General features: G+C 50.9%; 1 protein-coding gene across 1 annotated transcript; it reads right to left on the reverse strand.

Moving 5' to 3' along the window:
• Window positions 1–13,659: 13,659 nt before the first annotated feature.
• Window positions 13,660–42,359, reverse strand: LOC132405727 (uncharacterized; the record flags this gene model as incomplete). Its single annotated transcript, XM_059990763.1, has 4 exons — window positions 13,660–13,707; window positions 14,002–14,052; window positions 41,095–41,268; window positions 42,306–42,359. Coding segments are annotated over 4 exons (327 nt in total), but the record flags the coding sequence as incomplete, so codon positions are not given.
• Between the last annotated feature and the right edge of the window lie 29,730 nt (window positions 42,360–72,089).

Here is a 72,089-nt window from a genome sequence, read left to right on the forward strand (position 1 = left end):
CACCACCATCCATAGACATCCAGGTGGGTTGTGTAGTGACATTGGTGGTGCAGGGCACGGAATATCGGGACTTTGCACTACTGGTCATGCCTCAACTGTGCGCGCCTGTGCTATTGGGGCTGGACTTCCAGAGCCACCTAAAAAGTGTGACTATGGCATATGAGGGGCCCCTCCCACCATTCACTGTCAGGAATCCTCAGTTTTGTGGGACTTCATCATATACCCCGCTGCTGACCACACATACACACTGACCCACACATCCCACCCAGCACCATGCCGACAGCTGCGCTACTGACACCACTTGCAGCCTCTCCACCCTCAAGATCCCTCCCCCACCGCTGTTCACCAACCTGACCCCCGACTGTAAACCTGTGGCAACTAAAAGCAGGAGGTACAGCGCGGGGGACAGGGCCTTCATTCAGTCGGAGGTGCAGCGGCTGCTCAGGAAGGGGATCATTGAGCCAAGCACAAGTCCTTGGAGGGGCCAGGTGGTCGTTGTTCGGACTGGGCAGAAAAATAGGATGGTCGTGGACTATAGCCAGACCATCAATAGGTTCACGCAGCTTGACGCGTACCCCCTACCCCGCATCGCGGATATGGTCAACCAGATAGCTCAGTACAGGGTGTACTCGACCATAGATCTGAAATCTGCTTATCACCTGCTCCCCATCTGCCCAGAGGACCGCCCCTACACCGCCTTTGAGGCGGGCGGCAGGCTCTATCACTTCCTGCGCGTCCCCTTCGGTGTCACAAATGGTGTCTCTGTCTTCCAGAGGGAAATGGACCGGATGGTGGACCAGTGCCAACTGAAGGCCACATTTCCCTATCTGGATAACATCACCATCTGCGGTCACGACTGGTCGGATTACGACGCCAACCTCCAATGATTTCTCCAAGTGGCCAAAGCTCTTAACCTTACTTATAACAGGGACAAGTGTGTGTTCGGAACCACCCGACTCGCTATCCTTGGGTATGTCGTGGAGAACGGGGTCATTGGCCCTGATCCTGACCATATGTGCCCCCTGTTAGAGCTCCCTCTTCCCACCACTCTCAGAGCCCTCAGATGGTGCCTGGGTTTTTTTTTCCTATTACGCCCAATGGGTCCCCCATTATGCAGACAAGGCCCACCCCCTGGTCAAGTCTACCACTTTTCCCCTCTCTGCTGAGGCCTGCGCGGCCTTCAGCTGCATTAAAGGGGGCATTGCCAAAGCAACGATGCATGCGGTGGACGAGACCATTCCCTTCCTAGTAGAGAGTGACGCCACCGACTTTGCGCCGGCTGTTACCCTCAATCAGGCAGGCAGGCCAGTAGCATTCATTTCTCGTACCCTTCAAGGCCCTGAAATTCGGCACTCCACGGTGGAGAAAGAAGCCCAGGCCATAGTGGAAGCTATTAGGCACTGGAGGCACTATTTCACCGGCAAAAGGTTCACCTTGCTGACCGACCAGTGCTCAGTTGTGTTCATGTTCAGCAACCAACAGCGGGGCAAAATCAAAAATGATAAAATTTTGTGGTGGAGAATAGAACTCTCTACCTACAACTATGATATCCTGTACCGGCCTAGAAGGCTCAATGAGCCCCCTGATGCCCTATCCCGGGGAGCGTGTGCCAGCACGCAGCTCGACCAGCTCGACCATGCAGATCTTTGCCAACCGGGGGTCACCCGATTTTACCATTTTGTGAAAGCCTGGAACCTGTCGTACTCCCTTGAGGACATCAGGACGATGACCAGGGACTGCCAAGTCTGCGCTGAGTGCAAACCACACTTCTACCATCCTGAAAAGGTTCAACTTATCAAGGCCACCCTCTCCTTTGAGCAACTGAGAGTTGACTTTAAGGGCCCCCTTCCCTCCACCAACTGCAATGCCTACTTTCTCAACATTATCGACGAGTACTCACGGTTCCCCTTTGCCATCCCCTGCCCCGACACCACTGCCACGTCCGTCATAAAAGCCCTGCGCCAGCTCTTCACTCTGTTTGGATATCCCTGCTATATCCACAGTGATAGAGGGTCCTCCTTTATGAGTGAAGAGCTGCGCCAGTACCTGCTGGCTAGGGGCATTGCTACTAGTAGGACCACGAGCTATAATCCCCGGGGAAATGGACAGGTAGAGAGGGAGAATGCCTCACTTTTAGCCCTTAAGTTGGAGGGGTTGCCGGTCTCTCACTGGCAGGAGATCCTCCCCGAGGCACTCCACTCCATCCGCTCTCTGTTATGTACGTCCACCAATGCCATCCCTCACAAACGCCTATTCTCTTTTCCCAGGAAGTCTGTCACAGGCAATCCCATACCAGATGAGGGATCACTGACGACTAGTGGGCTGGCACCTCCAGTCACAACCACCGTCTCGGGTGCTATCACCACCGGCACCTGAGCAATCACAGCCAGTGCTACGTAGATCGCAGCGACAGATTCGACCACCTGATAGACTTAACCTGTAAATATATTTGTAAGAAACTCTCTCTTTTAAAACGGGGGGGGGAGGTAAATGTGGTGAACTACATATGCCTGTCTGGACATGCCCCCCCCCCCCGCTGACCGCTCCTGTGGCTCCTTCCACAGACCCCGGTATAAAGGCGATTGGAGGCACTGCTCCTTTCTCAGTCTCCAGGATGTTGTGTGGTGGGCTCTTGCTACTTGTGCTTTCTTCCAGCCAATAAAAACCTACCTTAACTCACGTCTCTGAGAGTTATTGATGATGCATCAGTACATATATATCATATAATCATATATATCACAAATCTCCACAAAATATTTATCTGAGGTATACACTTATAGAAAAGAGTGGAAAGAAAAAACAAGCAAAAGGAAAGAACTATTTCATTTTTTTGATTTTTCGAACTATTTCGATTTTTTTTTACAACAGATTCATTGATTTGTGAGAATAAAATCAGGCCTCTGAGAAATTATGTAGTTAAACTATTTTTCCCAGTATGAATCAAATTGTTCCAGCTAATGATTAACAGATGCTGTTATCTTCTCCATTTTGTAAATGTCCATTGTAATTTCCATCCATGTATTTAAAATTGGGCTCTCCTGTGATAACCATTTCCTAGTAAGAGTCTTTTTACAGCCACCAATAGTATATTCATTAAATATTTATCTATTTTCAACCATTCTTGAGGTATATATCCAAAATATATGGTCTTACTCTCTAAGGTATTTCATAATTAAAGATGTCTGCTAGGGCATTGTGTATCCCCCCCCCCCCCAATAGTATTTGATAACAGGGCAGTCCCAAAAGATATGATAATGATTTGCATTTTGATTTCCACAATTTCTCCAGCAAACAGGAAGGTTACGATCATAATGGGATTTCTGAGAGGGTGTAACAAAATATGTATGAAGTCGAATGTGTTTTAAGATTTGACAACCCCTTATACATGCTTGAAATGATTCTACTACCATTATCTGAATTATATGCTTTTCTAAAGAGCTCTATCAAACATGTATTTGCCTTGGTTACATTTTTAAGCATCTTATTAACATATTGTCGCATCTGTAAATACTGATAAAAATCTTGTTTTTCTAGTAGGTGTTTCTCTTTAAGCATTTCAAAACTAAACAGTGTTCCTTCTTTCATTATTTTGCAAAGAACTGTTATTCCTTTAGCTGTCCAGTCCTTAAATCTAGCAACCAATTTATTTGGTGTAAAATCTGAGTCATGTGCACACCATTTAAGAATTGCAATATCTCCCTCTAGATTATATTCTTTTATAGTAGTTTTCCATACATTAAGAGTCAATTTCACTCATGGGTTATCAATAGTATTTATGTACCTTTGCAGGTTGTTATCAGCCAAAATTGCTTGTATGGGGATGGGAAGTACCCGCTCCTCAATGTTTTTCCATTGAGCATCATATGATGGGTTGCACCAACATATCACAGCTCTCAACTGTGCTGCAAAATAATAATCTCTAAGAGAAGGTAGGCCCCATCCCCCTTTTCCTTTGCTAATTGCAAAGTTTTGAGATGAACTCTAGGCCTTTTACCCTGCCAAATATACCTTGATAGCATCTTGTTCCATTCATTGAATTGATTTTGATTAATCTCTATTGGTAGGGTCTGAAAGAGATATAACAGTCTGGGCAGTATATTCATTTTAATAGACTCAATCCTTGAACTGAGACTGAAAAAAGGAATAAGGTTCCATCTTGCCACATCTTCCTTAATTTTTTTTATATAAAGGCTGATAATTACACTCTGATAATTTTGCCAAATCTTTTTGCATAATGATGCCCAAATATTTGAAAGACTCTGTGTGCCATGCCCAGGAGTATCAACTTTCAATCTCTCTTGGTGGGCTATAGTAATATGAAAGTAATTGGGTTTTATCTATGTTGATCTTGTATCCTGATAATTGACCATATTGTTCAAAGGATTACATCAATTTAGGTAAAGAGTATGTTGGTTGCCCTAGATAGATCAAAATGTCATCCGCATAACAAGCCAATTTATGCTCTGTCCCTTTAATAGTAATTCCCTTGATATCTTCATTTTGTCTGATGTATTGAGCTAATGGTTCCAGATATAACGTGAAGAGTAGCAGTGACCATGCACAACCCTGTCTTGTGCCCCTTTCTGAGATAAGACTATTTGATAAATATCATTGATTTTAATCCTAGCAGTAGGATTGTCATATAGTGTCTGTATAGTTTTAATAATTGTCTTGGAAACTAAATCTATGTAAAACTCTGTAAAGAAAATTCCAATTAACCAAATCAAATGCTTTTTCAGCATCCACACTTATCACTATTGCTTCGATTTTATTTTTTTGTATATGATCCATAATGTGAAGTGTCCTTCATATATTGTCTTGTGTCTGGCATTGTCATATAAAACCTGTCTGATCATTATGTATCAGTATGGGTAGAAACTCCTCTAATCGTTTGACCATGATGGAGGTAAATAACTGATAATCTACATTAAGAACGGATATTGGTCTAAATGACCCGCATTCCATTTTATCCTTGCCTTCTTTCGGTATAGCTGAGATTATCGCTTCCTTCCAACTGGGTGGCATTTGTGTCTTTTTTAGAGCCCAGTTCAGTGTGGGGAGTAGGCCAGGAATTAACTCATTTTTAAATTCTTTGTACCACTCTGCTGTATACCCATCTGATCCTGATGACTTGCTTAATTGCCTACTAATTACAACTTTTAATTCAACTTCAGTTATGTCAGCAGTCATCATTCTATTTTGTTCTTCGCTTAAAGTGGGTAATTCTAGAGAATTCAAGGTGTCAATTTGGGTTATGCATCCCCCTGGAACTTTGGAATATAGAGTTTTGTAAAACACTTCAAAAGCTTCTTGAATTTCACTTAGCTTATTTTTTATCATTTTCGTTCTTGGGTCCCTAATTCTATGAATTGTATTTTCTGCTATCTTTTTTTTTCAGTTTCCACACCAGTATTTTCATAAATTTCGATCCACTTTCACAATGTCTCTGATTCAGAAACATTAAGTTTTTCCTGATTTCTTGAATAGCCAAATTATTTATTTCATTCCTAATTCTTTTAATTTCCCCTAATGTATCCTGTGCAAAATTCAATTTGTGTTTTTTCTCTAGTTCCTTCAGCCTATTTTATAATTCCTCTAATGTTTTATTCCTTGTATGAAGATATCACTATAATTTTTTTAAGACCGCCTTCAGAGTATCCCATAAAATGGGAGGTGAAACCTCTCCATTATCATTAAATTCTAAGTAGAGACCAACTTCTTTTTTAATTTGTTCCTTAAAGTATGGATCATTGAGTAGACTTGAATTTAGTTTCCAAATAGTATTCTTTGGTTGTAGGTCAAAATCAACAGATAAATATATAGGTGCATGGTCACTTACATCTATTGTCCCAATTCCACAGGTGTTTATTTTGTCTTTGTCTTTTCCAAATGTTCTGAAATCGTCTGTTCTTGTATATACAGAATGTGGAGCAGAATAATGAGTGTAATCCCTTCTGTCAGGGAAAAGGTCCCTCCATATATCAATTAAACCAACATTCTCAAAAAGTGTATTAACTTTCTTACGTAAAGATTTTGTTTCATAGGTTTTCTATTGGAAGAGTCTAAGTTTGGTTGTAATTGTAAATTTAAGTCTCCCCCACATATCAGGAGACCCTGTTTCCGCTATCATAATATCAGTAATTTTCTGAAAGAAACCAATATCACTTCCCGGGGGTGCATATATATTCAATAGAGTAACTGAATTGCCGTCTATATTCCCCCTTACAAGAATATATCTGCCCTCTTTATCTCCCATTTCAAATACTTTTTCAAAATTTAGCTTACTTGAGATAAGAATAGCAACTCCTCTCCTATGTCCTGATTTATATGAGGAGAAAAACAGATTAGCGAAGCCCATTCTCTTTAGTTTTCTATGCTCATTATCACTTAAATGAGTTTCCTGTAAATATACTACATGGGATTGTTCTTTTTTCATTTTGGATAAAATTCTGTTATGTTTGATTGGATTTAATAGCCCATTGACATTATCTGTCAATGTATCATTGAAATTAGAATAAAACTTAACCAATCTACTCCCTGAACAAATAAGAACCAAGAAACACAAATAATAACAAAAATGGCAATCAACGTGTGATTCCAAGGCTGAGGTCTCTGCGTTGAGCTGGAGGAAATGTCTAGCAATGGGGAATAACCCTTCCTACTTGTGAGTTGAGGGCCCCCATTGCAGTATTCATAAAAGTCAGTGAACAAATCCATTACACAGAAAAGATTTATCTGTGTACTCCTCCTCCATATACACACAACATATACTCCTACATATATATACACAAACATACGTGCGCACACACACACACACACATATATGCACACACATATATATTCTCATTTTGGTGGGGAGAAAGGAGTAAGTGAGCGAATAAAGAATAACAACTAAGTAATATAAAATCCACATTATAATAAGTATTTCTTGAGATAGGTATATCACCATGTACTATTGCTTTCATTTAGCTTCTCAACATTTTTAAAGTTAGCCAAACCTTATGGCTCTTCTGAAGGGAGTGAGGACTGTCTTTGGGAAACTCCCGGTCTCTTCCTGATATATTTCTCTCGGCTTCCTCCCGTCTCCTGCCTTCTCGATTCTCACACTATTTCCCAAGCGGAGCGGGATAATTCCTCAGTCAGGCTTTCCCTCGTTTTGTTCATGCTGACGGGCAACTCTCTGGCCTTCATGTCTGTAGTCGCCTCTTCCACTGTCTGGTACAACCACGTCCTGTTGTCATAAAACATTTGAAGTTTAGCAGGGTATGGAATTTGAAATCTAATCTTATTTTGCTTTAGTACTCGCTTTACTTCAGAGTATTCTTTGCATTTCTGGAGGACCGCGGGTGGGTAATCTTGCTCAAAATATATTACTTTATCATCTAAAAACTCTCTCTTCTTATCCCAGGCCCTTCATAGAAACTTCGCCTTGGTGCTGTACCGAAGGAATTTAACTATTATTGAGCGTGGCTTTCTATCCTGGGTAGGTTTTGGGACTAATGCGCGGTGGGCTCTTTCGACTTCCAGCTCCATAACCGGGGGAAGATCCAATGCGTCCCGCAGTAACTTTCTGACAAACTCCATCATAGACGAGCCCTCCGCTCCTTCGGGAACATTGTAGATTCTGATATTTTTCCGCCGTGATCTTCCCTCCAGGTCAAGCAGTTTACCTTCTTGGTGATTTAATATTTTTATTGTCTTACTCAGTATCCGTTCCACGTTTTGAACACGATCTTCCATCTTCTCAATTTGAGTCTCTGCCACCGCTATTTTTTGATTGATGCTGGCGAGCTCTGAATTAATATCCCTGAGCTGCTGCTTTATATCTTTCTGGACTTCCATTATTTATTTCAGGATTTCGAAGATATTCGCCGCTTTGCCTGAACGAGGCCCAGCAGCCGCCTCGCTAGCACGCGGTCGGGTAGGAGAGCCGCTCGCTGCACTCCTCTCGGCCGCAGGCTCCGCAGTGTCACTTTTTTTATTTCCATTCCTTTTCCCCATTCTTGCCTCTCCTTTCAGTTCAAATATTTTTCAAAAAGTATTATATTTGATGGGATAACAGGGCTTAATACACGTTTTTCCGGAGGAGCTAATGACTTAAGCTGCCATTCTCGACGATGACATCACCAAATCCCGACTTATACATATTCTGATAATAAATTTACTTTGAACTTTGAACGTTTCTCATTTGCCAGCATTGGGCCTGTATCCCTCCACACCTCTCATATCTAAGCGTCTGTCCAAATACTTTTTAACTGGTGTAATCACAAGTACCTTCACCGTTTCCTCTTGCAGCTTGTTCTAGATAACTAACATAGTTTGTGAGAAAAATTTGCCCTCAGATCTCCTTTAAATGCTTCCCTTTCACCTTAAACCCTCTAAGTCCTCTAGTTTTAGTCTGCCCTACCCCGAAAAGAGACTGTGACTATAGACCCTATCTATGCCCCACATAATTTTATCAACCTCTTCAGCCTCCTGTGCTCCAGTGGGAATAATTCCAGCCTGTTCAATCTCTCCTTGTAACTAAAATCTTCCAATCCAGACAGCATCTTTTGAACCTCTTCTGTACTGTTTCCAGTGCTATCACATCCTTTCTATAATTAGGTGACCAAAACTGCAGACAGTTCTCCAGGTATGGCTTCACCAACATCTTCATGTTGTAGCATGATGTTCCAACTCTGACACTTAAAAATACTGCCAATGAAAGTAAGCAAGCTGACCATCTTCTTCACTACGCTATTTACCCATGTCACAATTTTCAGGGAGCTCTGAATATACTAAATCTTACATCAATGCTTCTAAGCTCTGAGAGTATTAAATAACCTGAATGCTTTACTTCACTTCTCTCCTCACCTTGAGGATGGTTACACAGAGCACTGCCCCGAGAAGGCAGCATCTATTATCAAGGACTCCCAACATCCAGTTCATGCTCTCTTCTCGCTGTTACTATTAGGAGGGAGGAACAGAAGCCTTAGGTCCCACGCCACAAAATTCAGAAACAGCATGGGTAGCTTCACTCGCCACTGCTCTGAATTGATTTTACAACCAACAGACTCACTTTCAAGGAATCCACAACTCATGTGCTCAGTTATTTTTTTATTTGCAATATTTCTCTTCTTTTGTACCTTGGTTGTTTATCAGTCTTTGTCTATGTAGTTTTTTGAAAATTCTATTTGTATTTATTTTTCTGTAAATGCTTACAAGAAAATGAATCTCAAGATGGTATATGTTTACATATACATACTTCGATAATGAATTTCATTTTGAACTTTAAACTTTGTTCTGAAATAAATTCCATCTGCAAACACACCACCCAGCTTCTCAATTTATCTATGCTGACCTTTATCCTTGGGCAACCACTTCCACAGTGGTTTAATTCCATAAATATATTATTCCATAAATGACCATGGCCTCAGCAGACTTACTTACCAACCAGAGTCAAAGTCATTACATAACATACACGACTAACAACAAAGTTCCATGACTGATTCCTCCCCACTGAGGCACCAAAATTTCCTATAATACCTACAAACTGTAAAATGCAAAGATGAAATGTAACCCTATCTAAACATTCTGATGATCTGGCAAAATCATCCATTACAGACTTCCAGTAAGAGGTGGCACTTGCTGATTTCAAGAACAAAGATGATTTGCCTACTAACTTTGCAGAAGCAACAGTTAAGAAGTTGATTTATTTCCTGCAATAGCAAGCTTATCAGTCCTGTTGTCTTCTCACAGTCCAACAATGTTTTTGTCCCTCAAGTTTCTATCCAGTTAACTTTTGAGAGCACAATTGAACTGTTGTCACCATCTTTCAGGCAGTGTATTCAAAATCACACTCTTGCTGCATGAATGAGTGTTTTAGGGCTATGGAGCTTTGATCTATTATTTTTGTTATGAATTAACTCAAAAGTGCAGGTAGCCTGCTCATTTTGGTGTTTACTATATAGTCCTGTACTGGTTTACTTGTTCTTCATTCTTAAGTATTCCCAGTACTGATCCTTAATGCACCTCCACACTACTCATTGCACGGGGGTTGGTTTCATCTGAAGTAGAGAGGGCTGGTTGTTTGGCAGCTCAATCTTTTGCATGATGATAGAAGCCACAAGCATCCATGTCACTGCAAAATTACATTTTGTATTAATATACAGACCACCAAGATTTGTACTCCACCACTCTGGTGATTGAAGTCGTCTGTATAAGAGTACTGATAAAAGGTAATTATTAAAACCACTTCATGAAATAGTGACAGTGCTTTGTCTAGGGTTTATTAGTTATACCATACATAGTTGTTCTTGTTATATTCCTGACAACAGCACCTAGGGGCATTCACTGATTGAGAAGATCAAAACAACTAAATGAACTGTTCTGGCCTGTAAAATGATACATGAAAAGGCAACGGATAAAAAGTGGCCCATCTTGATTGCCAAATGTCTGATAACTGCGATATTAGCTTAAAAATAACATCCTTTCATGATTCTAGAGCTGACTATTAAATCCTAAGGTATTCCTAAGCAGCCAAGTAGGAAGTCGATTGACATGCCCTTTGCCTGTATTGACACAGCTGCCATTGAAATAAATATTCTGAAATCATCTGCGGGCGTAAATGAACAGTGGCACAGAAAAACTTAAGCTAGCTAATTGTCTCACCACATTAAAGGAGAACATTTTCACCACAGCTGATCACGGAAATACCTGTCAGTCATCTAGGATGTTTCAGTGACTTTTACTTTATGTACTGGAGAAAAGCATAGAGCAGAGAATAGGGGTAGGATGTGGGTCCCTGATATTATAACAACAGCTGCCTCTTGAGAGAACTTTATTTATTATTTAAGGTGCATTGCAATGAGGCTTCTCACTGAGGGCCCAAGTGTTGCCTCAGAGTTGTAAAATGCGAACACTACATACAATTAAGTCTACTGAGTGTATGGAATGGGCTGCCGGTGACTGTGGTGGAGGCAGATACGATGGGGTCTTTTAAGAGACTCTTGGATAGGTACATGGAGCTTAGAAAAATAGAGGGCTATGAGTAACCATAGGTAATTTCTAAAGTAAGTACATGTTTAGCACAGCATTGTGGGCTGAAGGGCCTGTAATTGCTGTAGGGTTTCTATGTTTCTAAACCATTCCGATAATTTGACAAAAGTATCAGTGGAGGAAACTAAATAACTTAAGTAAATGAAATGTCCCATAGTCAGAGCTTTAAAATTACAGGCTTCTGATGAAACATTGGTGACAGTCATTGGGCTGCTGATATGCAATCTTTGTTTGTGTTCCTCTCTGTGCATCGGGCATCAGCTGTACCATTTTTTTTAGCATTTGTTTGTTTTTCTGAGTCCCTAGTTCAATGCTCAACCCAGCATAGACGAAAGTGTGCAAAGAGGTGGTTAGATTCAAACTCAAGACCACTCACCTCAAAGTCCAGTGCAGGCGCCACTACACTACCAGTTAGCTAATAGATGTTTAGCATGATAGTAATAGTCTGCCCTACCTTACCATACCAGATTAAAAAGCTGAAAACAGCTGTCAGGAACTGGATACTGAAGTGTAATCGTTAATCCAGTGGTTTCTGCAGACTGCATTTCATGAACTTCTTGCGATTTAGGTACAACAAGAAGACGGTGATTACATTTGGGATGTTCTTAATCCTTCATAGCTCAGATTAAATTTATTATCAAAGTACACATTTGTCACCATATGCAACCCTGAGATTCATTTTCTTACAGGCAATCACAGTAAGTCCAAGAACCATAATAGAAACAATGAAAGACCGCACTCAATAGAACAAACAACCAATGTGCAAGACAGCAACCTATGCAAATACAAAAGAGAGAAAAAAAATAAACATAAATAAATATTGAATAGATATTGAGAAGATAAAATGAAGAGCCCTCGAAAGTGAGTCCATAGGTTGTGGAAACATATCAATGATGGGGCAAGTGAAACCTTTGTTTCAAGAGCCTGATGGTTGAGGGGTAATAACAGTGTCTGAACATGGTATTGTGAGTCTTGAGGATCCTATCCCTTCTTCCTGATGGCAGCAGCAAGAATAGAGGGCATCCTGAGTGGTTGGGGTCCTTGATGATAAATGCTGCTTTCCTGCGACAACACTCCATGTAGGTTTTGCCCCTGATGGCCTGGGACATATTCACTACTTTCGTAGGATTTTCCATACAAAGACATTGATGCTTCAATGCTAGACTGTGATACAACCAGTCAATATACTACCACATATATATTGAACTGAATTGACTTTATTTCTTAAATCCTTCATATACATGAGTAAAAATCTTTATGTTATGTCTCCATCTGAATGAGCAATGTGCAATCATAGTAAATTATAATAATTTATAATAAATAGAACTGTCAATGTAATATAAAGTACACTCAAATCAGCATGAGTTCATCAGGCCCGGAGCCCGTTGGTCCTGGCTTTTATGCTGCGGCACCACTTCCCAGATGGTAGCAGCTGGAATAGATTGTGGTTGGGGTGACTCAGGTACCCAATGATCCTATGGACTCTTTTTATACACTTGTCCTTGTACATCTCCTAAATCATGGGAAGTGCACATCTACGGATGCGCTGGGGTGTCCACACCACTCTCTGAAGAGTCCTGCGATTGAGGGAGGTGCAGTTCCCATACCAGGCAGTGATGCAGCCAGTCAGGATTGTGCCTCTGTAGAAAACGGGGGCCCATACCAAACATCCTCAACTGTCTGAGATGAAAGAGGCGCTGTTGTGCCTTTTTCACCACACAGCTGGTGTGTGCAGACTGTGTGAGGTCCTCAGTGATGTAGATGCCAAGGAACTTGAAGCTGTTTACCTTCTCGACTCCAGATCCATTGATGTCAATAGGGGTTAGCCTGTCTCCATTGCTCCTATAATCCACAACCAACTCCTTTGGTTTTGCTACACTGAGAGAGATGTATTGTTGTTTTCTCGACACCACTGTGGCAGGGTAATGACTTCTTCTCTTTAGGCTGCCTCGTTATTAATGAAATTAAGCCAATCGATGTACAAACTGTAGTATCATCAGCAAATTTAATTAGCAGATTGGAGCTGTGGGCGGTGACTCAGTCATGGGTATACAGGGAGTAAAGGAGGAGACTCAGTACACAGCACTGAGGGGCTCCTGTGTTGAGAGACAGAGGGGTGAAGGAGAGGGAGCAACTCTTACCACCTGCTGGCAATCAATCTGACAGGAAGTCCAGGACCCAGCTGCACAAGGCAGGGTCAAAACCAAGCTCTCTGAGCTTCTTGTTGAGCTTGGATGGAATTATGGTGTTGAATGCTGAACTGTAGTCCAAGAACAGCATTCTCACATCAGCATCCTTCTTCTCCAGATGTGTAAAGCACGGTATGTAGAGCAGTGGCTATTGTGTCACCTGTCGATAGGTTGCGTCAGTAGACAAATTATAGGGGGTCCAGTTTGGGTGGCAGCAAGCTGCAGATGAAATCTTTGACCAGCCCCTCAAAGCATTTCCTTATTATTGAGGTGAGTGCGACAGGATGCCATTTCCACTCTGACTCTCTCCACTCTGACTCTCTCCACTCTGACTCTCACCACTCTGATTCTCACCACTCTGTCCACACTGACTCTGTCCACTCTGACTCTCTCCACTCTGTCCACACTGACTCTGTCCACTCTGACTCAGTCCAATCTGATTCTCTCCACTCTGACTCTGTCCAATCTGACTCTGTCCACTCTGACTCTCTGCAGTCTGATTCTCTCCACTCTGACTCTGTCCAATCTGACTCTGTCCACTCTGACTCTCTCCAATCTGATGCTGTCAACTCTGACTCTCTCCACTCTGACTCGATCCACTCTGACTCTCTCCACTCTGAAACTGCCCTCTCTGACTCTGTCCACTCTGACTCGGTCCACTCAGTCTCTCTCAACTCCGACTCTGTCCACTCTGACACTCTCCACTCTGAATCTCTCCACTCTGACTCTATCAACTCTGACTCTCTCCACTCTGACTCGATCCACTCTGACACACTCCACTCCGAAACTGCCCTCTCTGACTCTGTCCACTCTGACTCTGTCCACTCTGACTCGGTCCACTCTGACTCTGTCCACTCAGACTCTGTCCCCTCAGACTCTCTTCAATCTGAATCTATCCACTCTGACTCCCTCCACTCTGATTTTCTCCACTCCGACTCTCTCCACACTGACTCTCTCCACTCTAACTCTGTCCACGCTGACTCTGTCCAGGCTGAGTCAGTCCACTCTGACTCAGTCCACTCCGACTCTGTCCACTCAGAGTCTCTCCACTCTGACTCTGTCCAGTCTGAGTCTGTCCACTCTCACTCTCTCCACTCCAACTCTCTCCACTCTGAATCTCTCCACTCTGACATTGTCCACTCTGACTCTGTCCACTCAGACTCTATCCAATCTGACGCTGTCAACTCTGACTCTCTCCACTCTGACTCTCTGCACTCTGAATCTCTCCACTCTGACTCTGTCCACTGTGGCTCTATCCACTCTGACTCTCTGCACTCTGACTCTCTCCACTCAGACTCTGAATACTCTGACTCTCTCCACTCTGACTCTGTCCACGCTGACTCTCTCCACTCTGACTCTGTCCACGCTGACTCTGTCCACTCCAACTCTGTCCACTCTGACTCTGTCCACTCAGACTCTGTCCCCTCAGACTCTCTCCAATCTGAATCTGTCCACTATGACTCCCTCCACTCTGATTTTCTCCACTCTGACTCTGTCCACTCTGTCTCTCCCAACTCTGAGTCAGTCCACTCTGACTCAGTCCACTCTGACTCTGTCCACTCAGACGCTCTCCACTCTGACACAGTCCACTCAGACTCTCTCCAATCTGACTCACTCCACTCTGACTCTGTCCACTCTGAAACTCTGCAGTCTGACTCTGTCCACTCTGACTGTCTCCACTCCGAATCTCTCCACTCAGACTCTCTGCACTCTGACACTCTCCACTCTGACTCTGTCCACTCAGACTCTCTCAACTCCGACTCTGTCCACTCTGAATCTCTCCACTCTGCATCTCTCCACTCTGACTCTGTCCACTCTGACTCTCTCCTGTCTGACTCTATCAACTCTGACTCTCTCCACTCTGACTCGATCCACTCTGACACACTCCACTCCGAAACTGCCCTCTCTGACTCTGTCCACTCTGACTCGGTCCACTCTGACTCTGTCCACTCAGACTCTGTCCACTCTGACTCTCTCCAATCTGATGCTGTCAACTCTGACTCTCTCCACTCTGACTCGATCCACTCTGACTCTCTCCACTCTGAAACTGCCCTCTCTGACTCTGTCCACTCTGGCCCTCTCCTCTCAGACTCTCTGCACTCTGACTCGCTCCACTCTTACTCTGTCCACTCCGACTCTGTCCACTCTGACTCTCTCCACTCTGACTCTGTCTACTTTGACTCTGCCCACTCTGACTCTGTACGATCTGACTGTCTCCACTCTGACTCTCTGCACTCTGACACTGTCCCCTCTGACTCTCTCCACTCCGACTCTCTCCACTCTGACTCTCTCCACTCTGACTCTGTCCACTCCGATTCGGTCCACTCTGACTCTCTCCACTCTGACTCTCTCCACTCTGAATCTCTCCACTCTGACTCTCTCCACTCTGACTCTGTCCACTCTGACTCTCTCCACTCCGACTCTGTCCACTCTGACTCTCTCCACTCTGACTCTGTCCACTCTGACTCTCTCCACTCTGACTCTCTCCACTCTGACACTCTCCACTCCGACTCTCTCCACTCTGACTCTCTCCACTCTGACTCTCTCCACTCTGACTCTGTCCACTCCGATTCGGTCCACTCCGACTCTCTCCACTCCGACTCTCTCCACCCAGACCCTGTCCACTCTGACTCTCTCCACTCTGACTCTCTCCACTCTGACTCTCTCCACTCTGACTCTCTCCACTCCGACTCTGTCCACTCTGAATCCTTCCACTCCGACTCTCTCCAGTCTCACTCTGTCCACTCCGACTCTTTACACTCCGACTCTCTGCACTCCGAATCTCTCCAATCTGACTGTGTCCACTCTGACTCTCTCCACCCAGACTCTGTCCACGCCTTCTCTGTCCACTCTGACCCTGTCCACTCTTACTCTGTCCACTCTGACTCGATCCACTCTGACTCTGTCCAATCTGACTCTCTCCACTCTGACACGATCCACTCCGACTCTCTCCACTCTGACTCTCTCCACTCTGCCTCTGTCTACTTTGACTCTGTCCACTCTGACTCTGTACGCTCTGACTGTCTCCACTCAGACTCTCTGCACTCTGACACTGTCCACTCTGACTCTCTCCACTCCGACTCTCTCCACTCTGACACTCTCCACTCAGACTCTGTCCACTCCCACTCTCTCCACTCAAACTCTGTCCGCTCAGTCTCTCTCCACTCTGACTCTCTCGACTCAAACTCTGTCCACTCTGACTCTGTACGCTCTGACTGTCTCCACTCTGACTCTCTGCACTCTGTCTCTCTCCACTCTGACTCTCTCGACTCCGACTCTGTCCACTCTGACTCTCTCCACTCTGACTCTGTCCACTCTGATTCTGTCCACTCCGTTTCGGTCCACTCTGAAACTCTGAACTATGACTCTGTCCGCTCTGACCCAGTCCACTCTGACTCGATCAACTCTGACACCGTCCACTGAGACACAGTCATCTCTGACTCTCTCCACTCTGCCTCTCTCCCCTCTGACTCTCTCCCCTCTGACTCTCTCCACTCTGATTCTCTCCACTGTGACTCTGTCCACTCAGATTCTGTCCCCTCAGATTCTCTCCAATCTGACTCTGTCCACTCTGACACTCTCCACTCTGACTCTGTCCACTCAGAGTCTCTCCACTCTGACTCTCTCGACTCCGAGTCTGTCCAGTCTGACTCTCTCCACTCTGACTCTGTCCACTCTGATTCTGTCCACTCCATTTCGGTCCACTCTGAAACTCTAAACTATGACTCTGTCCGCTCTGACCCAGTCCACTCTGACTCGATCAACTCCGACACTGTCCACTGAGACACAGTCATCTCTGACTCTCTCCACTCCGACTCTCTCCACTCCGACTCTCTCCACTCCGACCCTGTCCACTCTGACTCTCTCCACTCTGACTCTCTCCACTCTGACTCTCTCCACTCTGACTCTCTCCACTCCGACTCTGTCCACTCTGACTCTCTCCACTCTGACTCTGTCCACTCTGACTCTCTCCACTCTGACTCTCTCCACTCTGACTCTCTCCACTCCGACTCTCTCCACTCTGACTCTCTCCACTCTGATTCTCTCCACTCTGACTCTGTCCACTCTGACTCTCTCCACTCCGACCCTGTCCACTCTGACTCTCTCCACTCTGACTCTCTCCACTCTGACTCTCTCCACTCTGACTCTCTCCACTCCGACTCTGTCCACTCTGACTCTCTCCACTCTGACTCTGTCCACTCTGACTCTCTCCACTCTGACTCTCTCCACTCTGACTCTCTCCACTCCGACTCTCTCCACTCTGACTCTCTCCACTCTGACTCTGTCCACTCTGACTCTCTCCACTCTGCCTCTCTCCACTCTGACTCTGTCCACTCAGACTCTGCCCACTCTGACTCTCTGCACTCTGATTCTCTCCACTCTGACTCTCTCCACTCTGCCTCTCTCCACTCTGACTCTGTCCACTCAGACGCTGCCCACTCTGACTCTCTGCACTCTGACTCTCTCCACTCTGATTCTCTCCACTCTGACTCTCTCCACTCTGCCTCTCTCCACTCTGACTCTGTCCACTCAGACTCAGCCCACTCTGACTCTCTGCACTCTGACTCTCTCCACTCTGATTCTCTCCACTCTGACTCTCTCCACTCTGACTCTGTCCACGCTGACTCTGTCCACTCAGATTTTGTCCCCTCAGACTCTGTCCACTCTGACTCTCCCCACTCTGAGTCAGTCCACTCTGACTCAGTCCACTCCGACTATGTCCACTCAGACTCTCTCCACTCAGAGACAGTCCACTCAAACTCTCTCCAATCTGATTCACTCCACTCTGACTCTGTCCACTCTGAAACTCTGCAGTCTGACTCTGTCCACTCTAACTCTCTCCACTATGACTCTCTGCACTCTGACACTCTCCACTCTGACTCTGTCCACTCAGAGTCTGTCCAGTCCTACACTGTCCTCTCCGTCTCTGTCCACTCTGACTATCTCCACTCTGACTCTCTCCACTCTGACTATCTCCACTCTGAATCCTTCCACTCCGACTCTCTCCAGTCTCACTCTGTCCACTCCGACTCTTTACACTCCGACTCTCTGCACTCCGAATCTCTCCAATCTCACTGTGTCCACTCTGACTCTCTCCACCCAGACTCTGTCCACGCCTTCTCTGTCCACTCTGACCCTGTCTACTCTTACTCTGTCCACTCCGACTCTGTCCAATCTGACTCTCTCCACTCTGACACGATCCACTCCGACTCTCTCCACTCTGACTCTCTCCACTCTGCCTCTGTCTACTTTGACTCTGTCCACTCTGACTCTGTACGCTCTGACTGTCTCCACTCAGACTCTCTGCACTCTGACACTGTCCACTCTGACTCTCTCCACTCTGACTCTCTCCACTCTGACACTCTCCACTCAGACTCTGTCCACTCCCACTCTCTCCACTCAAACTCTGTCCGCTCAGTCTCTCTCCACTCTGACTCTCTCGACTCCGACTCTGTCCACTCTGACTCTCTCCACTCTGACTCTGTCCACTCTGATTCTGTCCACTCCGTTTCGGTCCACTCTGAAACTCTAAACTGTGACTCTGTCCGCTCTGACGCAGTCCACTCTGACTCGATCAACTCTGACACCGTCCACTGAGACACAGTCATCTCTGACTCTCTCCACTCTGCCTCTCTCCCCTCTGACTCTCTCCCCTCTGACTCTCTCCACTCTGATTCTCTCCACTCTGACTCTGTCCACTCCGACTATGTCCACTCCGACTCTGTCCACTCTGACTCTGTCCACTCAGATTCTGTCCCCTCAGATTCTCTCCAATCTGACTCTGTCCACTCTGACACTCTCCACTCTGACTCTGTCCACTCAGAGTCTCTCCACTCTGACTCTCTCGACTCCGACTCTGTCCAGTCTGACTCTCTCCACTCTGACTCTGTCCACTCTGATTCTGTCCACTCCGTTTCAGTCCACTCTGAAACTCTAAACTATGACTCTGTCCGCTCTGACCCAGTCCACTCTGACTCGATCAACTCCGACACTGTCCACTGAGACACAGTCATCTCTGACTCTCTCCACTCTGCCTCTCTCCACTCTGACTCTGTCCAGTCTGACTCTGTCCATGCTGGCCCTCTCCACTCTGACTCTCTGCACTCTTACTCTGTACACTCCGACTCTGTCCACTCTGACTCTCTGCACTCTGACTCTCTCCACTCTGACTCTCTCCCCTCTGACTCTGTCCACGCTGAGTCTCCACTCAGATTTTGTCCCCTCAGACTCTGTCCACTCTGACTCTCCCCACTCTGAGTCAGTCCACTCTGACTCAGTCCACTCCGACTATGTCCACTCAGACTCTCACCACTCAGAGACAGTCCACTCAAACTCTCTCCAATCTGATTCACTCCACTCTGACTCTGTCCACTCTGAAACTCTGCAGTCTGACTCTGTCCACTCTAACTCTCTCCACTATGACTCTCTGCACTCTGACACTCTCCACTCTGACTCTGTCCACTCAGAGTCTGTCCAGTCCTACTTTGTCCTCTCCGTCTCTGTCCACTCTGACTATCTCCACTCTGAATCCTTCCACTCTGACTCTCTCCAGTCTCACTCTGTCCACTCCGACTCTTTACACTCCGACTCTCTGCACTCCGAATCTCCCCAATCTCACTGTGTCCACTCTGACTCTCTCCACCCAGACTCTGTCCACGCCTTCTCTGTCCACTCTGACCCTGTCTACTCTTACTCTGTCCACTCCGACTCTGTCCACTCTGACTCGATCCACTCTGACTCTGTCCAATCTGACTCTCTCCACTCTGACACGATCCACTCCGACTCTCTCCACTCTGACTCTCTCCACTCTGCCTCTGTCTACTTTGACTCTGTCCACACTGACTCTGTACGCTCTGACTGTCTCCACTCAGACTCTCTGCACTCTGACACTGTCCACTCTGACTCTCTCCACTCCGACTCTCTCCACTCTGACACTCTCCACTCAGACTCTGTCCACTCCCACTCTCTCCACTCAAACTCTGTCCGCTCAGTCTCTCTCCACTCTGACTCTCTCGACTCCGACTCTGTCCACTCTTACTCTCTCCACTCTGACTCTGTCCACTCTGATTCTGTCCACTCCGTTTCAGTCCACTCTGAAACTCTAAACTATGACTCTGTCCGCTCTGACCCAGTCCACTCTGACTCGATCAACTCTGACACCGTCCACTGAGACACAGTCATCTCTGACTCTCTCCACTCTGCCTCTCTCCCCTCTGACTCTCTCCCCTCTGACTCTCTCCACTCTGATTCTCTCCACTCTGACACTGTCCACTCTGACTCTGTACACTCCGACTATGTCCACTCTGACTCTGTCCACTCAGATTCTGTCCCCTCAGATTCTCTCCAATCTGTCTCTGTCCACTCTGATACTGTCCACTCTGACTCTGTCCACTCAGAGTCTCTCCACTCTGACTCTCTCGACTCCGACTCTGTCCAGTCTGACTCTCTCCACTCTGATTCTGTCCACTCTGATTCTGTCCACTCCGTTTCGGTCCACTCTGAAACTCTAAACTATGACTCTGTCCGCTCTGACCCAGTCCACTCTGACTCGATCAACTCCGACACTGTCCACTGAGACACAGTCATCTCTGACTCTCTCCACTCTGCCTCTCTCCACTCAGACTCTGTCCAGTCTGACTCTGTCCACTCTGGCCCTCTCCACTCTGACTCTCTGCACTCTTACTCTGTACACTCCGACTCTGTCCACTCTGACTCTCTGCACTCTGCCTCTCTCCACTCTGACTCTGTCCAGTCTGACTATGTCCACTCTGGCCCTCTCCACTCTGACTCTCTGCACTCTTACTCTCTCCACTCTGATTCTCTCCACTCTGACTCTCTCCACTCTGCCTCTCTCCACTCTGACTCTGTCCACTCAGACGCTGCCCACTCTGACTCTCTGCACTCTGACTCTCTCCACTCTGATTCTCTCCACTCTGACTCTCTCCACTCTGCCTCTCTCCACTCTGACTCTGTCCACTCAGACTCTGCCCACTCTGACTCTCTGCACTCTGATTCTCTCCACTCTGACTCTCTCCACTCTGCCTCTCTCCACTCTGACTCTGTCCACTCAGACTCTGCCCACTCTGACTCTCTGCACTCTGACTCTCTCCACTCTGACTCTCTCCACTCTGACTCTGTCCACGCTGACTCTGTCCACTCAGATTTTGTCCCCTCAGACTCTGTCCACTCTGACTCTCCCCACTCTGAGTCAGTCCACTCTGACTCAGTCCACTCCGACTCTGTCCACTCAGACTCTCTCCACTCAGAGACAGTCCACTCAAACTCTCTCCAATCTGATTCACTCCACTCTGACTCTGTCCACTCTGAAACTCTGCAGTCTGACTCTGTCCACTCTAACTCTCTCCACTATGACTCTCTGCACTCTGACACTCTCCACTCTGACTCTGTCCACTCAGAGTCTGTCCAGTCCTACTCTGTCCTCTCCGTCTCTCTCCACTCTGACTATCTCCACTCTGAATCCTTCCACTCCGACTCTCTACAGTCTCACTCTGTCCACTCCGACTCTCTGCACTCCGAATCTCTCCAATCTCACTGTGTCCACTCTGACTCTCTCCACCCAGACTCTGTCCACGCCTTCTCTGTCCACTCTGACCCTGTCCACTCTTACTCTGTCCACTCTGACTCTGTCCACTCTGACTCGATCCACTCTGACTCTGTCCAATCTGACTCTCTCCACTCTGACACGATCCACTCCGACTCTCTGCACTCCGACTCTCTCCACTCTGACACTCTCCACTCAGACTCCGTCCACTCCCACTCTCTCCACTCAAACTCTGTCCGCTCAGTCTCTCTCCACTCTGACTCTCTCGACTCCGACTCTGTCCACTCTGACTCTGTCCACTCTGATTCTGTCCACTCCGTTTCGGTCCACTCTGAAACTCTAAACTATGACTCTGTCCGCTCTGACCCAGTCCACTCTGACTCGATCAACTCTGACACCTTCCACTGAGACACAGTCATCTCTGACTCTCTCCACTCTGCCTCTCTCCCCTCTGCCTCTCTCCCCTCTGACTCTCTCCACTCTGGCCCTCTCCACTCTGACTCTCTGCACTCTTACTCTGTACACTCCGACTCTGTCCACTCTGACTCTCTGCACTCTGACTCTCTCCACTCTGATTCTCTCCACTCTGACTCTCTCCACTCTGCCTCTCTCCACTCTGACTCTGTCCACTCAGACTCTGCCCACTCTGACTCTCTCCACTCTGACTTTGTCCAGTCTGACTCTGTACGTTCTGACTGTCTCCACTCAGACTCTCTGCACTCTGACACTGTCCACTCTGACTCTCTCCACTCCGACTCTCTCCACTCTGACACTCTCCACTCAGACTCTGTCCACTCCCACTCTCTCCACTCAAACTCTGTCCGCTCAGTCTCTCTCCACTCTGACTCTCTCGACTCAAACTCTGTCCACTCTGACTCTGTACGCTCTGACTGTCTCCACTCTGACTCTCTGCACTCTGTCTCTCTCCACTCTGACTCTCTCGACTCCGACTCTGTCCACTCTGACTCTCTCCACTCTGACTCTGTCCACTCTGATTCTGTCCACTCCGTTTCGGTCCACTCTGAAACTCTGAACTATGACTCTGTCCGCTCTGACCCAGTCCACTCTGACTCTGTCCAATCTGACTCTCTCCACTCTGACACGATCCACTCCGACTCTCTGCACTCTGACTCTCTCCACTCTGACTCTCTCCACTCCGACTCTCTCCACTCTGACACTCTCCACTCAGACTCTGTCCACTCCCACTCTCTCCACTCAAACTCTGTCCGCTCAGTCTCTCTCCACTCTGACTCTCTCGACTCAAACTCTGTCCACTCTGACTCGATCCACTCTGACTCTGTCCAATCTGACTCTCTCCACTCTGACACGATCCACTCCGACTCTCTGCACTCTGACTCTCTCCACTCTGACTCTCTCCACTCCGACTCTCTCCACTCTGACACTCTCCACTCAGACTCTGTCCACTCCCACTCTCTCCACTCAAACTCTGTCCGCTCAGTCTCTCTCCACTCTGACTCTCTCGACTCAAACTCTGTCCACTCTGACTCTGTACGCTCTGACTGTCTCCACTCTGACTCTCTGCACTCTGTCTCTCTCCACTCTGACTCTCTCGACTCCGACTCTGTCCACTCTGACTCTCTCCACTCTGACTCTGTCCACTCTGATTCTGTCCACTCCGTTTCGGTCCACTCTGAAACTCTGAACTATGACTCTGTCCGCTCTGACCCAGTCCACTCTGACTCGATCAACTCTGACACCGTCCACTGAGACACAGTCATCTCTGACTCTCTCCACTCTGCCTCTCTCCCCTCTGACTCTCTCCCCTCTGACTCTCTCCACTCTGATTCTCTCCACTGTGACTCTGTCCACTCAGATTCTGTCCCCTCAGATTCTCTCCAATCTGACTCTGTCCACTCTGACACTCTCCACTCTGACTCTGTCCACTCAGAGTCTCTCCACTCTGACTCTCTCGACTCCGAGTCTGTCCAGTCTGACTCTCTCCACTCTGACTCTGTCCACTCTGATTCTGTCCACTCCATTTCGGTCCACTCTGAAACTCTAAACTATGACTCTGTCCGCTCTGACCCAGTCCACTCTGACTCGATCAACTCCGACACTGTCCACTGAGACACAGTCATCTCTGACTCTCTCCACTCTGCCTCTCTCCACTCTGACTCTGTCCAGTCTGACTATGTCCACTCTGGCCCTCTCCACTCTGACTCTCTGCACTCTTACTCTGTACACTCCGACTCTGTCCACTCTGACTCTCTCCACTCTGATTCTCTCCACTCTGACTCTCTCCACTCTGCCTCTCTCCACTCTGACTCTGTCCACTCAGACTCAGCCCACTCTGACTCTCTGCACTCTGACTCTCTCCACTCTGATTCTCTCCACTCTGACTCTCTCCACTCTGACTCTGTCCACGCTGACTCTGTCCACTCAGATTTTGTCCCCTCAGACTCTGTCCACTCTGACTCTCCCCACTCTGAGTCAGTCCACTCTGACTCAGTCCACTCCGACTATGTCCACTCAGACTCTCTCCACTCAGAGACAGTCCACTCAAACTCTCTCCAATCTGATTCACTCCACTCTGACTCTGTCCACTCTGAAACTCTGCAGTCTGACTCTGTCCACTCTAACTCTCTCCACTATGACTCTCTGCACTCTGACACTCTCCACTCTGACTCTGTCCACTCAGAGTCTGTCCAGTCCTACACTGTCCTCTCCGTCTCTGTCCACTCTGACTATCTCCACTCTGACTCTCTCCACTCTGACTATCTCCACTCTGAATCCTTCCACTCCGACTCTCTCCAGTCTCACTCTGTCCACTCCGACTCTTTACACTCCGACTCTCTGCACTCCGAATCTCTCCAATCTCACTGTGTCCACTCTGACTCTCTCCACCCAGACTCTGTCCACGCCTTCTCTGTCCACTCTGACCCTGTCTACTCTTACTCTGTCCACTCCGACTCTGTCCAATCTGACTCTCTCCACTCTGACACGATCCACTCCGACTCTCTCCACTCTGACTCTCTCCACTCTGCCTCTGTCTACTTTGACTCTGTCCACTCTGACTCTGTACGCTCTGACTGTCTCCACTCAGACTCTCTGCACTCTGACACTGTCCACTCTGACTCTCTCCACTCCGACTCTCTCCACTCTGACACTCTCCACTCAGACTCTGTCCACTCCCACTCTCTCCACTCAAACTCTGTCCGCTCAGTCTCTCTCCACTCTGACTCTCTCGACTCCGACTCTGTCCACTCTGACTCTCTCCACTCTGACTCTGTCCACTCTGATTCTGTCCACTCCGTTTCGGTCCACTCTGAAACTCTAAACTATGACTCTGTCCGCTCTGACCCAGTCCACTCTGACTCGATCAACTCTGACACCGTCCACTGAGACACAGTCATCTCTGACTCTCTCCACTCTGCCTCTCTCCCCTCTGACTCTCTCCCCTCTGACTCTCTCCACTCTGATTCTCTCCACTCTGACTCTGTCCACTCCGACTATGTCCACTCCGACTCTGTCCACTCTGACTCTGTCCACTCAGATTCTGTCCACTCAGATTCTCTCCAACCTGACTCTGTCCACTCTGACACTCTCCACTCTGACTCTGTCCACTCAGAGTCTCTCCACTCTGACTCTCTCGACTCCGACTCTGTCCAGTCTGACTCTCTCCACTCTGACTCTGTCCACTCTGATTCTGTCCACTCCGTTTCAGTCCACTCTGAAACTCTAAACTATGACTCTGTCCGCTCTGACCCAGTCCACTCTGACTCGATCAACTCCGACACTGTCCACTGAGACACAGTCATCTCTGACTCTCTCCACTCTGCCTCTCTCCACTCTGACTCTGTCCAGTCTGACTCTGTCCATGCTGGCCCTCTCCACTCTGACTCTCTGCACTCTTACTCTGTACACTCCGACTCTGTCCACTCTGACTCTCTGCACTCTGACTCTCTCCACTCTGACTCTCTCCCCTCTGACTCTGTCCACGCTGAGTCTCCACTCAGATTTTGTCCCCTCAGACTCTGTCCACTCTGACTCTCCCCACTCTGAGTCAGTCCACTCTGACTCAGTCCACTCCGACTATGTCCACTCAGACTCTCACCACTCAGAGACAGTCCACTCAAACTCTCTCCAATCTGATTCACTCCACTCTGACTCTGTCCACTCTGAAACTCTGCAGTCTGACTCTGTCCACTCTAACTCTCTCCACTATGACTCTCTGCACTCTGACACTCTCCACTCTGACTCTGTCCACTCAGAGTCTGTCCAGTCCTACTTTGTCCTCTCCGTCTCTGTCCACTCTGACTATCTCCACTCTGAATCCTTCCACTCTGACTCTCTCCAGTCTCACTCTGTCCACTCCGACTCTTTACACTCCGACTCTCTGCACTCCGAATCTCCCCAATCTCACTGTGTCCACTCTGACTCTCTCCACCCAGACTCTGTCCACGCCTTCTCTGTCCACTCTGACCCTGTCTACTCTTACTCTGTCCACTCCGACTCTGTCCACTCTGACTCGATCCACTCTGACTCTGTCCAATCTGACTCTCTCCACTCTGACACGATCCACTCCGACTCTCTCCACTCTGACTCTCTCCACTCTGCCTCTGTCTACTTTGACTCTGTCCACACTGACTCTGTACGCTCTGACTGTCTCCACTCAGACTCTCTGCACTCTGACACTGTCCACTCTGACTCTCTCCACTCCGACTCTCTCCACTCTGACACTCTCCACTCAGACTCTGTCCACTCCCACTCTCTCCACTCAAACTCTGTCCGCTCAGTCTCTCTCCACTCTGACTCTCTCGACTCCGACTCTGTCCACTCTGACTCTCTCCACTCTGACTCTGTCCACTCTGATTCTGTCCACTCCGTTTCAGTCCACTCTGAAACTCTAAACTATGACTCTGTCCGCTCTGACCCAGTCCACTCCGACTCGATCAACTCTGACACCGTCCACTGAGACACAGTCATCTCTGACTCTCTCCACTCTGCCTCTCTCCCCTCTGACTCTCTCCCCTCTGACTCTCTCCACTCTGATTCTCTCCACTCTGACTCTGTCCACTCCGACTATGTCCACTCCGACTCTGTCCACTCTGACTCTGTCCACTCAGATTCTGTCCACTCAGATTCTCTCCAATCTGACTCTGTCCACTCTGACACTCTCCACTCTGACTCTGTCCACTCAGAGTCTCTCCACTCTGACTCTCTCGACTCCGACTCTGTCCAGTCTGACTCTCTCCACTCTGACTCTGTCCACTCTGATTCTGTCCACTCCGTTTCAGTCCACTCTGAAACTCTAAACTATGACTCTGTCCGCTCTGACCCAGTCCACTCTGACTCGATCAACTCCGACACTGTCCACTGAGACACAGTCATCTCTGACTCTCTCCACTCTGCCTCTCTCCACTCTGACTCTGTCCAGTCTGACTCTGTCCATGCTGGCCCTCTCCACTCTGACTCTCTGCACTCTTACTCTGTACACTCCGACTCTGTCCACTCTGACTCTCTGCACTCTGACTCTCTCCACTCTGACTCTCTCCCCTCTGACTCTGTCCACGCTGAGTCTCCACTCAGATTTTGTCCCCTCAGACTCTGTCCACTCTGACTCTCCCCACTCTGAGTCAGTCCACTCTGACTCAGTCCACTCCGACTATGTCCACTCAGACTCTCACCACTCAGAGACAGTCCACTCAAACTCTCTCCAATCTGATTCACTCCACTCTGACTCTGTCCACTCTGAAACTCTGCAGTCTGACTCTGTCCACTCTAACTCTCTCCACTATGACTCTCTGCACTCTGACACTCTCCACTCTGACTCTGTCCACTCAGAGTCTGTCCAGTCCTACTTTGTCCTCTCCGTCTCTGTCCACTCTGACTATCTCCACTCTGAATCCTTCCACTCTGACTCTCTCCAGTCTCACTCTGTCCACTCCGACTCTTTACACTCCGACTCTCTGCACTCCGAATCTCCCCAATCTCACTGTGTCCACTCTGACTCTCTCCACCCAGACTCTGTCCACGCCTTCTCTGTCCACTCTGACCCTGTCTACTCTTACTCTGTCCACTCCGACTCTGTCCACTCTGACTCGATCCACTCTGACTCTGTCCAATCTGACTCTCTCCACTCTGACACGATCCACTCCGACTCTCTCCACTCTGACTCTCTCCACTCTGCCTCTGTCTACTTTGACTCTGTCCACACTGACTCTGTACGCTCTGACTGTCTCCACTCAGACTCTCTGCACTCTGACACTGTCCACTCTGACTCTCTCCACTCCGACTCTCTCCACTCTGACACTCTCCACTCAGACTCTGTCCACTCCCACTCTCTCCACTCAAACTCTGTCCGCTCAGTCTCTCTCCACTCTGACTCTCTCGACTCCGACTCTGTCCACTCTGACTCTCTCCACTCTGACTCTGTCCACTCTGATTCTGTCCACTCCGTTTCAGTCCACTCTGAAACTCTAAACTATGACTCTGTCCGCTCTGACCCAGTCCACTCCGACTCGATCAACTCTGACACCGTCCACTGAGACACAGTCATCTCTGACTCTCTCCACTCTGCCTCTCTCCCCTCTGACTCTCTCCCCTCTGACTCTCTCCACTCTGATTCTCTCCACTCTGACACTGTCCACTCTGACTCTGTCCACTCCGACTCTGTCCACTCTGACTCTGTCCACTCAGATTCTGTCCCCTCAGATTCTCTCCAATCTGTCTCTGTCCACTCTGACACTCTCCACTCTGACACTGTCCACTCCGACTCTGTCCACTCCGACTCTGTCCACTCTGACTCTGTCCACTCAGATTCTGTCCCCTCAGATTCTCTCCAATCTGACTCTGTCCACTCTGACTCTCTCCACTCTGACTCTGTCCACTCAGAGTCTCTCCACTCTGACTCTCTCGACTCCGACTCTGTCCAGTCTGACTCTCTCCACTCTGATTCTGTCCACTCTGATTCTGTCCACTCCGTTTCGGTCCACTCTGAAACTCTAAACTATGACTCTGTCCGCTCTGACCCAGTCCACTCTGACTCGATCAACTCCGACACTGTCCACTGAGACACAGTCATCTCTGACTCTCTCCACTCTGCCTCTCTCCACTCAGACTCTGTCCAGTCTGACTCTGTCCACTCTGGCCCTCTCCACTCTGACTCTCTGCACTCTTACTCTGTACACTCCGACTCTGTCCACTCTGACTCTCTGCACTCTGCCTCTCTCCACTCTGACTCTGTCCAGTCTGACTATGTCCACTCTGGCCCTCTCCACTCTGACTCTCTGCACTCTTACTCTCTCCACTCTGATTCTCTCCACTCTGACTCTCTCCACTCTGCCTCTCTCCACTCTGACTCTGTCCACTCAGACGCTGCCCACTCTGACTCTCTGCACTCTGACTCTTTCCACTCTGATTCTCTCCACTCTGACTCTCTCCACTCTGCCTCTCTCCACTCTGACTCTGTCCACTCAGACTCTGCCCACTCTGACTCTCTGCACTCTGACTCTCTCCACTCTGACTCTCTCCACTCTGACTCTGTCCACGCTGACTCTGTCCACTCAGATTTTGTCCCCTCAGACTCTGTCCACTCTGACTCTCCCCACTCTGAGTCAGTCCACTCTGACTCAGTCCACTCCGACTCTGTCCACTCAGACTCTCTCCACTCAGAGACAGTCCACTCAAACTCTCTCCAATCTGATTCACTCCACTCTGACTCTGTCCACTCTGAAACTCTGCAGTCTGACTCTGTCCACTCTAACTCTCTCCACTATGACTCTCTGCACTCTGACACTCTCCACTCTGACTCTGTCCACTCAGAGTCTGTCCAGTCCTACTCTGTCCTCTCCGTCTCTCTCCACTCTGACTATCTCCACTCTGAATCCTTCCACTCCGACTCTCTACAGTCTCACTCTGTCCACTCCGACTCTCTGCACTCCGAATCTCTCCAATCTCACTGTGTCCACTCTGACTCTCTCCACCCAGACTCTGTCCACGCCTTCTCTGTCCGCTCTGACCCAGTCCACTCTGACTCGATCAACTCTGACACCGTCCACTGAGACACAGTCATCTCTGACTCTCTCCACTCTGCCTCTCTCCCCTCTGACTCTCTCCCCTCTGACTCTCTCCACTCTGATTCTCTCCACTCTGACACTGTCCACTCTGACTCTGTCCACTCCGACTCTGTCCACTCTGACTCTGTCCACTCAGATTCTGTCCCCTCAGATTCTCTCCAATCTGTCTCTGTCCACTCTGACACTCTCCACTCTGACTCTGTCCACTCAGAGTCTCTCCACTCTGACTCTCTCGACTCCGACTCTGTCCAGTCTGACTCTCTCCACTCTGATTCTGTCCACTCTGATTCTGTCCACTCCGTTTCGGTCCACTCTGAAACTCTAAACTATGACTCTGTCCGCTCTGACCCAGTCCACTCTGACTCGATCAACTCCGACACTGTCCACTGAGACACAGTCATCTCTGACTCTCTCCACTCTGCCTCTCTCCACTCAGACTCTGTCCAGTCTGACTCTGTCCACTCTGGCCCTCTCCACTCTGACTCTCTGCACTCTTACTCTGTACACTCCGACTCTGTCCACTCTGACTCTCTGCACTCTGCCTCTCTCCACTCTGACTCTGTCCAGTCTGACTATGTCCACTCTGGCCCTCTCCACTCTGACTCTCTGCACTCTTACTCTCTCCACTCTGATTCTCTCCACTCTGACTCTCTCCACTCTGCCTCTCTCCACTCTGCCTCTCTCCACTCAGACTCTGTCCAGTCTGACTCTGTCCACTCTGGCCCTCTCCACTCTGACTCAATGCACTCTTACTCTGTACACTCCGACTCTGTCCACTCTGACTCTCTGCACTCTGCCTCTCTCCACTCTGACTCTGTCCAGTCTGACTATGTCCACTCTGGCCCTCTCCACTCTGACTCTCTGCACTCTTACTCTCTCCACTCTGATTCTCTCCACTCTGACTCTCTCCACTCTGCCTCTCTCCACTCTGACTCTGTCCACTCAGACGCTGCCCACTCTGACTCTCTGCACTCTGACTCTCTCCACTCTGATTCTCTCCACTCTGACTCTCTCCACTCTGCCTCTCTCCACTCTGACTCTGTCCACTCAGACTCTGCCCACTCTGACTCTCTGCACTCTGATTCTCTCCACTCTGACTCTCTCCACTCTGCCTCTCTCCACTCTGACTCTGTCCACTCAGACTCTGCCCACTCTGACTCTCTGCACTCTGACTCTCTCCACTCTGACTCTCTCCACTCTGACTCTGTCCACGCTGACTCTGTCCACTCAGATTTTGTCCCCTCAGACTCTGTCCACTCTGACTCTCCCCACTCTGAGTCAGTCCACTCTGACTCAGTCCACTCCGACTCTGTCCACTCAGACTCTCTCCACTCAGAGACAGTCCACTCAAACTCTCTCCAATCTGATTCACTCCACTCTGACTCTGTCCACTCTGAAACTCTGCAGTCTGACTCTGTCCACTCTAACTCTCTCCACTATGACTCTCTGCACTCTGACACTCTCCACTCTGACTCTGTCCACTCAGAGTCTGTCCAGTCCTACTCTGTCCTCTCCGTCTCTCTCCACTCTGACTATCTCCACTCTGAATCCTTCCACTCCGACTCTCTACAGTCTCACTCTGTCCACTCCGACTCTCTGCACTCCGAATCTCTCCAATCTCACTGTGTCCACTCTGACTCTCTCCACCCAGACTCTGTCCACGCCTTCTCTGTCCACTCTGACCCTGTCCACTCTTACTCTGTCCACTCTGACTCTGTCCACTCTGACTCGATCCACTCTGACTCTGTCCAATCTGACTCTCTCCACTCTGACACGATCCACTCCGACTCTCTGCACTCTGACTCTCTCCACTCTGACTCTCTCCACTCCGACTCTCTCCACTCTGACACTCTCCACTCAGACTCCGTCCACTCCCACTCTCTCCACTCAAACTCTGTCCGCTCAGTCTCTCTCCACTCTGACTCTCTCGACTCCGACTCTGTCCACTCTGACTCTGTCCAGTCTGATTCTGTCCACTCCGTTTCGGTCCACTCTGAAACTCTAAACTATGACTCTGTCCGCTCTGACCCAGTCCACTCTGACTCGATCAACTCTGACACCTTCCACTGAGACACAGTCATCTCTGACTCTCTCCACTCTGCCTCTCTCCCCTCTGCCTCTCTCCCCTCTGACTCTCTCCACTCTGGCCCTCTCCACTCTGACTCTCTGCACTCTTACTCTGTACACTCCGACTCTGTCCACTCTGACTCTCTGCACTCTGACTCTCTCCACTCTGATTCTCTCCACTCTGACTCTCTCCACTCTGCCTCTCTCCACTCTGACTCTGTCCACTCAGACTCTGCCCACTCTGACTCTCTCCACTCTGACTTTGTCCAGTCTGACTCTGTACGTTCTGACTGTCTCCACTCAGACTCTCTGCACTCTGACACTGTCCACTCTGACTCTCTCCACTCCGACTCTCTCCACTCTGACACTCTCCACTCAGACTCTGTCCACTCCCACTCTCTCCACTCAAACTCTGTCCGCTCAGTCTCTCTCCACTCTGACTCTCTCGACTCAAACTCTGTCCACTCTGACTCTGTACGCTCTGACTGTCTCCACTCTGACTCTCTGCACTCTGTCTCTCTCCACTCTGACTCTCTCGACTCCGACTCTGTCCACTCTGACTCTCTCCACTCTGACTCTGTCCACTCTGATTCTGTCCACTCCGTTTCGGTCCACTCTGAAACTCTGAACTATGACTCTGTCCGCTCTGACCCAGTCCACTCTGACTCGATCAACTCTGACACCGTCCACTGAGACACAGTCATCTCTGACTCTCTCCACTCTGCCTCTCTCCCCTCTGACTCTCTCCCCTCTGACTCTCTCCACTCTGATTCTCTCCACTGTGACTCTGTCCACTCAGATTCTGTCCCCTCAGATTCTCTCCAATCTGACTCTGTCCACTCTGACACTCTCCACTCTGACTCTGTCCACTCAGAGTCTCTCCACTCTGACTCTCTCGACTCCGAGTCTGTCCAGTCTGACTCTCTCCACTCTGACTCTGTCCACTCTGATTCTGTCCACTCCATTTCGGTCCACTTTGAAACTCTAAACTATGACTCTGTCCGCTCTGACCCAGTCCACTCTGACTCGATCAACTCCGACACTGTCCACTGAGACACAGTCATCTCTGACTCTCTCCACTCTGCCTCTCTCCACTCTGACTCTGTCCAGTCTGACTATGTCCACTCTGGCCCTCTCCACTCTGACTCTCTGCACTCTTACTCTGTACACTCCGACTCTGTCCACTCTGACTCTCTGCACTCTGACTCTCTCCACTCTGATTCTCTCCACTCTGACTCTCTCCACTCTGCCTCTCTCCACTCTGACTCTGTCCACTCAGACTCAGCCCACTCTGACTCTCTGCACTCTGACTCTCTCCACTCTGATTCTCTCCACTCTGACTCTCTCCACTCTGACTCTGTCCACGCTGACTCTGTCCACTCAGATTTTGTCCCCTCAGACTCTGTCCACTCTGACTCTCCCCACTCTGAGTCAGTCCACTCTGACTCAGTCCACTCCGACTATGTCCACTCAGACTCTCTCCACTCAGAGACAGTCCACTCAAACTCTCTCCAATCTGATTCACTCCACTCTGACTCTGTCCACTCTGAAACTCTGCAGTCTGACTCTGTCCACTCTAACTCTCTCCACTATGACTCTCTGCACTCTGACACTCTCCACTCTGACTCTGTCCACTCAGAGTCTGTCCAGTCCTACACTGTCCTCTCCGTCTCTGTCCACTCTGACTATCTCCACTCTGACTCTCTCCACTCTGACTATCTCCACTCTGAATCCTTCCACTCCGACTCTCTCCAGTCTCACTCTGTCCACTCCGACTCTTTACACTCCGACTCTCTGCACTCCGAATCTCTCCAATCTCACTGTGTCCACTCTGACTCTCTCCACCCAGACTCTGTCCACGCCTTCTCTGTCCACTCTGACCCTGTCTACTCTTACTCTGTCCACTCCGACTCTGTCCAATCTGACTCTCTCCACTCTGACACGATCCACTCCGACTCTCTCCACTCTGACTCTCTCCACTCTGCCTCTGTCTACTTTGACTCTGTCCACTCTGACTCTGTACGCTCTGACTGTCTCCACTCAGACTCTCTGCACTCTGACACTGTCCACTCTGACTCTCTCCACTCCGACTCTCTCCACTCTGACACTCTCCACTCAGACTCTGTCCACTCCCACTCTCTCCACTCAAACTCTGTCCGCTCAGTCTCTCTCCACTCTGACTCTCTCGACTCCGACTCTTTCCACTCTGACTCTCTCCACTCTGACTCTGTCCACTCTGATTCTGTCCACTCCGTTTCGGTCCACTCTGAAACTCTAAACTATGACTCTGTCCGCTCTGACCCAGTCCACTCTGACTCGATCAACTCTGACACCGTCCACTGAGACACAGTCATCTCTGACTCTCTCCACTCTGCCTCTCTCCCCTCTGACTCTCTCCCCTCTGACTCTCTCCACTCTGATTCTCTCCACTCTGACTCTGTCCACTCCGACTCTGTCCACTCCGACTCTGTCCACTCTGACTCTGTCCACTCAGATTCTGTCCCCTCAGATTCTCTCCAATCTGACTCTGTCCACTCTGACACTCTCCACTCTGACTCTGTCCACTCAGAGTCTCTCCACTCTGACTCTCTCGACTCCGACTCTGTCCAGTCTGACTCTCTCCACTCTGACTCTGTCCACTCTGATTCTGTCCACTCCGTTTCAGTCCACTCTGAAACTCTAAACTATGACTCTGTCCGCTCTGACCCAGTCCACTCTGACTCGATCAACTCCGACACTGTCCACTGAGACACAGTCATCTCTGACTCTCTCCACTCTGCCTCTCTCCACTCTGACTCTGTCCAGTCTGACTCTGTCCACGCTGGCCCTCTCCACTCTGACTCTCTGCACTCTTACTCTGTACACTCCGACTCTGTCCACTCTGACTCTCTGCACTCTGACTCTCTCCACTCTGACTCTCTCCACTCTGACTCAGTCCACGCTGAGTCTCCACTCAGATTTTGTCCCCTCAGACTCTGCCCACTCTGACTCTCCCCACTCTGAGTCAGTCCACTCTGACTCAGTCCACTCCGACTATGTCCACTCAGACTCTCTCCACTCAGAGACAGTCCACTCAAACTCTCTCCAATCTGATTCACTCCACTCTGACTCTGTCCACTCTGAAACTCTGCAGTCTGACTCTGTCCACTCTAACTCTCTCCACTATGACTCACTGCACTCTGACACTCTCCACTCTGACTCTGTCCACTCAGAGTCTGTCCAGTCCTACTTTGTCCTCTCCGTCTCTGTCCACTCTGACTATCTCCACTCTGAATCCTTCCACTCTGACTCTCTCCAGTCTCACTCTGTCCACTCCGACTCTTTACACTCCGACTCTCTGCACTCCGAATCTCTCCAATCTCACTGTGTCCACTCTGACTCTCTCCACCCTGACTCTGTCCACGCCTTCTCTGTCCACTCTGACCCTGTCTACTCTTACTCTGTCCACTCCGACTCTGTCCACTCTGACTCGATCCACTCTGACTCTGTCCAATCTGACTCTCTCCACTCTGACACGATCCACTCCGACTCTCTCCACTCTGACTCTCTCCACTCTGCCTCTGTCTACTTTGACTCTGTCCACACTGACTCTGTACGCTCTGACTGTCTCCACTCAGACTCTCTGCACTCTGACACTGTCCACTCTGACTCTCTCCACTCCGACTCTCTCCACTCTCTCTCCACTCAGACTCTGTCCACTCCCACTCTCTCCACTCAAACTCTGTCCGCTCAGTCTCTATCCACTCTGACTCTCTCGACTCCGACTCTGTCCACTCTGACTCTCTCCACTCTGACTCTGTCCACTCTGATTCTGTCCACTCCGTTTCAGTCCACTCTGAAACTCTAAACTATGACTCTGTCCGCTCTGACCCAGTCCACTCTGACTCGATCAACTCTGACACCGTCCACTGAGACACAGTCATCTCTGACTCTCTCCACTCTGCCTCTCTCCCCTCTGACTCTCTCCCCTCTGACTCTCTCCACTCTGATTCTCTCCACTCTGACACTGTCCACTCCGACTCTGTCCACTCCGACTCTGTCCACTCTGACTCTGTCCACTCAGATTCTGTCCCCTCAGATTCTCTCCAATCTGACTCTGTCCACTCTGACACTCTCCACTCTGACTCTGTCCACTCAGAGTCTCTCCACTCTGACTCTCTCGACTCCGACTCTGTCCAGTCTGACTCTCTCCACTCTGATTCTGTCCACTCTGATTCTGTCCACTCCGTTTCGGTCCACTCTGAAACTCTAAACTATGACTCTGTCCGCTCTGACCCAGTCCACTCTGACTCGATCAACTCCGACACTGTCCACTGAGACACAGTCATCTCTGACTCTCTCCACTCTGCCTCTCTCCACTCTGACTCTGTCCAGTCTGACTCTGTCCACTCTGGCCCTCTCCACTCTGACTCTCTGCACTCTTACTCTGTACACTCCGACTCTGTCCACTCTGACTCTCTGCACTCTGACTCTCTCCACTCTGATTCTCTCCACTCTGACTCTCTCCACTCTGCCTCTCTCCACTCTGACTCTGTCCACTCAGACTCTGCCCACTCTGACTCTCTCCACTCTGACTCTGTCCAGTCTGACTCTGTCCACTCTGGCCCTCTCCACTCTGACTCTCTGCACTCTTACTCTGTACACTCCGACTCTGTCCACTCTGACTCTCTGCACTCTGCCTCTCTCCACTCTGACTCTGTCCAGTCTGACTATGTCCACTCTGGCCCTCTCCACTCTGACTCTCTGCACTCTTACTCTCTCCACTCTGATTCTCTCCACTCTGACTCTCTCCACTCTGCCTCTCTCCACTCTGACTCTGTCCACTCAGACGCTGCCCACTCTGACTCTCTGCACTCTGACTCTCTCCACTCTGATTCTCTCCACTCTGACTCTCTCCACTCTGCCTCTCTCCACTCTGACTCTGTCCACTCAGACTCTGCCCACTCTGACTCTCTGCACTCTGATTCTCTCCACTCTGACTCTCTCCACTCTGCCTCTCTCCACTCTGACTCTGTCCACTCAGACTCTGCCCACTCTGACTCTCTGCACTCTGACTCTCTCCACTCTGACTCTCTCCACTCTGACTCTGTCCACGCTGACTCTGTCCACTCAGATTTTGTCCCCTCAGACTCTGTCCACTCTGACTCTCCCCACTCTGAGTCAGTCCACTCTGACTCAGTCCACTCCGACTCTGTCCACTCAGACTCTCTCCACTCAGAGACAGTCCACTCAAACTCTCTCCAATCTGATTCACTCCACTCTGACTCTGTCCACTCTGAAACTCTGCAGTCTGACTCTGTCCACTCTAACTCTCTCCACTATGACTCTCTGCACTCTGACACTCTCCACTCTGACTCTGTCCACTCAGAGTCTGTCCAGTCCTACTCTGTCCTCTCCGTCTCTCTCCACTCTGACTATCTCCACTCTGAATCCTTCCACTCCGACTCTCTACAGTCTCACTCTGTCCACTCCGACTCTCTGCACTCCGAATCTCTCCAATCTCACTGTGTCCACTCTGACTCTCTCCACCCAGACTCTGTCCACGCCTTCTCTGTCCACTCTGACCCTGTCCACTCTTACTCTGTCCACTCTGACTCTGTCCACTCTGACTCGATCCACTCTGACTCTGTCCAATCTGACTCTCTCCACTCTGACACGATCCACTCCGACTCTCTGCACTCTGACTCTCTCCACTCTGACTCTCTCCACTCCGACTCTCTCCACTCTGACACTCTCCACTCAGACTCCGTCCACTCCCACTCTCTCCACTCAAACTCCGTCCGCTCAGTCTCTCTCCACTCTGACTCCCTCGACTCCGACTCTGTCCACTCTGACTCTCTCCACTCTGACTCTGTCCACTCTGATTCTGTCCACTCCGTTTCGGTCCACTCTGAAACTCTAAACTATGACTCTGTCCGCTCTGACCCAGTCCACTCTGACTCGATCAACTCTGACACCGTCCACTGAGACACAGTCATCTCTGACTCTCTCCACTCTGCCTCTCTCCCCTCTGCCTCTCTCCCCTCTGACTCTCTCCACTCTGGCCCTCTCCACTCTGACTCTCTGCACTCTTACTCTGTACACTCCGACTCTGTCCACTCTGACTCTCTGCACTCTGACTCTCTCCACTCTGATTCTCTCCACTCTGACTCTCTCCACTCTGCCTCTCTCCACTCTGACTCTGTCCACTCAGACTCTGCCCACTCTGACTCTCTGCACTCTGACTCTCTCCACTCTGATTCTCTCCACTCTGACTCTCTCCACTCTGACTCTGTCCACGCTGACTCTGTCCACTCAGATTTTGTCCCCTCAGACTCTGTCCACTCTGACTCTCCCCACTCTGAGTCAGTCCACTCTGACTCAGTCCACTCCGTCTCTGTCCACTCAGACTCTCTCCACTCAGAGACAGTCCACTCAAACTCTCTCCAATCTGATTCACTCAACTCTGACTCTGTCCACTCTGAAACTCTCCACTCTGACTCAGTCCACTCTGACTCTCTCCACTATGACTCTCTGCACTCCGAATCTCTCCAATCTCACTGTGTCCACTCTGACTCTCTCCACCCAGACTCTGTCCACGCCTTCTCTGTCCACTCTGACCGTCTACTCTTACTCTGTCCACTCCGACTCTGTCCACTCTGACTCGATCCACTCTGACTCTGTCCAATCTGACTCTCTCCACTCTGACACGTTCCACTCCGACTCTCTCCACTCTGACTCTCTCCACTCTGACTCTGTCTACTTTGACTCTGTCCACTCTGACTCTCTACGCTCTGACTGTCTCCACTCAGACTCTCTGCACTCTGACACTGTCCACTCTGACTCTCTCCACGCCGACTCTCTCCACTCTGACACTCTCCACTCAGACTCTGTCCACTCCCACTCTCTCCACTCAAACTCTGTCCGCTCAGTCTCTCTCCACTCTGACTCTCTCCACTCTGACTCTGTCCACTCTGACTCTGTCCACTCCGACTCACTCCAATCTCACTGTGTCCACTCTGACTCTCTCCACCCAGACTCTGTCCACGCCTTCTCTGTCCACTCTGACCCTGTCCACTCTGACTCGATCCACTCTGACACGATCCACTCCGACTCTCTCCACTCTGACTCTCTCCACTCTGCCTCTGTCTACTTTGACTCTGTCCACACTGACTCTGTACGCTCTGACTGTCTCCACACAGACTCTCTGCACTCTGACACTGTCCACTCTGACTCTCTCCACTCAGACTCTCTCCACTCTGACACTCTCCACTCAGACTCTGTCCACTCCCACTCTCTCCACTCAAACTCAGTCCGCTCAGTCTCTCTCCACTCTGACTCTCTCGACTCCAACTCTGTCACTCTGACTCTCTCCACTCTGACTCTGTCCACTCTGATTCTGTCCACTCCGTTTCGGTCCACTCTGAAACTCTAAACTATGACTCTGTCCGCTCTGACCCAGTCCACTCTGACTCGATCAACTCTGACACCGTCCACTGAGACACAGTCATCTCTGACTCTCTCCACTCTGCCTCTCTCCCCTCTGACTCTCTCCCCTCTGACTCTCTCCACTCTGATTCTCTCCACTCTGACACTGTCCACTCCGACTCTGTCCACTCCGACTCTGTCCACTCTGACTCTGTCCACTCTGACTCTCTCCACTCTGACACTGTCCACTCCGACTCTGTCCACTCCGACTCTGTCCACTCAGATTCTGTCCCCTCAGATTCTCTCCAATCTGACTCTGTCCACTCTGACACTCTCCACTCTGACTCTGTCCACTCAGAGTCTCTCCACTCTGACTCTCTCGACTCCGACTCTGTCCAGTCTGACTCTCTCCACTCTGATTCTGTCCACTCTGATTCTGTCCACTCCGTTTCGGTCCACTCTGAAACTCTAAACTATGACTCTGTCCGCTCTGACCCAGTCCACTCTGACTCGATCAACTCCGACACTGTCCACTGAGACACAGTCATCTCTGACTCTCTCCACTCTGCCTCTCTCCACTCTGACTCTGTCCAGTCTGACTCTGTCCACTCTGGCCCTCTCCACTCTGACTCTCTGCACTCTTACTCTGTACACTCCGACTCTGTCCACTCTGACTCTCTGCACTCTGACTCTCTCCACTCTGATTCTCTCCACTCTGACTCTCTCCACTCTGCCTCTCTCCACTCTGACTCTGTCCACTCAGACTCTGCCCACTCTGACTCTCTCCACTCTGACTCTGTCCAGTCTGACTCTGTCCACTCTGGCCCTCTCCACTCTGACTCTCTGCACTCTTACTCTGTACACTCCGACTCTGTCCACTCTGACTCTCTGCACTCTGACTCTCTCCACTCTGCCTCTCTCCACTCTGACTCTGTCCACTCAGACTCTGCCCACTCTGACTCTCTGCACTCTGACTCTCTCCACTCTGACTCTCTCCACTCTGACTCTGTCCACGCTGACTCTGTCCACTCAGATTTTGTCCCCTCAGACTCTGTCCACTCTGACTCTCCCCACTCTGGGTCAGTCCACTGTGACTCAGTCCACTCCGACTATGTCCACTCAGACTCTCTCCACTCAGAGACAGTCCACTCAAACTCTCTCCAATCTGATTCACTCCACTCTGACTCTCTGCACTCTTACTCTGTACACTCCGACTCTGTCCACTCTGACTCTCTGCACTCTGACTCTCTCCACTCTGATTCTCTCCACTCTGACTCTCTCCACTCTGCCTCTCTCCACTCTGACTCTGTCCACTCAGACTCTGCCCACTCTGACTCTCTGCACTCTGACTCTCTCCACTCTGATTCTCTCCACTCTGACTCTCTCCACTCTGACTCTGTCCACGCTGACTCTGTCCACTCAGATTTTGTCCCCTCAGACTCTGTCCACTCTGACTCTCCCCACTCTGAGTCAGTCCACTCTGACTCAGTCCTCTCCGACTCTGTCCACTCAGACTCTCTCCACTCAGAGACAGTCCACTCAAACTCTCTCCAATCTGATTCACTCCACTCTGACACTGTCCACTCTGAAACTCTGCAGTCTGACTCTGTCCACTCTGACACTCTCCACTCTGACTCTCTCCACTCTGACACTCTCCACTCTGACTCTGTCCACTCAGAGTCTGTCCAGTCCTACTCTGTCCTCTCCGTCTCTGTCCACTCTGACTATCTCCACTCTGAATCCTTCCACTCCGACTCTCTCCAGTCTCACTCTGTCCACTCCAACTCTCTGCACTCCGAATCTCTCCAATCTCACTGTGTCCACTCTGACTCTCTCCACCCAGACTCTGTCCACGCCTTCTCTGTCCACTCTGACCCTGTCCACTCTTACTCTGTCCACTCTGACTCTGTCCACTCTGACTCGATCCACTCTGACTCTGTCCAATCTGACTCTCTCCACTCTGACACGATCCACTCCGACTCTCTCCACTCTGACTCTCTCCACTCTGCCTCTGTCTCCACTCAGACTCTCTGCACTCTGACACTCTCCACTCAGACTCCGTCCACACCCACTCTCTCCACTCAAACTCTGTCCGCTCAGTCTCTCTCCACTCTGACTCTCTCGACTCCGACTCTGTCCACTCTGACTCTCTCCACTCTGACTCTGTCCACTCTGATTCTGTCCACTCCGTTTCGGTCCACTCTGAAACTCTAAACTATGACTCTGTCCGCTCTGACCCAGTCCACTCTGACTCGATCAACTCTGACACCGTCCACTGAGACACAGTCATCTCTGACTCTCTCCACTCTGCCTCTCTCCCCTCTGACTCTCTCCCCTCTGACTCTCTCCACTCTGATTCTCTCCACTGTGACTCTGTCCACTCAGATTCTGTCCCCTCAGATTCTCTCCAATCTGACTCTGTCCACTCTGACACTCTCCACTCTGACTCTGTACACTCAGAGTCTCTCCACTCTGACTCTCTCGACTCCGAGTCTGTCCAGTCTGACTCTCTCCACTCTGACTCTGTCCACTCTGACACTGTCCACTCCGACTCTGTCCACTCCGACTCTGTCCACTCTGACTCTGTCCACTCAGATTCTGTCCCCTCAGATTCTCTCCAATCTGACTCTGTCCACTCTGACACTCTCCACTCTGACTCTGTCCACTCAGAGTCTCTCCACTCTGACTCTCTCGACTCCGACTCTGTCCAGTCTGACTCTCTCCACTCTGATTCTGTCCACTCTGATTCTGTCCACTCCATTTCGGTCCACTCTGAAACTCTAAACTATGACTCTGTCCGCTCTGACCCAGTCCTCTCTGATCCGATCAACTCCGACACTGTCCACTGAGACACAGTCATCTCTGACTCTCTCCACTCTGCCTCTCTCCACTCTGACTCTGTCCAGTCTGACTATGTCCACTCTGGCCCTCTCCACTCTGACTCTCTGCACTCTTACTCTGTACACTCCGACTCTGTCCACTCTGACTCTCTGCACTCTGACTCTCTCCACTCTGATTCTCTCCACTCTGACTCTCTCCACTCTGCCTCTCTCCACTCTGACTCTGTCCACTCAGACTCTGCCCACTCTGACTCTCTGCACTCTGACTCTCTCCACTCTGATTCTCTCCACTCTGACTCTCTCCACTCTGACTCTGTCCACGCTGACTCTGTCCACTCAGATTTTGTCCCCTCAGACTCTGTCCACTCTGACTCTCCCCACTCTGAGTCAGTCCACTCTGACTCAGTCCACTCCGTCTCTGTCCACTCAGACTCTCTCCACTCAGAGACAGTCCACTCAAACTCTCTCCAATCTGATTCACTCCACTCTGACTCTGTCCACTCCGACTCTCTCCAGTCTCACTCTGTCCACTCCGACTCTTTACACTCCGAATCTCTCCAATCTCACTGTGTCCACTCTGACTCTCTCCACCCAGACTCTGTCCACGCCTTCTCTGTCCACTCCGACTCTGTCCACTCTGACTCGATCCACTCTGACTCTGTCCAATCTGACTCTCTCCACTCTGACACGTTCCACTCCGACTCTCTCCACTCTGACTCTCTCCACTCTGCCTCTGTCTACTTTGACTCTGTCCACTCTGACTCTCTACGCTCTGACTGTCTCCACTCAGACTCTCTGCACTCTGACACTGTCCACTCTGACTCTCTCCACTCCGACTCTCTCCACTCTGACACTCTCCACTCAGACTCTGTCCACTCCCACTCTCTCCACTCAAACTCTGTCCGCTCAGTCTCTCTCCACTCTGACTCTCTCCACTCTGACTCTGTCCACTCTGACTCTGTCCACTCCGACTCTCTCCACTCTGACTCTCTGCACTCTGACTCTCTCCACTCTGACTCTCTCCACTCCGACTCTCTCCACTCTGACACTCTCCACTCAGACGCTGTCCACTCCCACTCTCTCCACTCAAACTCTGTCCGCTCAGTCTCTCTCCACTCTGACTCTCTCGACTCCGACTCTGTCCACTCTGACTCTCTCCACTCTGACTCCGTCCACTCTGATTCTGTCCACTCCGTTTCGGTCCACTCTGAAACTCTAAACTATGACTCTGTTCTCTCTGACCCAGTCCACTCTGACTCGATCAACTCTGACACCGTCCACTGAGACACAGTCATCTCTGACTCTCTCCACTCTGCCTCTCTCCCCTCTGACTCTCTGCCCTCTGACTCTCTCCATTCTGATTCTCTCCACTCTGAATCTGTCCATGCTGACTCTGTCCACTCTGACTCTGTCCACTCTGACTCTGTCCACTCAGATTCTGTCCCCTCAGATTCTCTCCACCGACTCTGTCCACTCAGACTCTCTCCACTCTGACACAGTCCACTCAGACTCTCTCCAATCTGACTCACTCCACTCTCACTCTCCCAACACCGACTCTCTCCACTCTGACTCTGTCCACTCTGAGTCTCTCCACTCTGACTCTGTCCACTCAGAGTCTCTCCACTCCGACTCTCTCGACTCCGACTCTGTCCAGTCTGACTCTCTCCACTCTGACTCTGTCCACTCTGAGTCTCTCCACTCTGACTCTGTCCACTCAGAGTCTCTCCACTCCGACTCTCTCGACTCCGACTCTGTCCAGTCTGACTCTCTCCACTCTGACTCTCTCCACTCCGACTCTCTCCACTCTGACTCTGTCCACTCTGACACTCTCCACTCCGACTCAGTCCACTCTGACACTCTCCACTCAGACTCTCTCCACTCTGACACTCTACACTCTGACTCTGTCCACTCTGACCCTCTCCTCTCAGACTCTCTGCACTCTGACTCGCTCCACTCTTACTCTGTACACTCCAACTCTATCCACTCTGACTCTGTCCAATCTGACTCTCCCCAGTCTGACACGATCCACTCCGACTCTCTCCACTCTGACTCTCTCCACTCTGACTCTGTCTACTTTGACTCTGCCCACTCTGACTCTGTACGCTCTGACTGTCTCCACTCAGACTCTCTGCACTCTGACACTGTCCCCTCTGACTCTCTCCACTCCGACACTCTCCACTCTGACACTCTCCACTCAGACTCTGTCCACTCTCACTCTCTCCACTCAAACTCTGTCCGCTCAGTCTCTCTCCACTCTGACTCTCTCGACTCCGACTCTGTCCACTCTGACTCTCTGCACTCCGACTCTCTCCACTCTGACTCTCTCCACTCTGACTCTCTCCACTCCGACTCTCTCCACTCTGACACTCACCACTCAGACGCTGTCCACTCCCACTCTCTCCACTCAAACTCAGTCCGCTCAGTCTCTCTCCACTCTGACTCTCTCGACTCCGACTCTGTCCACTCTGAATCTCTCCACTCTGACTCTCTCCACTCCGACTCCCTCCACTCTGACTCTGTCCACTCTGACTCTCTCCACTCTGACTCGATCCACTCTGACCCTCTCCACTCTGAAACTGCCCTCTCTGACTCTGTCCACTCTGACTCGGTCCACTCTGAGTCTGTCCAGTCCTACTCTGTCCTCTCAGTCTCTGTCCACTCTGACTCTCTCCACTCTGATTCTCTCCACTCTGACACTGTCCACTATGACTATCTCCACTCTGAATCCTTCCACTCCGACTCTCTCCAATCTCACTCTCTCAACTCCGACTCTCTGCACTCCGAATCTCTCCAATCTCACTGTGTCCACTCAGACTCTCTCCACCCAGACTCTGTCCAGGCCTTCTCTGTCCACTCTTACTCTGTCCACTCCGACTCTGTCCACTCTGCCTCGATCCACTCTGACTCTGTCCAATCTGACTCTCTCCATTCTGACATGATCCACTCTGACTCTCTCCACTCTGACTCTCTCCACTCTGACTCTGTCTACTTTGACTCTGTCCAACTTGACTGTCTGCACTCTGACTCTGTCCGCTCTGACTCTTTCCACCCTGACTGTCTCCACTCCAACTCTGTCCACTCTGGCACTCTCCACTCCGACTCAGTCCACTCTGACACTCTCCACTCTGACTCTCTCCACTCTGACTCTCTCCACTCTGACTCTCTCCACTCTGACTCTCTCCACTCCGACTCTGTCCACTCTGACTCTCTCCACTCTGACTCTGTCCACTCTGACTCTCTCCACTCTGACTCTCTCCACTCTGACTCTCTCCACTCCGACTCTCTCCACTCTGACTCTCTCCACTCTGACTCTCTCCACTCTGACTCTGTCCACTCTGACTCTCTCCACTCCGACTCTGTCCACTCTGACTCTCTGCGCTCTGACTCTCTCCACTCTGACTCTCTCCACTCTGACTCTCTCCACTCTGACTCTCTGCACTCTGACTCTCTCCACTCTGACTCTCTCCACTCCGACTCTCTCCACTCTGACACTCTCCACTCAGACGCTGTCCACTCCCACTCTCTCCACTCAAACTCAGTCCGCTCAGTCTCTCTCCACTCTGACTCTCTCGACTCCGACTCTCTCCACTCTGAATCTCTCCACTCTGACTCTGTCCACTCTGACTCTCTCCTGTCTGATTCTATCAACTCTGACTCTCTCCACTCCGACTCCCTCCACTCTGACTCTGTCCACTCTGACTCTCTCCTATCTGACTCTATCAACTCTGACTCTCTCCACTCTGACTCGATCCACTCTGACCCTCTCCACTCTGAAACTGCCCTCTCTGACTCTGTCCACTCTGACTCGGTCCACTCTGAGTCTGTCCAGTCCTACTCTGTCCTCTCAGTCTCTGTCCACTCTGACTCTCTCCACTCTGATTCTCTCCACTCTGACACTGTCCACTATGACTATCTCCACTCTGAATCCTTCCACTCCGACTCTCTCCAATCTCACTCTCTCAACTCCGACTCTCTGCACTCCGAATCTCTCCAATCTCACTGTGTCCACTCAGACTCTCTCCAGCCAGACTCTGTCCAGGCCTTCTCTGTCCACTCTTACTCTGTCCACTCCGAACCTGTCCACTCTGCCTCGATCCACTCTGACTCTGTCCAATCTGACTCTCTCCATTCTGACACGATCCACTCCGACTCTCTCCACTCTGACTCTCTCCACTCTGCCTCTGTCTACTTTGACTCTGTCCAACTTGACTGTCTGCACTCTGACTCTGTCCGCTCTGACTCTTTCCACCCTGACTGTCTCCACTCCAAATCTGTCCACTCTGGCACTCTCCACTCCGACTCAGTCCACTCTGACACTCTCCACTCAGACTCTCTCCACTCTGACACTCTCCACTCTGACTCTGTCCACTCTGGCCCTCTCCACTCTGACTCTCTGCACTCTGACTCGCTCCACTCTTACTCTGTACACTCCGACTCAGTCCACTCTGAATCGATCCACTCTGACTCTGTCCAATCTGACTCTCCCCAGTCTGACACAATCCACTCCGACTCTCTCCACTCTGACTCTCTCCACTCTGACTCTGTCTACTTTGACTCTGTCCACTCTGACTCTGTACGCTCTGACTGTCTCCACTCAGACTCTCTGCACTCTGACACTGTCCACTCTGACTCTCTCCACTCCGACTCTCTCCACTCTGCCTCTGTCTACTTTGACTCTGTCCAAATTGACTGTCTGCACTCTGACTCTGTCCGCTCTGACTCTTTCCACCCTGACTGTCTCCACTCCAACTCTGACCACTCTGGCACTCTCCACTCCGACTCAGTCCACTCTGACACTCTCCACTCAGACTCTCTCCACTCTGACACTCTCCACTCTGACTCTGTCCACTCTGGCCCTCTCCACTCTGACTCTCTGCACTCTGCCTCGCTCCACTCTTACTCTGTACACTCCGACTCTGTCCACTCTGACTCGATCCACTCTGACTCTGTCCAATCTGACTCTCCCCAGTCTGACACAATCCACTCCGACTCTCTCCACTCTGACTCTCTCCACTCTGACTCTGTCTACTTTGACTCTGTCCACTCTGACTCTGTACGCACTGACTGTCTCCACTCAGACTCTCTGCACTCTGACACTGTCCACTCTGACTCTCTCCACTCCGACTCTCTCCACTCTGACACTCTCCACTCAGACTCTGTCCACTCCCACTCTCTCCACTCAAACTCTGTCCGCTCAGTCTCTCTCCACTCTGACTCTCTCGACTCCGACTCTGTCCACTCTGACTCTCTCCACTCTGACTCCGTCCACTCTGATTCTGTCCACTCCGTTTCGGTCCACTCTGAAACTCTAAACTATGACTCTGTCCGCTCTGACCCAGTCCACTCTGACTCGATCAACTCTGACACCGTCCACTGAGACACAATCATCTCTGACTCTCTCCACTCTGCCTCTCTCCCCTCTGACTCTCTCCCCTCTGACTCTCTCCACTCTGATTCTCTCCACTCTGACTCTCTGCACTCTTACTCTGTACACTCTGACTCTGTCCACTCTGACTCTCTGCACTCTGACTCTCTCCCCTCTGACTCTCTCCACTCTGATTCTCTCCACTCTGACACTGTCCACTCTGACTCTGTACACTCCGACTCTGTCCACTCTGACTCTGTCCACTCAGATTCTGTCCCCTCAGATTCTCTCCAATCTGACTCTGTCCACTCTGACACTCTCCACTCTGACTCTGTCCACTCAGTGTCTCTCCACTCTGACTCTCTCGACTCCGACTCTGTCCAGTCTGACTCTCTCCACTCTGACTCTGTCCACTCTGATTCTGTCCACTCCGTTTCGGTTCACTCTGAAACTCTAAACTATGACTCTGTCCGCTCTGACCCAGTCCACTCTGACTCGATCAACTCCGACACTGTCCACTGAGACACAGTCATCTCTGACCCTCTCCACTCTGCCTCTCTCCACTCTGACTCTGTCCAGTCTGACTCTGTCCACTCTGGCCCTCTCCACTCTGACTCTCTGCACTCTTACTCTGTACACTCCGACTCTGTCCACTCTGACTCTCTGCACTCTGACTCTCTCCACTCTGAATCTCTCCACTCTGACTCTCTCCACTCTGACTCTGTCCACGCTGACTCTGTCCACTCAGATTTTGTCCCCTCAGACTCTGTCCACTCTGACTCTCCCCACTCTGAGTCAGTCCACTCTGACTCAGTCCACTCCGTCTCTGTCCACTCAGACTCTCTCCACTCAGAGACAGTCCACTCAAACTCTCTCCAATCTGATTCACTCCACTCTGACTCTGTCCACTCTGAAACTCTGCAGTCTGACTCTGTCCACTCTAACTCTCTCCACTATGACTCTCTGCACTCTGACACTCTCCACTCTGACTCTGTCCACTCAGAGTCTGTCCAGTCCTACTCTGTCCTCTCCGTCTCTGTCCACTCTGACTATCTCCACTCTGAATCCTTCCACTCCGACTCTCTCCAGTCTCACTCTGTCCACTCCGACTCTCTGCACTCCGAATCTCTGCACTCCGAATCTCTCCAATCTCACTGTGTCCACTCTGACTCTCTCCACCCAGACTCTGTCCACGCCTTCTCTGTCCACTCTGACCCTGTCCACTCTTACACTGTCCACTCCGACTCTGTCCACTCTGACTCGATCCACTCTGACTCTGTCCAATCTGACTCTCTCCACTCTGACACGATCCACTCCGACTCTCTCCACTCTGACTCTCTCCACTCTGCCTCTGTCTACTTTGACTCTGTCCACACTGACTCTGTACGCTCTGACTGTCTCCACTCTGACTCTCTGCACTCTGACACTGTCCACTCTGACTCTCTCCACTCCGACTCTCTCCACTCTGACACTCTCCACTCAGACTCTGTCCACTCCCACTCTCTCCACTCAAACTCTGTCCGCTCAGTCTCTCTCCACTCTGACTCTCTCGACTCCGACTCTGTCCACTCTGATTCTGTCCACTCCGTTTTGGTCCACTCTGAAACTCTAAACTATGACTCTGTCCGCTCTGACCCAGTCCACTCTGACTCGATCAACTCTGACACCGTCCACTGAGACACATTCATCTCTGACTCTCTCCACTCTGCCTCTCTCCCCTCTGACTCTCTCCCCTCTGACTCTCTCCACTCTGATTCTCTCCACTCTGACTCTGTCCACTTAGATTCTGTCCCCTCAGATTCTCTCCAATCTGACTCTGTCCACTCTGACACTCTCCACTCTGACGCTGTCCACTCAGAGTCTCTCCACTCTGACTCTCTCAACTCCGACTCTGTCCAGTCTGACTCTCTCCTCTCTGACTCTGTCCACTCTGATTCTGTCCACTCCGTTTCGGTCCACTCTGAAACTCTAAACTATGACTCTGTCCGCTCTGACCCAGTCCACTCTGACTCGATCAACTCCGACACTGTCCACTGAGACACAGTCATCTCTGACTCTCTCCACTCTGCCTCTCTCCACTCTGACTCTGTCCAGCCTGACTCTGTCCACTCTGGCCCTCTCCACTCTGACTCTCTGCACTCTTACTCTGTACACTCCGACTCTGTCCACTCTGACTCTCTGCACTCTGACTCTCTCCACTCTGACTCTCTCCACTCTGACTCTGTCCACGCTGAGTCTCCACTCAGATTTTGTCCCCTCAGACTCTGTCCACTCTGACTCTCCCCACTCTGAGTCAGTCCACTCTGACTCAGTCCACTCCGACTATGTCCACTCAGACTCTCTCCACTCAGAGACAGTCCACTCAAACTCTCTCCAATCTGATTCACTCCACTCTGACTCTGTCCACTCTGAAACTCTGCAGTCTGACTCTGTCCACTCTAACTCTCTCCACTATGACTCTCTGCACTCTGACACTCTCCACTCTGACTCTGTCCACTCAGAGTCTGTCCAGTCCTGCTCTGTCCTCTCCGTCTCTGTCCACTCTGACTATCTCCACTCTGAATCCTTCCACTCCGACTCTCTCCAGTCTCACTCTGTCCACTCTGACTCTGTCCAATCTGACTCTCTCCACTCTGCCTCTGTCTACTTTGACTCTGTCCACTCTGACTCTGTACGCTCTGACTGTCTCCACTCAGACTCTCTGCACTCTGACACGATCCACTCCGACTCTCTCCACTCTGACTCTCTCCACTCTGCCTCTGTCTTCTTTGACTCTGTCCACTCTGACTCTGTACGCTCTGACTGTCTCCACTCAGTCTCTCTGCACTCTGACACTGTCCACTCTGACTCTCTCCACTCCGACTCTCTCCACTCTGACAATCTCCACTCAGACTCTGTCCACTCAGTATCTCTCCACTCTGACTCTCTCGACTCCGACTCTGTCCACTCTGACTCTCTCCACTCTGACTCTGTCCACTCTGATTATGTCCACTCCGTTTCGGTCCACTCTGAAACTCTAAACTATGACTCTGTCTGCTCTGACCCAGTCCACTCTGACTCGATCAACTCTGACACCGTCCACTGAGACACAGTCATCTCTGACTCTCTCCACTCTGCCTCTCTCCCCTCTGACTCTCTCCCCTCTGACTCTCTCCACTCTGATTCTCTCCACTCTGACTCTGTCCACTCCGACTCTGTCCACTCCGACTCTGTCCACTCTGACTCTGTCCACTCAGATTCTGTCCCCTCAGATTCTCTCCAATCTGACTCTGTCCACTCTGACACTCTCCACTCTGACTCTGTCCACTCAGAGACTCTCCACTCTGACTCTCTCGACTCCGACTCTGTCCAGTCTGACTCTCTCCACTCTGACTCTCTCCACTCTGATACTGTCCACTCCGTTTCGGTCCACTCTGAAACTCTAAACTATGACTCTGTCCGCTCTGACCCAGTCCACTCTGACTCGATCAACTCCGACACTGTCCACTGAGACACAGTCATCTCTTACTCTCTCCACTCTGCCTCTCTCCACTCTGACTCTGTCCAGTCTGACTCTGTCCACTCTGGCCCTCTCCACTCTGACTCTCTGCACTCTTACTCTGTACACTCCGACTCTGTCCACTCTGACTCTCTGCACTCTGACTCTGTCCCCTCTGACTCTGTCCACTCTGACTCTCTCCACTCTGATTCTCTCCACTCTGACTCTCTCCACTCTGCCTCTCTCCACTCAGAGACAGTCCACTCAAACTCTCTCCAATCTGATTCACTCCACTCTGACTCTCTGCACTCTGACACTCTCCACTCTGACTCTGTCCACTCAGAGTCTGTCCAGTCCTACTCTGTCCTCTCCGTCTCTGTCCACTCTGACTATCTCCACTCTGACTCTCTCCACTCTGACTATCTCCACTCTGAATCCTTCCACTCCGACTCTCTCCAGTCTCACTCTGTCCACTCCGACTCTTTACACTCCGACTCTCTGCACTCCGAATCTCTCCAATCTCACTGTGTCCACTCTGACTCTCTCCACCCAGACACTGTCCACGCCTTCTCTGTCCACTCTGACCCTGTCTACTCTTACTCTGTCCACTCTGACTCTGTCCACTCTGACTCGATCCACTCTGACTCTGTCCAATCTGACTCTCTCCACTCTGACACGATCCACTCCGACTCTCTCCACTCTGACTCTCTCCACTCTGCCTCTGTCTACTTTGACTCTGTCCACTCTGACTCTGTACGCTCTGACTGTCTCCACTCAGACTCTCTGCACTCTGACACTCTCCACTCAGACTCCGTCCACTCCCACTCTCTCCACTCAAACTCTGTCCGCTCAGTCTCTCTCCACTCTGACTCTCTCGACTCCCACTCTGTCCACTCTGACTCTCTCCACTCTGACTCTGTCCACTCTGATTCTGTCCACTCCGTTTCGGTCCACTCTGAAACTCTAAACTATGACTCTGTCCGCTCTGACCCAGTCCACTCTGACTCGATCAACTCTGACACCGTCCACTGAGACACAGTCATCTCTGACTCTCTCCACTCTGCCTCTCTCCCCTCTGACTCTCTCCCCTCTGACTCTCTCCACTCTGATTCTCTCCACTCTGACTCTGTCCACTCAGATTCTGTCCCCTCAGATTCTCTCCAATCTGACTCTGTCCACTCTGACACTCTCCACTCTGACTCTGTCCACTCAGAGTCTCTCCACTCTGACTCTCTCGACTCCGAGTCTGTCCAGTCTGACTCTCTCCACTCTGACTCTGTCCACTCTGATTCTGTCCACTCCATTTCGGTCCACTCTGAAACTCTAAACTATGACTCTGTCCGCTCTGACCCAGTCCACTCTGACTCGATCAACTCCGACACTGTCCACTGAGACACAGTCATCTCTGACTCTCTCCACTCTGCCTCTCTCCACTCTGACTCTGTCCAGTCTGACTATGTCCACTCTGGGCCTCTCCACTCTGACTCTCTGCACTCTTACTCTGTACACTCCGACTCTGTCCACTCTGACTCTCTGCACTCTGACTCTGTCCCCTCTGACTCTGTCCACTCTGACTCTCTCCACTCTGATTCTCTCCACTCTGACTCTCTCCACTCTGCCTCTCTCCACTCAGAGACAGTCCACTCAAACTCTCTCCAATCTGATTCACTCCACTCTGACTCTCTGCACTCTGACACTCTCCACTCTGACTCTGTCCACTCAGAGTCTGTCCAGTCCTACTCTGTCCTCTCCGTCTCTGTCCACTCTGACTATCTCCACTCTGACTCTCTCCACTCTGACTATCTCCACTCTGAATCCTTCCACTCCGACTCTCTCCAGTCTCACTCTGTCCACTCCGACTCTTTACACTCCGACTCTCTGCACTCCGAATCTCTCCAATCTCACTGTGTCCACTCTGACTCTCTCCACCCAGACACTGTCCACGCCTTCTCTGTCCACTCTGACCCTGTCTACTCTTACTCTGTCCACTCCGACTCTGTCCACTCTGACTCGATCCACTCTGACTCTGTCCACTCTGACTCTCTCCACTCTGACACGTTCCACTCCGACTCTCTCCACTCTGACTCTCTCCACTCTGCCTCTGTCTACTTTGACTCTGTCCACTCTGACTCTGTACGCTCTGACTGTCTCCACTCAGACTCTCTGCACTCTGACACTGTCCACTCTGACTCTCTCCACTCCGACTCTCTCCACTCTGACACTCTCCACTCAAACTCTGTCCGCTCAGTCTCTCTCCACTCTGACTCTCTCGACTCCGACTCTGTCCACTCTGACTCTCTCCACTCTAACTCTGTCCACTCTGATTCTGTCCACTCCGTTTCGGTCCACTCTGAAACTCTAAACTATGACTCTGTCCGCTCTGACCCAGTCCACTCTGACTCGATCAACTCTGACACCGTCCACTGAGACACAGTCATCTCTGACTCTCTCCACTCTGCCTCTCTCCCCTCTGACTCTCTCCGCTCTGACTCTCTCCACTCTGATTCTCTCCACTCTGACTCTGTCCACTCCGACTCTGTCCACTCCGACTCTGTCCACTCTGACTCTGTCCACTCAGATTCTGTCCCCTCAGATTCTCTCCAATCTGACTCTGACCACTCTGACACTCTCCACTCTGACTCTGTCCACTCAGAGTCTCTCCACTCTGACTCTCTCGACTCCGACTCTGTCCAGTCTGACTCACTCCACTCTGACTCTGTCCACTCTGATTCTGTCCACTCCGTTTCAGTCCACTCTGAAACTCTAAACTATGACTCTGTCCGCTCTGACCCAGTCCACTCTGACTCGATCAACTCCGACACTGTCCACTGAGACACAGTCATCTCTGACTCTCTCCACTCTGCCTCTCTCCACTCTGACTCTGTCCAGTCTGACTCTGTCCACTCTGGCCCTCTCCACTCTGACTCTCTGCACTCTTACTCTGTACACTCCGACTCTGTCCACTCTGACTCTCTCCACTCTGACTCTGTCCACGCTGAGTCTCCACTCAGATTTTGTCCCCTCAGACTCTGTCCACTCTGACTCTCCCCACTCTGAGTCAGTCCACTCTGACTCAGTCCACTCCGACTATGTCCACTCAGACTCTCTCCACTCAGAGACAGTCCACTCAAACTCTCTCCAATCTGATTCACTCCACTCTGACTCTGTCCACTCTGAAACTCTGCAGTCTGACTCTGTCCACTCTAACTCTCTCCACTATGACTCTCTGCACTCTGACACTCTCCACTCTGACTCTGTCCACTCAGAGTCTGTCCAGTCCTACTCTGTCCTCTCCGTCTCTGTCCACTCTGACTATCTCCACTCTGAATCCTTCCACTCTGACTCTCTCCAGTCTCACTCTGTCCACTCCGACTCTTTACACTCCGACTCTCTGCACTCCGAATCTCTCCAATCTCACTGTGTCCACTCTGACTCTCTCCACCCAGACTCTGTCCACGCCTTCTCTGTCCACTCTGACCCTGTCTACTCTTACTCTGTCCACTCTGACTGTCCACTCTGATTCTCTCCACTCTGACTCTGTCCACTCCGACTCTGTCCACTCCGACTCTGTCCACTCTGACTCTGTCCACTCAGATTCTGTCCCCTCAGATTCTCTCCAATCTGACTCTGTCCACTCTGACACTCTCCACTCTGACTCTGTCCACTCAGAGTCTCTCCACTCTGACTCTCTCGACTCCGACTCTGTCCAGTCTGACTCTCTCCACTCTGACTCTGTCCACTCTGAATCTGTCCACTCCGTTTCGTTCCACTCTGAAACTCTAAACTATGACTCTGTCCGCTCTGACCCAGTCCACTCTGACTCGATCAACTCCGACACTGTCCACTGAGACACAGTCATCTCTGACTCTCTCCACTCTGCCTCTCTCCACTCTGACTCTGTCCAGTCTGACTCTGTCCACTCTGGCCCTCTCCACTCTGACTCTCTGCACTCTTACTCTGTACTCTCCGACTCTGTCCACTCTGACTCTCTGCACTCTGACTCTCTCCACTCTGATTCTCTCCACTCTGACTCTCTCCACTCTGCCTCTCTCCACTCTGACTCTGTCCACTCAGACTCTGCCCACTCTGACTCTCTCCACTCTGACTCTGTCCAGTCTGACTCTGTCCACTCTGGCCCTCTCCACTCTGACTCTCTGCACTCTTACTCTGTACACTCCGACTCTGTCCACTCTGACTCTCTGCACTCTGACTCTCTCCACTCTGATTCTCTCCACTCTGACTCTCTCCACTCTGCCTCTCTCCACTCAGAGACAGTCCACTCAAACTCTCTCCAATCTGATTCACTCCACTCTGACTCTCTCCACTCTGAAACTCTCCACTCTGACTCTCTCCACTCTGACTCTGTCCACGCTGACTCTGTCCACTCAGATTTTGTCCCCTCAGACTCTGTCCACTCTGACTCTCCCCACTCTGAGTCAGTCCACTCTGTCTCAGTCCACTCCGACTCTGTCCACTCAGACTCTCTCCACTCAGAGACAGTCCACTCAAACTCTCTCCAATCTGATTCACTCCACTCTGACTCTGTCCACTCTGAAACTCAGCAGTCTGACTCTGTCCACTCTAACTCTCTCCACTATGACTCTCTGCACTCTGACACTCTCCACTCTGACTCTGTCCACTCAGAGTCTGTCCAGTCCTACTCTGTCCTCTCCGTCTCTGTCCACTCTGACTATCTCCACTCTGAATCCTTCCACTCCGACTCTCTCCAGTCTCACTCTGTGCACTCCGACTCTCTGCACTCCGAATCTCTCCAATCTCACTGTGTCCACTCTGACTCTCTCCACCCAGACTCTGTCCATGCCTTCTCTGTCCACTCCGACCCTGTCCACTCTTACTCTGTCCACTCTGACTCTGTCCACTCTGACTCGATCCACTCTGACTCTGTCCAATCTGACTCTCTTCACTCTGACACGATCCACTCCGACTCTCTCCACTCTGACTCTCTCCACTCTGCCTCTGTCTACTTTGACTCTGTCCACTCTGACTCTGTACGCTCTGACTGTCTCCACTCAGACTCTCTGCACTCTGACACTGTCCACTCTGACTCTCTCCACTCCGACTCTCTCCACTCTGACACTCTCCACTCAGACTCTGTCCACTCCCACTCTCTCCACTCAAACTCTGTCCACTCAGTCTCTCTCCACTCTGACTCTCTCGACTCCGACTCTGTCCACTCTGACACTCTCCACTCTGACTCTGTCCACTCTGATTCTGTCCACTCCGTTTCGGTCCACTCTGAAACTCTAAACTATGACTCTGTCCGCTCTGACCCAGTCCGCTCTGACTCGATCAACTCTGACTCTCTCCCCTCTGACTCTCTCCACTCTGATTCTCTCCACTCTGACTCTGTCCACTCAGATTCTGTCCCCTCAGATTCTCTCCAATCTGAATCTGTCCACTCTGACACTCTCCACTCTGACTCTGTCCACTCAGAGTCTCTCCACTCTGACTCTCTCGACTCCGACTCTCTCCACTCTGACACTCTCCACTCAGACTCTGTCCACTCTGATTCAGTCCACTCCGTTTCAGTCCACTCTGAAACTCTAAACTATGACTCTGTCCGCTCTGACCCAGTCCACTCTGACTCGATCAACTCTGACACCGTCCACTGAGACACAGTCATCTCTGACTCTCTCCACTCTGCCTCTCTCCCCTCTGACTCTCTCCCCTCTGACTCTCTCCACTCTGATTCTCTCCACTCTGACACTGTCCACTCCGACTCTGTCCACTCTGACTCTCTCCACTCTGACACTCTCCACTCCCACTCTCTACACTCAAACTCTGTCCGCTCAGTCTCTCTCCACTCTGACTCTCTCGACTCCAACTCTGTCCACTCTGACTCTCTCCACTCTGACTCTGTCCACTCTGATTCTGTCCACTCCGTTTCGGTCCACTCTGAAACTCTAAACTATGACTCTGTCCGCTCTGACCCAGTCCACTCTGACTCGATCAACTCTGACACCGTCCACTGAGACACAGTCATCTCTGACTCTCTCCACTCTGCCTCTCTCCCCTCTGACTCTCTCCCCTCTGACTCTCTCCACTCTGATTCTCTCCACTCTGACACTGTCCACTCCGACTCTGTCCACTCCGACTCTGTCCACTCTGACTCTGTCCACTCAGATTCTGTCCCCTCAGATTCTCTCCAATCTGACTCTGTCCACTCTGACACTCTCCACTCTGACTCTGTCCACTCAGAGTCTCTCCACTCTGACTCTCTCGACTCCGACTCTGTCCAGTCTGACTCTCTCCACTCTGACTCTGTCCACTCTGAATCTGTCCACTCCGTTTCGGTCCACTCTGAAACTCTAAACTATGACTCTGTCCGCTCTGACCCAGTCCACTCTGACTCGATCAACTCCGACACTGTCCACTGAGACACAGTCATCTCTGACTCTCTCCACTCTGCCTCTCTCCACTCTGACTCTGTCCAGTCTGACTCTGTCCACTCTGGCCCTCTCCACTCTGACTCTCTGCACTCTTACTCTGTACACTCCGACTCTGTCCACTCTGACTCTCTGCACTCTGACTCTCTCCACTCTGATTCTCTCCACTCTGACTCTCTCCACTCTGCCTCTCTCCACTCAGAGACAGTCCACTCAAACTCTCTCCAATCTGATTCACTCCACTCTGACTCTCTCCACTCTGAAACTCTCCACTCTGACTCTCTCCACTCTGACTCTGTCCACGCTGACTCTGTCCACTCAGATTTTGTCCCCTCAGACTCTGTCCACTCTGACTCTCCCCACTCTGAGTCAGTCCACTCTGACTCAGTCCACTCCGACTCTGTCCACTCAGACTCTCTCCACTCAGAGACAGTCCACTCAAACTCTCTCCAATCTGATTCACTCCACTCTGACTCTGTCCACTCTGAAACTCTGCAGTCTGACTCTGTCCACTCTAACTCTCTCCACTATGACTCTCTGCACTCTGACACTCTCCACTCTGACTCTGTCCACTCAGAGTCTGTCCAGTCCTACTCTGTCCTCTCCGTCTCTGTCCACTCTGACTATCTCCACTCTGAATCCTTCCACTCCGACTCTCTCCAGTCTCACTCTGTGCACTCCGACTCTCTGCACTCCGAATCTCTACAATCTCACTGTGTCCACTCTGACTCTCTCCACCCAGACTCTGTCCACGCCTTCTCTGTCCACTCTGACCCTGTCCACTCTTACTCTGTCCACTCTGACTCTGTCCACTCTGACTCGATCCACTCTGACTCTGTCCAATCTGACTCTCTCCACTCTGACACGATCCACTCCGACTCTCTCCACTCTGACTCTCTCCACTCTGCCTCTGTCTACTTTGACTCTGTCCACTCTGACTCTGTACGCTCTGACTGTCTCCACTCAGACTCTCTGCACTCTGACACTGTCCACTCTGACTCTCTCCGCTCCGACTCTCTCCACTCTGACACTCTCCACTCAGACTCTGTCCACCCCCACTCTCTCCACTCAAACTCTGTCCACTCAGTCTCTCTCCACTCTGACTCTGTCCAGTCTGACTCTGTCCACTCTGGCCCTCTCCACTCTGACTCTCTGCACTCTTACTCTGTACACTCCGACTCTGTCCACTCTGACTCTCTGCACTCTGACTCTCTCCACTCTGATTCTCTCCACTCTGACTCTCTCCACTCTGCCTCTCTCCACTCAGAGACAGTCCACTCAAACTCTCTCCAATCTGATTCACTCCACTCTGACTCTCTCCACTCTGAAACTCTCCACTCTGACTCTCTCCACTCTGACTCTGTCCACGCTGACTCTGTCCACTCAGATTTTGTCCCCTCAGACTCTGTCCACTCTGACTCTCTGCACTCTGACTCTCTCCACTCTGATTCTCTCCTCTCTGACTCTCTCCACTCTGCCTCTCTCCACTCTGACTCTGTCCACTCAGACTCTGCCCACTCTGACTCTCTGCACTCTGACTCTCTCCACTCTGATTCTCTCCACTCTGACTCTCTCCACTCTGACTCTGTCCACGCTGACTCTGTCCACTCAGATTTTGTCCCCTCAGACTCTGTCCACTCTGACTCTCTCCACTCTGATTCTCTCCACTCTGACTCTCTCCACTCTGCCTCTGTCTACTTTGACTCTGTCCACTCTGACTCTGTACGCTCTGACTGTCTCCAGTCAGACTCTCTGCACTCTGACACTGTCCACTCTGACTCTCTCCACTCCGACTCTCTCCACTCTGACACTCTCCACTCAGACTCTGTCCACTCCCACTCTCTCCACTCAAACTCTGTCCACTCAGAGTCTGTCCAGTCCTACTCTGTCCTCTCCGTCTCTGTCCACTCTGACTGTCTCCACTCTGAATCCTTCCACTCCGTCTCTCTCCAGTCTCACTCTGTCCACTCCGACTCTTTACACTCCGACTCTCTGCACTCCGAATCTCTCCAATCTCACTGTGTCCACTCTGACTCTCTCCACCCAGACTCTGTCCACGCCTTCTCTGTCCACTCTGACCCTGTCCACTCTTACTCTGTCCACTCTGACTCTGTCCACTCTGACTCGATCCACTCTGACTCTGTCCAATCTGACTCTCTCCACTCTGACACGATCCACTCCGACTCTCTCCACTCTGACTCTCTCCACTCTGCCTCTGTCTACTTTGACTCTGTCCACTCTGACTCTGTACGCTCTGACTGTCTCCACTCAGACTCTCTGCACTCTGACACTCTCCACTCAGACTCCGTCCACTCCCACTCTCTCCACTCAAACTCTGTCCGCTCAGTCTCTCTCCACTCTGACTCTCTCGACTCCCACTCTGTCCACTCTGACTCTCTCCACTCTGACTCTGTCCACTCTGATTCTGTCCACTCCGTTTCGGTCCACTCTGAAACTCTAAACTATGACTCTGTCCGCTCTGACCCAGTCCACTCTGACTCGATCAACTCTGACACCGTCCACTGAGACACAGTCATCTCTGACTCTCTCCACTCTGCCTCTCTCCCCTCTGACTCTCTCCCCTCTGACTCTCTCCACTCTGATTCTCTCCACTCTGACTCTGTCCACTCAGATTCTGTCCCCTCAGATTCTCTCCAATCTGACTCTGTCCACTCTGACACTCTCCACTCTGACTCTGTCCACTCAGAGTCTCTCCACTCTGACTCTCTCGACTCCGAGTCTGTCCAGTCTGACTCTCTCCACTCTGACTCTGTCCACTCTGATTCTGTCCACTCCATTTCGGTCCACTCTGAAACTCTAAACTATGACTCTGTCCGCTCTGACCCAGTCCACTCTGACTCGATCAACTCCGACACTGTCCACTGAGACACAGTCATCTCTGACTCTCTCCACTCTGCCTCTCTCCACTCTGACTCTGTCCAGTCTGACTATGTCCACTCTGGGCCTCTCCACTCTGACTCTCTGCACTCTTACTCTGTACACTCCGACTCTGTCCACTCTGACTCTCTGCACTCTGACTCTCTCCACTCTGATTCTCTCCACTCTGACTCTCTCCACTCTGCCTCTCTCCACTCTGACTCTGTCCACTCAGACTCTGCCCACTCTGACTCTCTGCACTCTGACTCTCTCCACTCTGATTCTCTCCACTCTGACTCTCTCCACTCTGCCTCTCTCCACTCTGACTATGTCCACTCAGACTCTGCCCACTCTGACTCTCTGCACTCTGACTCTCTCCACTCTGATTCTCTCCACTCTGACTCTCTCCACTCTGACTCTGTCCACGCTGACTCTGTCCACTCAGATTTTGTCCCCTCAGACTCTGTCCACTCTGACTCTCTGCACTCTGACTCTCTCCACTCTGATTCTCTCCACTCTGACTCTCTCCACTCTGCCTCTCTCCACTCTGACTCTGTCCACTCAGACTCTGCCCACTCTGACTCTCTGCACTCTGACTCTCTCCACTCTGATTCTCTCCACTCTGACTCTCTCCACTCTGATTCTGTCCACGCTGACTCTGTCCACTCAGATTTTGTCCCCTCAGACTCTGTCCACTCTGACTCTCTGCACACTGACTCTCTCCACTCTGATTCTCTCCACTCTGACTCTCTCCACTCTGCCTCTCTCCACTCTGACTCTGTCCACTCAGACTCTGCCCACTCTGACTCTCTCCACTCTGATTCTCTCCACTCTGACACTGTCCACTCCGACTCTGTCCACTCCGACTCTGTCCACTCTGACTCTGTCCACTCAGATTCTGTCCCCTCAGATTCTCTCCAATCTGACTCTGTCCACTCTGACACTCTCCACTCTGACTCTGTCCACTCAGAGTCTCTCCACTCTGACTCTCTCGACTCCGACTCTGTCCAGTCTGACTCTCTCCACTCTGACTCTGTCCACTCTGAATCTGTCCACTCCGTTTCGGTCCACTCTGAAACTCTAAACTATGACTCTGTCCGCTCTGACCCAGTCCACTCTGACTCGATCAACTCCGACACTGTCCACTGAGACACAGTCATCTCTGACTCTCTCCACTCTGCCTCTCTCCACTCTGACTCTGTCCAGTCTGACTCTGTCCACTCTGGCCCTCTCCACTCTGACTCTCTGCACTCTTACTCTGTACACTCCGACTCTGTCCACTCTGACTCTCTGCACTCTGACTCTCTCCACTCTGATTCTCTCCACTCTGACTCTCTCCACTCTGCCTCTCTCCACTCAGAGACAGTCCACTCAAACTCTCTCCAATCTGATTCACTCCACTCTGACTCTCTCCACTCTGAAACTCTCCACTCTGACTCTCTCCACTCTGACTCTGTCCACGCTGACTCTGTCCACTCAGATTTTGTCCCCTCAGACTCTGTCCACTCTGACTCTCCCCACTCTGAGTCAGTCCACTCTGACTCAGTCCACTCCGACTCTGTCCACTCAGACTCTCTCCACTCAGAGACAGTCCACTCAAACTCTCTCCAATCTGATTCACTCCACTCTGACTCTGTCCACTCTGAAACTCTGCAGTCTGACTCTGTCCACTCTAACTCTCTCCACTATGACTCTCTGCACTCTGACACTCTCCACTCTGACTCTGTCCACTCAGAGTCTGTCCAGTCCTACTCTGTCCTCTCCGTCTCTGTCCACTCTGACTATCTCCACTCTGAATCCTTCCACTCCGACTCTCTCCAGTCTCACTCTGTGCACTCCGACTCTCTGCACTCCGAATCTCTACAATCTCACTGTGTCCACTCTGACTCTCTCCACCCAGACTCTGTCCACGCCTTCTCTGTCCACTCTGACCCTGTCCACTCTTACTCTGTCCACTCTGACTCTGTCCACTCTGACTCGATCCACTCTGACTCTGTCCAATCTGACTCTCTCCACTCTGACACGATCCACTCCGACTCTCTCCACTCTGACTCTCTCCACTCTGCCTCTGTCTACTTTGACTCTGTCCACTCTGACTCTGTACGCTCTGACTGTCTCCACTCAGACTCTCTGCACTCTGACACTGTCCACTCTGACTCTCTCCGCTCCGACTCTCTCCACTCTGACACTCTCCACTCAGACTCTGTCCACCCCCACTCTCTCCACTCAAACTCTGTCCACTCAGTCTCTCTACACTCTGACTCTCTCGACTCCGACTCTGTCCACTCTGACACTCTCCACTCTGACTCTGTCCACTCTGATTCTGTCCACTCCGTTTCGGTCCACTCTGAAACTCTAAACTATGACTCTGTCCGCTCTGACCCAGTCCACTCTGACTCGATCAACTCTGACTCTCTGCCCTTTGACTCTCTCCACTCTGATTCTCTCCACTCTGACTCTGTCCACTCAGATTCTGTCCCCTCAGATTCTCTCCAATCTGACTCTGTTCACTCTGACACTCTCCACTCTGACTCTGTCCACTCAGAGTCTCTCCACTCTGACTCTCTCCACTCTGACTCTCTCCACTCTGACACTCTCCACTCAGACTCTGTCCACTCCCACTCTCTACACTCAAACTCTGTCCGCTCAGTCTCTCTCCACTCTGACTCTCTCGACTCCAACTCTGTCCACTCTGACTCTCTCCTCTCTGACTCTGTCCACTCTGATTCTGTCCACTCCATTTCGGTCCACTCTGAAACTCTAAACTATTACTCTGTCCGCTCTGACCCAGTCCACTCTGACTCGATCAGCTCCGACACTGTCCACTGAGACACAGTCATCTCTGACTCTCTCCATTCTGCCTCTCTCCACTCTGACTCTGTCCAGTCTGACTATGTCCACTCTGGCCCTCTCCACTCTGCCTCTGTCTACTTTGACTCTGTCCACACTGACTCTGTACGCTCTGACTGTCTCCACTCAGACTCTCTGCACTCTGACACTGTCCACTCTGACTCTCTCCACTCCGACACTCTCCACTCTGACACTCTCCACTCAAACTCTGTCCGCTCAGTCTCTCTCCACTCTGACTCTCTCGACTCCAACTCTGTCCACTCTGACTCTCTCCACTCTGACTCTGTCCACTCTGATTCTGTCCACTCCGTTTTGGTCCACTCTGAAACTCTAAACTATGACTCTGTCCGCTCTGACCCAGTCCACTCTGACTCGATCAACTCTGACACCGTCCACTGAGACACAGTCATCTCTGACTCTCTCCACTCTGCCTCTCTCCCCTCTGACTCTCTCCCCTCTGACTCTCTCCACTCTGATTCTCTCCACTCTGACACTGTCCACTCCGACTCTGTCCACTCTGACTCTGTCCACTCAGATTCTGTCCCCTCAGATTCTCTCCAATCTGACTCTGTCCACTCTGACACTCTCCACTCTGACTCTGTCCACTCAGAGTCTCTCCACTCTGACTCTCTCGACTCCGACTCTGTCCAGTCTGACTCTCTCCACTCTGATTCTGTCCACTCTGATTCTGTCCACTCTGTTTCGGTCCACTCTGAAACACTAAACTATGACTCTGTCCGCTCTGACCCAGTCCACTCTGACTCGATCAACTCCGACACTGTCCACTGAGACACAGTCATCTCTGACTCTCTCCACTCTGCCTCTCTCCACTCTGACTCTGTCCAGTCTGACTCTGTCCACTCTGGCCCTCTCCACTCTGACTCTCTGCACTCTTACTCTGTACACTCCGACTCTGTCCACTCTGACTCTCTGCACTCTGACTCTCTCCACTCTGATTCTCTCCACTCTGACTCTCTCCACTCTGCCTCTCTCCACTCTGACTCTGTCCACTCAGAATCTGCCCACTCTGACTCTCTCCACTCTGACACTGTCCAGTCTGACTCTGTCCACTCTGGCCCTCTCCACTCTGACTCTCTGCACTCTTACTCTGTACACTCCGACTCTGTCCACTCTGACTCTCTGCACTCTGACTCTCTCCACTCTGATTCTCTCCACTCTGACTCTCTCCACTATGCCTCTCTCCACTCTGACTCTGTCCACTCAGACTCTGCCCACTCTGACTCTCTGCACTCTGACTCTCTCCACTCTGACTCTCTCCACTCTGACTCTGTCCACGCTGACTCTGTCCACTCAGATTTTGTCCCCTCAGACTCTGTCCACTCTGACTCTCCCCACTCTGAGTCAGTCCACTCTGACTCAGTCCACTCCGACTCTGTCCACTCAGACTGTCTCCACTCAGAGACAGTCCACTCAAACTCTCTCCAATCTGATTCACTCCACTCTGACTCTGTCCACTCTGAAACTCTCCACTCTGACTCTCTCCACTCTGACTCTGTCCACGCTGACTCTTTCCACTCAGATTTTGTCCCCTCAGACTCTGTCCACTCTGACTCTCCCCACTCTGAGTCAGTCCACTCTGACTCAGTCCACTCCGACTCTGTCCACTCAGACTCTCTCCACTCAGAGACAGTCCACTCAAACTCTCTCCAATCTGATTCACTCCACTCTGACTCTGTCCACTCTGACTCTCTCCACTCTGACACGATCCACTCCGACTCTCTCCACTCTGACTCTCTCCACTCTGCCTCTGTCTACTTTGACTCTGTCCACTCTGACGCTGTACGCTCTGACTGTCTCCACTCAGACTCTCTGCACTCTGACACTGTCCACTCTGACTCTCTCCACTCCGACTCTCTCCACTCTGACACTCTCCACTCAGACTCCGTCCACTCCCACTCTCTCCACTCAAACTCTGTCCGCTCAGTCTCTCTCCACTCTGACTCTCTCGACTCCGACTCTGTCCACTCTGACTCTCTCCACTCTGACTCTGTCCACTCTGATTCTGTCCACTCCGTTTCGGTCCACTCTGAAACTCTAAACTATGACTCTGTCCGCTCTGACCCAGTCCACTCTGACTCGATCAACTCTGACACCGTCCACTGAGACACAGTCATCTCTGACTCTCTCCACTCTGCCTCTCTCCCCTCTGACTCTCTCCCCTCTGACTCTCTCCACTCTGATTCTCTCCACTCTGACTCTGTCCACTCAGATTCTGTCCCCTCAGATTCTCTCCAATCTGACTCTGTCCACTCTGACACTCTCCACTCTGACTCTGTCCACTCAGAGTCTCTCCACTCTGACTCTCTCGACTCCGAGTCTGTCCAGTCTGACTCTCTCCACTCTGACTCTGTCCACTCTGATTCTGTCCACTCCATTTCGGTCCACTCTGAAACTCTAAACTATGACTCTGTCCGCACTGACCCAGTCCACTCTGACTCGATCAACTCCGACACTGTCCACTGAGACACAGTCATCTCTGACTCTCTCCACTCTGCCTCTCTCCACTCTGACTCTGTCCAGTCTGACTATGTCCACTCTGGCCCTCTCCACTCTGACTCTCTGCACTCTTACTCTGTACACTCCGACTCTGTCCACTCTGACTCTCTGCACTCTGACTCTCTCCACTCTGATACTCTCCACTCTGACTCTCTCCACTCTGCCTCTCTCCACTCTGACTCTGTCCACTCAGACTCTGCCCACTCTGACTCTCTGCACTCTGACTCTCTCCACTCTGATTCTCTCCACTCTGACTCTCTCCACTCTGACTCTGTCCACTCAGACTCTGCCCACTCTGACTCTCTGCACTCTGACTCTCTCCACTCTGATTCTCTCCACTCTGACTCTCTCCACTCTGACTCTGTCCACGCTGACTCTGTCCACTCAGATTTTGTCCCCTCAGACTCTGTCCACTCTGACTCTCTGCACTCTGACTCTCTCCACTCTGATTCTCTCCTCTCTGACTCTCTCCACTCTGCCTCTCTCCACTCTGACTCTGTCCACTCAGACTCTGCCCACTCTGACTCTCTGCACTCTGACTCTCTCCACTCTGATTCTCTCCACTCTGACTCTCTCCACTCTGACTCTGTCCACGCTGACTCTGTCCACTCAGATTTTGTCCCCTCAGACTCTGTCCACTCTGACTCTCTCCACTCTGATTCTCTCCACTCTGACTCTCTCCACTCTGCCTCTGTCTACTTTGACTCTGTCCACTCTGACTCTGTACGCTCTGACTGTCTCCAGTCAGACTCTCTGCACTCTGACACTGTCCACTCTGACTCTCTCCACTCCGACTCTCTCCACTCTGACACTCTCCACTCAGACTCTGTCCACTCCCACTCTCTCCACTCAAACTCTGTCCACTCAGAGTCTGTCCAGTCCTACTCTGTCCTCTCCGTCTCTGTCCACTCTGACTGTCTCCACTCTGAATCCTTCCACTCCGTCTCTCTCCAGTCTCACTCTGTCCACTCCGACTCTTTACACTCCGACTCTCTGCACTCCGAATCTCTCCAATCTCACTGTGTCCACTCTGACTCTCTCCACCCAGACTCTGTCCACGCCTTCTCTGTCCACTCTGACCCTGTCCACTCTTACTCTGTCCACTCTGACTCTGTCCACTCTGACTCGATCCACTCTGACTCTGTCCAATCTGACTCTCTCCACTCTGACACGATCCACTCCGACTCTCTCCACTCTGACTCTCTCCACTCTGCCTCTGTCTACTTTGACTCTGTCCACTCTGACTCTGTACGCTCTGACTGTCTCCACTCAGACTCTCTGCACTCTGACACTCTCCACTCAGACTCCGTCCACTCCCACTCTCTCCACTCAAACTCTGTCCGCTCAGTCTCTCTCCACTCTGACTCTCTCGACTCCCACTCTGTCCACTCTGACTCTCTCCACTCTGACTCTGTCCACTCTGATTCTGTCCACTCCGTTTCGGTCCACTCTGAAACTCTAAACTATGACTCTGTCCGCTCTGACCCAGTCCACTCTGACTCGATCAACTCTGACACCGTCCACTGAGACACAGTCATCTCTGACTCTCTCCACTCTGCCTCTCTCCCCTCTGACTCTCTCCCCTCTGACTCTCTCCACTCTGATTCTCTCCACTGTGACTCTGTCCACTCAGATTCTGTCCCCTCAGATTCTCTCCAATCTGACTCTGTCCACTCTGACACTCTCCACTCTGACTCTGTCCACTCAGAGTCTCTCCACTCTGACTCTCTCGACTCCGAGTCTGTCCAGTCTGACTCTCTCCACTCTGACTCTGTCCACTCTGATTCTGTCCACTCCATTTCGGTCCACTCTGAAACTCTAAACTATGACTCTGTCCGCTCTGACCCAGTCCACTCTGACTCGATCAACTCCGACACTGTCCACTGAGACACAGTCATCTCTGACTCTCTCCACTCTGCCTCTCTCCACTCTGACTCTGTCCAGTCTGACTATGTCCACTCTGGGCCTCTCCACTCTGACTCTCTGCACTCTTACTCTGTACACTCCGACTCTGTCCACTCTGACTCTCTGCACTCTGACTCTCTCCACTCTGATTCTCTCCACTCTGACTCTCTCCACTCTGCCTCTCTCCACTCTGACTCTGTCCACTCAGACTCTGCCCACTCTGACTCTCTGCACTCTGACTCTCTCCACTCTGATTCTCTCCACTCTGACTCTCTCCACTCTGCCTCTCTCCACTCTGACTATGTCCACTCAGACTCTGCCCACTCTGACTCTCTGCACTCTGACTCTCTCCACTCTGATTCTCTCCACTCTGACTCTCTCCACTCTGACTCTGTCCACGCTGACTCTGTCCACTCAGATTTTGTCCCCTCAGACTCTGTCCACTCTGACTCTCCCCACTCTGAGTCAGTCCACTCTGACTCAGTCCACTCCGACTCTGTCCACTCAGACTGTCTCCACTCAGAGACAGTCCACTCAAACTCTCTCCAATCTGATTCACTCCACTCTGACTCTGTCCACTCTGAAACTCTCCACTCTGACTCTCTCCACTCTGACTCTGTCCACGCTGACTCTTTCCACTCAGATTTTGTCCCCTCAGACTCTGTCCACTCTGACTCTCCCCACTCTGAGTCAGTCCACTCTGACTCAGTCCACTCCGACTCTGTCCACTCAGACTCTCTCCACTCAGAGACAGTCCACTCAAACTCTCTCCAATCTGATTCACTCCACTCTGACTCTGTCCACTCTGACTCTCTCCACTCTGACACGATCCACTCCGACTCTCTCCACTCTGACTCTCTCCACTCTGCCTCTGTCTACTTTGACTCTGTCCACTCTGACGCTGTACGCTCTGACTGTCTCCACTCAGACTCTCTGCACTCTGACACTGTCCACTCTGACTCTCTCCACTCCGACTCTCTCCACTCTGACACTCTCCACTCAGACTCCGTCCACTCCCACTCTCTCCACTCAAACTCTGTCCGCTCAGTCTCTCTCCACTCTGACTCTCTCGACTCCGACTCTGTCCACTCTGACTCTCTCCACTCTGACTCTGTCCACTCTGATTCTGTCCACTCCGTTTCGGTCCACTCTGAAACTCTAAACTATGACTCTGTCCGCTCTGACCCAGTCCACTCTGACTCGATCAACTCTGACACCGTCCACTGAGACACAGTCATCTCTGACTCTCTCCACTCTGCCTCTCTCCCCTCTGACTCTCTCCCCTCTGACTCTCTCCACTCTGATTCTCTCCACTCTGACTCTGTCCACTCAGATTCTGTCCCCTCAGATTCTCTCCAATCTGACTCTGTCCACTCTGACACTCTCCACTCTGACTCTGTCCACTCAGAGTCTCTCCACTCTGACTCTCTCGACTCCGAGTCTGTCCAGTCTGACTCTCTCCACTCTGACTCTGTCCACTCTGATTCTGTCCACTCCATTTCGGTCCACTCTGAAACTCTAAACTATGACTCTGTCCGCACTGACCCAGTCCACTCTGACTCGATCAACTCCGACACTGTCCACTGAGACACAGTCATCTCTGACTCTCTCCACTCTGCCTCTCTCCACTCTGACTCTGTCCAGTCTGACTATGTCCACTCTGGCCCTCTCCACTCTGACTCTCTGCACTCTTACTCTGTACACTCCGACTCTGTCCACTCTGACTCGGTCCACTCCGATTCCCTCCAACACTGACTCTCTCCACTCTAACTCGCTTCACTCTGTCTCTGTCCACTCTGACTCAGTCAACTCTGACTCTCTCCACTCTGAGTCGATCCACTCTGACTTGGTCCACTCCAACTCTGTCCACTCTTACTCGGTCTCCTCTGACTCTGACCACTCTGTCTCAGTCCACTCTGACTCTTTCCGCTCCATCTCTGTCCACTCTGACTCGGTCCACCCTGACTCTGCCCTCTCTGACTCTGTACACTCCGACTCTGTCCACTCTGACTCTGTCCACTCTTACTCGGTCCACTCTGACTCTGACCACTATGACTCTGTCCACTCTGACTCTGTCCACTCTGACTCTCCACTCTGACTCCGTCCACTTTCACTCTGTCCACTCTGATTCTCTCCACTCTGACTCTCTCCACTCTGATTCTCTCCACTCTGACTCTCTCCACTCTGACTCTCTCCACTCTGACTCTGTGCACTCTGACTCGGTCCACACCAACTCTGTCCACTCTGACTCGGTCCACTCTGACTCTGTCCACTCTGACTCGGTCCACTCTGACTCTGACCACTCTGACTCTGTCCACTCTGACTCTTTCCACTCCAACTCTGTCCTCTCTGACTCTCTCCACTCTGACTCTGTCCACTCTGACTCGATCCACTCTGACACTCACCACTCTGACTCTCACCACTCCTACTCTGTCCACCTTGAGTTGGTCCACTCCGACACTGTCCACTCCGATTCGGTCCACTCTGACTCGATCCACTCTGACTCTGTCCACTCTGACGCTGTCCACTCCGACTCTGTCCACTCCGATTCGGTCCACACTTACTCTCTCCACTCTGACTTGATCCACTCTGACTCTGTCCCCTCTGACTCTCTCCACTCTGTCTCGCTCCACTCTGACTCTCTCCACTCCGATTCCATCCACTCTGTTTCTCTCCACTCTGACTCTGTCCACTCAGACTCTGTACACTCTGACTCTGTCCTCTCTGACTCTGTCCACTCTGACTCTCTCCACTCTGTTTCTCTCCACTCTGACTCTGTCCACTCAGACTCTGTACACTCTGACTCTGTCCTCTCTGACTCTGTCCACTCTGATTCGGTCCACTCTGACTCTCCACGATAGCACTAATCACGATGGGGCCATGCACTCCGGCCCGTTACCGCAAACTGACAAAGCTCCTTCACCCTCCCAACAGGATGGCAGGGAGGAAGAGGCTCACTCCAAGACAACTGTTGTCAGCTCGAGCTGCACAGAAGTTTGCAGTCAAGCTCAGTCAAGCCGTTCTTGTTCAAAAATCTGCCTCACTAAGGTGTACCCTAAGGGAGCCAAAGACAAGGCCATCAAAGCCTGTGTAATTCTGGACAACCAGAGCAATCGCTCACTAGTCAGACCACAGTTCTTTGACTTGTTCAACGTAGAGAGTAATCAGTTCCCATACTACCTTAGAACTTGCTCAGGCAGCGTAGAAACATATGGCAGGAAGGCAGAAGGCTTCCAGCTCGAGTCGCTGGATGGTAAAATTATCATCTGTCTCCCTCTGCTCTTAGAGTTCAATTAAATTTTGAATAACCGCACCGAGATCCCGACTCCAAGCGCTGTGTGACACCAATCGCATCGCCACCACATCACCAAGCACATCCCAGAACTGGATCCAAAAGCAGAAATACTCTTGCTACTAGGAAGAGACATTCTCCAGGTGCACAAGGTCAGGCAGCAGGTCAATGGACCACACGACACCCCCTTTGCCCAATGCCTGGATCTGGGCTGGGTGGTGATAGGAGAAGTGTGTCTTGGCAACGTACACAAACCGACAGTTAACACACTCAAGACCAATGTGCTAGAGAGTGGCCGCCATTCAATTTTTCAACCCTGCACAAGTTTCATGTGTATCAAGGAAGCACGACAAGGCTTTAACAAATGTACTAAAGTAACTGACAAGACACTGGGACAGTCAGTCTTCGCTCAAACTGAGCGTAATAAACCTGCTCCAACAGTGGAAAAAACTCAAACGAGCGAGAAATTTGAGCTGATCGAACCTGAAAGAGACTAGGAAATTCAACCGCAAATACAAACAGGAGTCACCTACCTCGAAGAATCAATACGTACCACTGAACGTTTTCAGCGGTTCCCCACTTTGAATTCCTTAGAATAGAGGATTTGCATTCACATGGCCAGATCTCACAAACACTCATCCCAAAATAGTAAATGCAAGGGATGGCACAAATGTAACTTACCTCGCACTGCGGACGAATTGACCCAGGCAAAGGACGTCATCCTTAAAGCAACTCAAAGAGCAGCTTTTGCAAGGGAGTTTTCAGCCCTCCAAGTTAATAAACCAATACCAAAGGACAGCCCTTTGAGGAAACTCAGCCCGATCCTGAAGAACGATCTCATTTGCATTAGAGGCCAGTTAATACACTCTCACCTTTCAGCTGCAGAAAAGAGCCCAGTAATCCTGCCCAAAGACAGCTATGTGTCCTTACTGCTCACTCGCCATCACCATGATCAGGTAAAGCATCAGGGCCGTCACCTGACGGAAGAAGTAATCAGGGCAGCGGGACCGTGGATCTTGGGAGGGAAAACACTGATCAATTCAGTCCTCCACAGATGTGTAACCTGCAGGAAACTGTGAGGGAAGATGGAAGCTCAACGTATGGCGGACCTCCCACCAGAACGCCTTGAAGCCTGCCCTCCTTTTACGTATGTGGGGCTCGACGTATTTGGTCCCTGGACTATCACTACGAGACGCACCAGGGGAGGACAAGCAGAGAGCAAACGGTGGGCCATCATGTTCAGCTGCATGAGTTAA

This window comes from Hypanus sabinus, chromosome 15, assembly GCF_030144855.1.
Source record: "Hypanus sabinus isolate sHypSab1 chromosome 15, sHypSab1.hap1, whole genome shotgun sequence".
Lineage (NCBI taxonomy): Eukaryota > Metazoa > Chordata > Chondrichthyes > Myliobatiformes > Dasyatidae > Hypanus > Hypanus sabinus.